Raw genomic sequence first — 50,967 nt, 5'->3', positions numbered from 1 at the left:
CTAACTTGTAAACCATGAACACTCTTACTCGAGATGACTGTGTCAATAGCCGTCATGGTACTGAGTTTCAGTTTTACTGGTTGGACATCCACATTCAGCTTATCAAGTATGTCCTCCAAGACAAATGTTGAGTCACTTTGTGTGTCTAGCAATGCATAGGTGAGTATTTCTCTCTGTGGTTCTTGTACAGAAGACACAAAGACTGGGACAATACTTGAGGTAGCCGAAACGCGTTGTGTTGATGTATGAGACATGACCTTGTGTTTTTCCTGGTTTACAGGTTCTTCCTTGGGAGTGGAGCTATTTGTTACTGCTTCTGCAGGGTTTCGCTTTCTGTTTTCGTGCAAGCAGGTTGGATGACGACGTTCACAAATGTTGCACGTGTGTCGCCTTTTGCAATCTTTGGTGATATGACCTTTTCTTAAACATCCAAAGCAGAGCCGGTTTTCATGGATGAATGCCCTTTTATCTTCAACACTCTTAGCTGTAAAGATGGGACACTTTGAGATTCCATGAGTTTCACTTTTACAAACAGAACAAGGTGATTTTGGTTTACTAATGTTTGTGTCTTGTTTCTCCTGAGCGGAACTCTTTGGTTGCATGTTTGTGTTGAAGACTTTGGCTCTCTTTGGGATTCGATCATCTACAGGTTTGAAATTCATCAACAGTGGAGAAGCTATCGGGTTGCAAGCTATCCGTGCTTCTCTACTCAGGAAGTCTGTGAAGCATGCAAGATTTGGATAGGTGCCACATTCGTCAAGTTCATCTACAACAATTCGACTCCACTTGCGCACGATCCATTCTGGCAGTTTTTTGAGCAATTTGTGATTTTCTTCACAATCGTTTAGGATAGCTAGTCCTTTGACGTGTGGGATTGCTTCAGAGCATCCTTTGAGGAAATCAGCAAACTCTCGTAGCGCTAGTGGGTCATTTGCACTGATTTTCGGCCATCTCATGAGTTTATCACGAAATGCTTTCTGTATAATGAATGGGTTCCCATATCTGTCCTCTAAGACCTTCCATGCTCCCTTGTATGCATTTTCTGAATCTTGGTAAAAGAAACCTTCTACCGCTTTGCGTGCTTCTCCTGCGAGATAATTTTTCAGATAAAACATCTTCTCGCTTGCTGGAAGGGGTTTTCGGTCAATCAGATTAATGAATGACATTTTCCAATCGGTGAACTGCAAAGGGTCCCCACTGAATGTGGCAGGCTCAGGAACTGGCAAGCGATTCATACTTAATGAGCTAGCGATTGCTTGTGCTAAGCTGACAGACTCCTGGGTCGTTGTCATTTCTGGAATTGCTTGGTGGGGTTGGAATGATGCGGCATTTGGATTCAGCTGAGGTTCAATTTGCCTTCTGTAGCAAGCAGAGCTAATTTTACTATCAATTTCCCCGTTGTGGTTCTCAAACCCTTCAAGGCTGTTGTACGCCTTCACGCGAGCTATTGCTATAGCAACTTCTTTGTCTGCTTGTAACTGCTGTAGTTTTGCTCTTTCTTGTTCCAACTGTTGTTGCATTTCCACCTCTTTTAGTTTAATTTCTGACAACATTTTTGCCTCTTTGAGTTTCCATTCACTTTCTAACTTGTGAAGATGTGCTTGCTGTGCTTGAATTTCTTCCATAGCCTTTGATTGCTCCAGCTTGGCAGCAAGCTCTGCTTCTGCATCTACTCTACTGTTGCGGGTACAGGATGAGCCAGAGTGACGGCTCAATTGCTCTGACAACTCTATAGAGCTTGCAGTTTCCGTTATGCTGTTGCCAAAAACAGACCTATATTCGTTCTAGCTTAACACTTCTCTTACTCTTTCTTTCTCAAGATGGTTATTATATTCCTCATGAACAGTCTTTAGACGGTCACTTATGAGGTTACATACCTCCTTTGTTAGCGTAACACAGGCGTCCATTTTGTTGACAATGTCAGGTGTGGTGTTACTGTTACGCAGGATAGGTTCATACTGTGAACTTACAGCGTCGTGCTTTGCTTCAATGTTTTGCTGCAGTTTATTGAGGTCTTCTGCTGAGCAGAGGGATTTTAGTTTTGTTCTAGTTTCCCTTGCTACGAGCTTCCAAGAGTTATAAGTCTTGTTGAATGATTTTTCACGCTTTCTGATATCGTGCTTTTGCATCTCTAGGCCTTTCTCTGTTAATTTTCTCTCACGTGAGCTAGATTTGCATGGTGCGTTTATAGGGTTGTCTGTTTCTTCTTCTGATGAGCTGGATTCACATGGTGCGTTTGTGGGGTTGTCTGTTTGCTCTTCCGGTAGTGACATTTTGTTTCTGTAGCTGCCTTAAGTCGATTGTAGCTTTGATTGCCTTACTGCTTGACTATACTTTAAAGCTGTAGTTAATCTTTACCACAGAGTAACGCTGTGTCAAACATTTACTGATTATGGACATTCAAAGGTATGTTTAGTGTAAGACAGCAACAACAAATGTTCATAAATTAGCTAATGAGCTTCACCTTTTAAACCTTTTCATAAACAGACATCCTGTGAATTATTATTCCACAAAAAACACATTTCGCTCACCAAGAAACATTAACCAGATTCAGGAATATTATGTGTTGGCAGTCCATGAATTAATTTGGCCTCGTAACATTATTTAAAGAGTTTCTAGTTATGCATTAAGCTTGTGCATGTGTGTAAGCAGTCCCGTGTTTCTTCTTGGTAGTCAATGTCTCTTTTAGTATCTGGAGTCTTGAGCTTCAGTATGCTGTTCTTTCTAACCTTGCGAGTGGAATCAGCTGGCTGGTAACAGGTTGGTAGCTGGATCTCTGATGAAATGGTGTCAGGATCTCTGCAGGGATGGCAGGTCTCTTGCAGTCAAGGAGTTTTCACTGTAGCTGCCCACTTGGAATTACCACTCGTGACGCAGAGAGCTTCGACTGATGCAACTTTATTCTCTCCTCTTTAAACCACCGACAATATGGCACCGTGAAAACTATAAAGATGCACAAACAAATACCATTAAACATTCAAGTAGAAAGTGCAGAAATGTTCGCATTTTACTATAGAAAATTATTTTGATTAACCCAAATAGTGATATTGACATAAATCAATAGTTTTTAAACTATTTATGTTACAGCATTTAATAAAATGAATTAACAACAACCTTTCTGTGTCTTAAATACATAAACAATCGTTTGCAATCATTAACCAACCTCTTTCTGCTTCCAAGGGTGCTAATCATGCTGAATCAGCTAGCCAACCTCCTCCATGCGCATCTCTTAGCCAGTCTTTCCACACCACAAACAAATGACATGCATACACAATAAAAAACGAATTCAACCACATTGAGTAAACTTTCAAAGTTATAGCATGTGACAGATAAATAAAACACATAGTTTTGCATGAGTACTGTAACAGCCACTATGGTGTGGTGTCCCTTTAAGACACCCAAGTCGAGGGTTGATGGTGTCATCAGTGTGTGCCACTGGTCTCTCTGCTCTCTCTCTCTGTGATGGTGTGGACATGTGCTTGCACGCTAGTACATGAGGAGGGACGGATTTTATGTTTTATCTCTCCAGACACCTTTGTTTGCAACGTTATGGGTTGTACGAACACTGTGCGCTATGTTTGTTAAGCTGCAGCCGTTCAACCGGGCTTATATGGTTGATGAAGAGAAGGTATATTAAAGAACACACTGTGGAATCCCCAACGCCAGCGTGAGTGTGTATTCTTTTGGCTACCCTGCTAGGTGTTTTGCCACCTCCTCTCAACCACTAAACGCAACCCGACGTTACAGTACCCTCAAAAACAAGCGATTGCCAGACACCGGTTCTAACACTGCGCCCACTGTCCACCACACTATTATTATATTTATACAAATGTATACATATATTTATGTTTATGAGTATATATTCACTGCATTAACATTATATCTAAGGGAACAAGGGTGACACATGTATTTGGTATCACACATACCCAAGTTCCCTTATGGTTATACTAACAAATATGAAATATTTATTGTAAGAGTTTGGTTTCCATTTACATCCGTAGTAAAGGGAAAAATAATTTAATCTAGTTTTTTCCAATTAATAAAATGAAATAACTACGTTAGAAAAGTGAATGATGAAACTGAGGCTATCACTGGGATGTTAGGTAGGTTTTAATCTTATCTGATGCCTGATGGCTATTGTATGTGGTGATAGAAATCACACACAGATAAAAGATAATTGGCATGACACTTGTTTCTTTGAACTTCATCTTTCTGCCCTATTTTATAATTCAGTGTTTAAGATATCATTAAACAATTTTATGCCCTGCCAAACTGGGGCAGTCACTACACATTCTTATGCAGCATGCTATTGATTTTACAGAGAAATTTAAATTACAAACTAATGCATTTTTTAAAAAGTCAAAGAATCTTCATGATGGATGAGCTTTCATAAGCTTAGCACTAATGTTTAATGAATACTATGATCAGTTTCACTAACTGTTAGGCTTCAAATTACCAAATGTAAGAGCTTAAAACAAATAAAGACGCAATAATACCCATATCATCTAGAATTGGGGAAAAAAAAACAAGGCTCTTCTGGGATGACAGTTTGCATTAAGACTCATCGTAGCCTACAGCAAACAGATGTTGCTGTATGCCTCTTTCTTACCATCAGTTCCAAGAGACAATCACAAGACCTCCCTCAGTGCCTGTGTAATCTGCTTCCTTTTGCCATAGTATCTTTTGACTGTCTTCAAGAAAAGGCAGGCATTTCTTCATATCAAAGCTTCTAACTAGAGATGTAGTTTGAGGAGCAGATGTGTTATGACATCGCTCTCAGGATGGTTGTCTGTTTGGCTAGCTTGTGATGTAGAGTGACAGTGACAAGTGAAAAGGTTCCAACGGGTGTTTTTGTGGATGAGCCACCCGTTGAAGCAGAACACAAAGGGGGACCGATCTAACCTTGCCTGAAGAATCTACAGGCTTTTGAATGGGTGCAGTTACATAAAGTGTAATATATTGTGACATATTATAACACAACTCCTTGAATTAACAGAAAGTTGAAACAAAGAAAGTTAAGAAAAATAACAACCATGATTTGAAGAAGTCCAAAAAGTCGAAATAACAGGAAGAACCAGAAGATAAACCTGGGAAGCCTGAGGGAGGAAACAACAGGAGACAACTTCACCAGGACAAAAGATGAAACTATACACACACACAGAGGGATAGGGGATTAGGCACACGAGAGGACTAAGACAGATGCATGTAAACAACACAGGTGATGACCATTAGACAGCCAACCAAGATGCAAAATCCAAAACAAAACATACTATCAAAATAAAACAGGAAATGAACAAACTACTCATAATAAGGCAAGAAGACCTTGAAAACTGCATCAGCTAACTCAGCTGATTGCACTATGAAGTGAGTTCACCATTCCTGGCGTATCCCTAGTATCAGCAAATAAGCTAAGCTGTTGCATGAAGGTGATTATCAACTGTATAAGGTGGCACAGGGTTTTCCAGTCAAGCTACAAGCACGTTAATGTGAAAGGGGTGGTGGTTGCAGCATCTGACCAATCACAAACATGGATAAATCTACTGCCAGCAGAGAAAGTGATCTTACACAAAAATATAAAACAATAATTAAAAACATACAGAGAGGTCAGACAACACAGCTGCTGCAACAGGAGATAGGAGATCACAAAAATAAAATTCATTGTTATTTATTAGAATAACAGAGGGATTAAAAAGAAATTCAACCAGCACAAAAATATGAAAAACAAGAAACATGGTAACATTGAAACTCAAACAGAGAAGTAGAAACTAATGCTTAAAATTAATAAAACGATAATGAAATCAAAGAAGAATTTAAAAAACAGCAGAAAAACTAAACATAAATTAATAGTGAAAGATAAACAAGAATCCAACAACTCTAGAGTCCAAGAGTCACTTAGAAGAATTTTAAAAAATGAATGGCCAGAATCAAAGCAAAGACTCAAAGTCAAAGACTGAGATATATTTATTCAGACTTTGTATTTAAAGGTCAAACTTTTTAAATGATTGCACTGATGGAACTCGTGGTCTCCTTTATTACGTATCCGCTGCCTTTTAAAAGCCCCAGTCCTTCAAACTACACTCAACAAAAATATAAACGCAACACCTTTGTTACTGCTCCCATTCCCCATGGGATGGACGTAGAGACCTAAAATTCATTCCAGATACACAATATAACCATCCCTCCCAAACAGTGGTCACAAATCAGTCCAAATGTGTGGTAGTGGGCACATCTGCTATATTGAGATAATCCATCCCACCTCACAGGTGTGCCACATCAGGATGCTGATCTGACATCATGAGTAGTGCACAGGTGTACCTCAGACTGCCCACAACAAAAGGCCACACTGGAATGTACAGTTTTTTGCGCTATTGGGGGTCTGGGGACCCAGAACCGGTCAGTATCTGGTGTGACCACCATTTGCCTCATGCAGTGCAACACATCGTCGCATGGAGTCTATCAGATTGTCAATTGTGGCCTGTGGAATGTTGGTCCACTCCACTTCAATGGCTGTGCGAGGTTGTTGGATATTCGTGGGAACTGGTACACGCTGTCGTATACGCCGGTCAAGCACATCCCGAACATGCTCAATGGGTGACATGTCCGGTGAGTATGCTGGCCATGCAAGAACTGGGACATTCTCAGCTGCCATCTGCCCTGAACAATGTGAACTATGATTCATCCGTGAAGCGCACACCTCTCCAACGTGCCAGACGCCATCGAATGTGAGCATTTGCCCACACAAGTCTGTTACGGCGACGAGCTGGAGTCAGGTCAAGACCCCGATGAGGACGACGGGCATGCAGTTGAGCGTCCCTGAGACGGTTTCTGACAGTTCGTGCAGAAATTGTTTGGTTGTGCAAACCAATTGTTCCAGCAGCTGTCTGGGTGGCTGGTCTCAGACGACCTTGGAGGTGAACCTGCTGGATGTGGAGGTCCTGGGCTGGTGTGGTTACACGAGGTCTGCGGTTGTGAGGCCGGTTGGATGTGCTGCCATATTCTCTGAAACGCCTGTGGAGACGGCTTATGGTTGAGAAATGAACATTCAATGCACGGGCGACAGATCTGGTTGACATTCCTGCTGTCAGCATGCCAATTGCACGCTCCCTCATTGCTTGTGGCATCTGTGGCATTTTGCTGTGAGACAAAACTGCACATTCCAGGGTGGCCTTTTGTTGTGGGCAGTCTGAGGTACACCTGTGCACTACTCATGATGTCAGATCAGCATCCTGATGTGGCACACCTGTGAGGTGGGATGGATTATCTCAATATAGCAGATGTGCCCACTACCACACATTTGGACTGATTTGTGACCACTGTTTGGGAGGGATGGTTATATTGTGTATCTGGAATGAATTTTAGGTCTCTACGTCCATCCCATGGGGAATGGGAGCAGTAACAAAGGTGTTGCGTTTATATTTTTGTTGAGTGTATATTAACCCGGCTTCTGACTCAAGGTCACCATCCAAAACAGCAGTCTTGAGCCTAAACATCACTGAGATGATAACTGTTTGACATTGTGCAGTAAAGACAATTACAAGCCTGTCCTTGGCTGGCTCATTTTCCACTCCATCTGCAACTTTTCTGCAAACAAATTAGTAGAACTATAAATGCATCTAGTCACATACATATGAGGTAAAACTCCAAATGCTGATGAAATGAATGAAGAGAATGCAGCTGCAGCACACAATTGAAGCTGGCCCACTGGGGCTGGCCAACTAATTCCCCCAGCTTTCATACCCAGTGCTGATTGCTGAGTGGAATCAGTTGCGATCTAGCTCCACAGGAGAAAAGCTGTGGCACCTGCAGGGGAGAGCAACAGCATAAGCTCATTCTACACAGATGAGAGGGCAGTTAATGCCTAGAGAAAATGCTGATGGGCTAATACCTGTTGCATGAAAATGAGATTGTATTGCACATGTTTGAACATAAATACAACACCTTTCTTACTGCCCAAGTGAGAAAATAGATATGATTGAGGATAACAGTCACCATCCGTCATTTTCTTCTTTAGTGGAGGTTTTTTGCTCAGCGGTGTGTTCTCAAAAGTATTTCTCCCCCCTACAATTTTTCTGATTTATCTAACAGTGAAAATGTGAATCTTTGGGGAAACCACTGACTGTATCCAAAGAGAGGTATCTTATACTCAGTTAGTGACCTTCAGGTTTTATAGACAGATAGATAACTTAAGATATTCAGAAGAAATTAAAATAAAGGGAGGGTATTTACAGACTAGAATTTAAAAGAAAAAAAGAAGACAGGTAAATGTAGTAGCTTAAAATGAATCAGAGATAAAAGAAGCAGTATAGAGAAATAGGTTTGCCGTAAAACTGAACAGTGTAGAAATAGAAAAAAGGACAACTTACAAAGCAGATTTTAAATTGATGCAGGAAGAACGATAAACAAAGGAAAACAGAGAACACAAGGAAGGGCTGGAAGGGGGCAAGCCATTTTAAAATCATCAACAGCTAGGCACTGCTGCTGGCCTAACTATTGTATGTCTACATCACTGAAAGTTTATCGTGAACAGTGCTGACAGTTCTGGCTGCCAGGCTCCGACTGACGCACTTTACTCATAGTGTAGGGTGGGGGCAGAGGGAATAAAGAATGAGACAGGGAAACGAGAAAGGGAGAAGAGACTAAACAAGGTAAAATAATGGAACAAAAAATAATAGAGGAGGTGGGAAAACATGAAGTCTCCCTTCATGTTTTCCCACCTCCTCTATTATTTTTAAGATGAAAGCAAAGGGTTAGCAAAGCTACAGTATTGTAAACGTAAAATAAATGAAAGAATGACAACATAGAGACCTTAAATGAATACAGATGTTTACATGAAGCTGAATCAGTGGTTTCTGGACTATCACAATGCTTGTAGTGATGATCAGAGGACGACAGTTGGTCCAGATGACGCTGTAGACAGGGATGGAAAAGTTTTTGTTGTCATACATTAAACCAGGTGTGGAATTTACCCATCACGGATGTCACCTGAGGATAAATACAGTCTGTTAGGACTATCTAATCAACTCTATATTAGCTTAATTATCTACAGCCTGATTTTCATTTCTCTGCAGTGCCCTAAAAGTATCTCATTGCATGCGACTGGAATGAGATGCTTCCCTTCGCAAGCACGATTGTCCCCAAATCTGCAACAGACTAATTAACTTTTGGAGGAGTGTGAGTAAATGTACATCGGCTATACAAGTTACAATGTGAAAGTTGTGCAGCAGAGTGTAAGTTTGCAAAGCTAAAAGTACAGTTCCAACAGACTTCAATATGCTATGTTATGTTCCCTGTTAAAAGAGCCTTTAACCAAGTTTACAATCCCAAACATGAACAGGTTAATGTTAATTTATTAGCCTTTTTTAAATGAGCTTTCACTTTTTAGGGACATCATTCGTTGCTGAATTGTCTGCCACTGCCACCTGCTGTATCATGCCAACAGGCTCTACAGTCCATCACAGAACATGCACATCACAACATCTATTTACTGTTTGTCAAGCAATGTTCACGTTACATTCTTTAGCATCAAATTCTGTTTTCTCATTGACCGTCCACTAAAAACACAAGAGGGTTTGTTTTTTTTAGCATGTAATTGTGTGAATGCTATGAAAAAAGCTGTGTGCAGATGAGAGCACCTGCAAGAAAGTGTCCCCATTTTCCTGACACTCAACCATATAAATAGCCAAGATGGCACAGATGCTGTGTGGGACAAAGCTTGCTTCAAGCCCACTACTCTTGCCATTCTTACCTCTGCCAAGAAGGGCATGTTTTTGTGGCTGTTTGTTTGGGTCTTTGTCTGTCAGCAGGGAAATCAAATGAAAGTGACAAAGGGAGAAAATTTTGGAATATAAATGGGCTTCTTTTAGAAAAGCTATACTTCTCTAAAAGAACAATAGGCAAACAGAAAAAAGTCAATATTTCAAACTTAAAAACCACAAAATTCAGAATCAGAATGCATTTTATTAGCCAAGGAATTAAATGGTGTTTATCTTTCCACTTTTTTAAAGCTTTTTTACTTACAGTACATTTGTTTTCCAAATTGCTTTGATAAATGAAATTAAACATTCATTAATACGCATCACTAAAAAGCAAACCTGGAGCAGGGTCACTGTTAGCCTCCATGAAGCTATTCCTTTGCTTGGCTGCATCTGGTTGAGCACCCATCGTGCTACAATCATTTCATACTGTCTTCAGTTTGAAGTTCAGGTTTTTCAATACTTTGTTTATGTTGACTGAAAGTAAATTGTTGCTCAAACTTGTTAATAATTTCTTGTCTCTTTAACCATAAATGGATTTTATTCTAATTAGAAAATGTAAATCAATGAAAATCAATTTTCATGCGTCAGTAAGTTGCATGATGTGCATTGTGACTGGAAATGAATATTGATGAAGAGACATAGTTTGCTAATGGATATTGAAAAAAAGCTTACTCTCCACCACGGGTGAGCAGTTGGGTTCAGAATTCTGCCCCCCCCACACAAACACCTTTTTTTAAGCACTGTTCATACTAGACATACAGGCCTGAAAGATCCCACATATCCTGCCTTTTGCTGTGATGTGGGATAATATTTTTCAGCTCAACGTCAAGCTTAGAGGTGCAAATTACAAATTTTAATATTTTGTATTTACTAAAATTGAGAAAAAACCTAATATGTTACCGTATGCCTATTGTTACAATAAAGTTGGTTTTCCTTGAACATACAGTAGCACAGCGATGTGGTCAGCAGTATCCATTTTTTTGTCAAATAAAAGTAAATTAAACTTAAAATAACCTCGAAGGGTAAGTCAGTCAGTCCAGAACTACGCTAATAATTGTACAGCATCCTTAAATTGTGACACAACAGTATATCTGTGTGCCATGCTGTTATATTTAATTGACGTTATATGAGTCTCTGTGAACATGTATCCTATAAAAACAACAGGAGCACAAGCGAGACAGGGACAAATGAATGAATGCGCAAGAAACATTCATCAACTCACAACAGCACAAAAGGATAAAAGAAGGCGACTTGCTGACAGTGCAAACAAAAATTAAACATAATGACTATTCTTTCAGCAAGCTAATGAAAATATACGCTCACACCACATCCACAAGGTCTTTAGCTTCTCACCATATTGCACTCTCAGCAGAGGAGAGGCACTTCATACATACAGGAAAAACAGATAAAATCGTTTCAGGCACTGAGTTAGGACCAAATTAGCCTCCTCTCCAACTATGTTATTTCCGTGCAGCCACTCATGTAATAGTAAACCAAGTAATCCACTCGTTATCGCAAAGCACATCATTATATGTTAATAGCCTATCCCTGTTGACACACCATTAGGCATGGGAAATTTGGTTAATGTGCTATACTGCTGTTTGTAGATTCATAGAAGTCTTTACCGTCTCTGGGGATGCACGTAAAATCCAGTGAGAGCTACAGAAGTGAGGTATACATCTAACTCTTTTTTTTTCTTTGTTTTGTTTGTATCATTTATGCTAAAACTATATCGTGGATGCAATGTTAAAATAAGTGGTAACATTCATTATTCCGATTTGATGATGATGGATGAGTTCTGATATGACAATACTCCACTAATGGAGCACAACTGCACTATGTAATTCACCTTCTCTCTCGCACACACAAACACACACAAAGTGAATGAGAAGAAAGAAATAAAACACAGAATTCTGGAAAAAGGAAAGGAAAGTGGATGATGAAGTCAATGGAGAGAGAGAAGAAGAAGAAAATGAGAGAAGACAAGTGGGAGAGAGGCAGCAAAAGAAAGGGAAATTTATAAAGTATAAAATTAACCTCAACAGATCTAGAGGAGAAGGTGTTCCTTTAGCTTTGAAGCTCCCATCCATGTCTTCTTCATCCGACCTGGCAGACAGACATTTCAGACACACTTCAGCTCACTCTGCCAACACCGGAGGCACCTTTGGCTCGCTTCTTTCTGAGTTGCATAGCTGAAGTTAAACTGATTTTCACATAGGTGGAAAAATAATTCCAAATTGAAATTTGACTCCAGTAAAAAGTTTGATGAGAAAACTGAGATGGTTTTAAACGGCATTTCAATTTAGCGTGCCTTCCCTTGACGTGCGCCCTGTCTTTTTGATGCAGCCAGTCACCAAAATTAACTTTTTTGCTGGTAGATAAAAAAATCAGGTGAATTTCCCAACAGTTGACTGCTCTTTGGAGTGATAAATACAGCAGTGCTCTAGTGTAGTTTTCCTGTACTCTCTATAGTAATGGATGATGAATATAAATGTATGCTGCTCCATCTTCAGGCTATTGGATCTCTTTTTACTCTCTCACGCAAACTCTATTTTGCTCTCCTTCTGCTGATAATATTTGGAGTCTGTGCACTGGAAGGATTCTTTTTTAATGTTGCCTCATGTTAAACCCATATAGGGGAGGCTTAATACACGTTTTTCATATGTGAATATATATGTGGAGTCTCTGATTGATTTTTTTTTATATAATTGCCATGAAAGTTCATTCACTACGTCTGTTTTCATTCAAATTCAGAAATCGTTCTTCCAACAAGTATTTCAGCCAAACGTATCAGAGAAACTAAAAATGGTCTATACTGTATAAGAGCACATTAACATATTATAACATATCAGACAATATTTTTCCCCAAACCCTAAAATTAGACCAGTTTCTTATCAGATTACCAAATGCTTCAGGGACCTCTTCTCCTTGATATTAATTTTATTTCACACTTCATTCAGAGAGAGGGACAGAGGGATATAAATAGAGGGCGAGAAAAGAGAGCAAAATAGGATGACAGAGAGAAAGAGAGAGCGAAAGAAAGATATATTGAGGGGAGAAAAGGTAGAGGAAAATAGGAGAGATGGATAATAGAAGAGAGACTGCTGGGGTAGAAGTCAGAAGCACAGGGCAGAAAACAGTTTATTCACTAGTATACAGTAGGTCCTTATGAATCTGAGCAAAGCAGAGACACTTTTTATGTTTAAGTTTGCATCATCCATCCAGCCGATCAACACATACCCTTGGTGAACACCTTAAAGAGATTTATAAAAATTTGGCACAAAATGTAAGAATGACCTTCCTGTGTGATGGTGATCAAAAGTCACCCTGACCTCACGTTCATCTCATTTCCGTGATCGCACTTGCATCTCTTAAATGGCTGGAGGGAATTTCATTACATTTGGAGCAAATATTTAGTTCAGTTCATTTCAATTCAAATGTATTCATATAGTTTCAAATCACAACAGTCACCTCAAGGCAATTTATATTGCAGGGTAAAACCCCTGTGATATAAGATGGAAAACCCCAACAATTAGGTGATAGTGGGAAGAAAAGACTCCTTTTTAACAACCTTTTGCAGAAACAGGCTCATGAAGGTGCAGCCATGTGTCCAGACTGGTTGGGCAATGAGGGGAAAGAGCAATATAAAAATAGAGGAAAGCATAGGAAGACAGGGCAAAACACAACTATGGGAGGACAGGTGTTGTATAAGCCCATGGGGAGTGGGAGAAAAATGTTCAGTTCATCATTGGAAGAGCTTCAGCAGCCTGAACCAAGTGTGGTATGACTAAGAGATGCTTCAAGGTCACCTGATCGAGCCCTAACTGTAAACTTATCAAAATGGAAAGTTGTAAGTCTAATCTTAAAATTACAGAAGGTGCCTGCCACATGAATCCTAACTGCAACTTAAGATTAATGATTTACTCCTTTGCAATTTGCCCATTAACCATCAAGGTTACTAGAATCTAAGCACATTATTGGCAATAACTTGGGAAATCAAAATATGTCTCACACATGTATTATAGGAAAACATGACGACATTTATTATCCAAAAGGACAAAAGTCAAATGTGGGAATTATGGTTACCAACCCATCTTGACTGGGTTGAGTAAGGCCTATAGTCATTAGGTTAGTCATTATTAAGAATTCTGATTTTGGAGGTTTCCTGTGGGTATTAACACTAACATACAAATCAAAAATGGACATTCAAAATAAACATTAAGCACCATTTTATGTGAGAACATGGTCAAAACACTTAGTGGTACTATATCACATTTTATGGTTTATTATGTTTTTCCTGTAACATTTTGTCTATCCTCCCTGTGATGTTCACTCTCTCTCTGTGGTATGAACTTAATACTCAACGTCTCATTAAAATCTATCTGTAGCAACAGATAAGAGTAAGAATTAGAATTGGCCATAAGAGTTCCAAAAGAAGCCTTAACAATCTAATTTTATGGCTTCTGGTACAGCAGGGACAAGAGGTCACAACCATGATGGGGAGTCTCATTTTAGTATCGCCAGCAGTGTTTTTGGACAGACATCTTTATGACATATCTCTCGCTCCATCTTTCTCATCATCTGTCTAGCTCTCTAGTTCTCTTCTTCTTCTCCTCCTCCTCCTCCTCCTCCTCAACCATCATCATCACCTGGCCAAATACAGAGTCAATCCTTTTGATGATAGCTGTGTCCTCTACAAAGGCCCCAGAGCTTAAATGATTCTAAGAGACAAGAAATGACAAACCCAACACGTTTTCTTTGTGTGTGTGCGTGTATATGTGTGTGTGTGTTGCTACCAGCATCAGTGTGACTTAATTAAAGTTTATTAAACAGAACAACAAAAAGTGTTTAGGGCACTGGACATGTGTTGGTGAATATCCTCTTCAGTACTCAGCATATTCAAACAATTAAGATGCGATTGGAGTGCAGCCTTTTAGATGTAATTAGATGTGTTTTACAAAAGCTTTGTGCTAAATTCCTTTATTATTCGTGACATATGAAGCAGACATAATATCTGAAATAGATATAAAGTACAGAATTTATGAGTTACAGCTTTTTCATTAGGTTGATAAATCTAAATAAACAGCTCAGCAACAACTAAAGGCCTGAAAGTCCACAGAAGACAAGGTGCAAACCACTGGTTATACTCAAGCACACGAACAAGAAGGTCAAAAAGCATCTAAACGATATCTGGAAAAAAATATTTGGACAGATGAAACCAAGATTAACTTGTACCATAGTTATAGTAAGAGAAAAGTGTGAAAAAGGAGAGTAACAGCTCTTGGTCTCAAACATACCACGCACTGCCGCGGTCAAACAAATATAGTGCAGATGCAAATAATGAAACTGCGCATTTGCTGTCTGTCGGTGTTTGATGTAAAAGCTGTGGATGTGTTTTTCTATTATAGCTGTCAAGGTGCAGTTAGATAAAACACAAAATAAGCTTGAGAGGTGGCTATTAGTCAGTGGCTCATACAATTTCAAAAAGTTAAGAATTCACCTCGGGGCTGAGCTTTACGCTGCTCTAATCCCGCTGATGCTGGCCTCCATAGATCTAAGCTTCGGGTTATCTGACCACAAGGTTCAAAATAGGAACGTTCTGGTTCTCAGGTGAAGAAACTGGTCAAGTTGCACTACTTCTTTGCATATGCTGCGCCTGAAAAGAAAATCACAACTTCACTGTCATGAAGATGATGTACAAATTAATGTTATGCCGCTGTAATAATAATATTATTATGATAAATGACAGATATAGATAACTGATTGTGCTGGTAGTGTTTTTACATGTGATTTACTGCTTGCTTGGTATGTTTAAACATTTCACTTGGTGGTATAGACTAACATAACCAAGTAGAAAGCATTAACATTTGGGAGTGAAGACTTTATGCTTTAAGCTTCTTTGTGTTCCTCGTGGGGACTGGAGGGAGGAGCATCACAATAAAAAAGCAATTCAGGAGTAAGGAGTTGACTGAAGAGGTTTCACCATATTTAAAATGTCATTGGGAAATGTTACAGTTGTAAAGAAAGGTATGCATGTACGCATATATAAAGTTATTATTTTATCTCAATGCAATTCAGAATAGCAAATTCAAACAGTCTCTTAGTGTGCCCGATATTACTGATATTATTCAAATATTATTCAGGATTAAATCACAAGCTTGATGTTTTTCAACCATCTAAGAGGTTTCAGAGCTCCTAAGAAGATAAGAGACAGACGATAAGAGGCCATCGGCTGGGTCGTACTTCTATCAGGCTCGTGATATAAATGTTATATGCCTGCCTTAAATTCAGTCCACGTCCTTCATCTGCAAACTTGTCTTTTAAAATGTATATTATTGTGATATGTTGCAGCTGTAAATCTTTTTAGACTCATTAAAGAGCAATGTTTGTGCAGAATGCAGTTCAGCTTTATTAGACTGCATTTTCTTAAAATGGCTTTTGTAACATTCATTTGTTCAGATAGGTAGGAAACAATAAACATAAAAATAATAAAACAAATATGCAGCAGTCAACACAAACATCAGAAAAGACCCAACTATATCTTTATCTGTTTTTTATTAGTATAAATGCATGATCTGTGTAATAATTGTTGTTTAAATATTAACTAATGATGTAATAATAATTATGTGCTATGCTTGATTTCTAATTGTTACCATATGCACCTTGATGGAAAAATAACAAATGATCATAGAATACAAAACTTCTGATTTTAATCCTTTTCCTGTTAAGACATCATTGCATACAGAAAATCAGTGCAGGGAAAGCCTAGGACTCACTCACCTCAGCTTATAGTAGAAGTTAGTCAGAATAGTGAATGTGGTGCATGGATTGTGTAGATATGCATGTTGTGTGCACCAAGTAAAACATTGCATATACATTTGATACACATACAGGTGTGACACTGTGAATGTATAAGTGCAATTGTGTTTACGGTACATCAACACAGATGTACCTTTTTTACTTTTGGGAACGTAATAGCTTTCTTTTGTCACCATTGATCACATGTGACACCCACATAGATGTCATTTAAACACTGACAGGTGGTAAAACAAGCAAGACAGAATTGATTGTTTTGATCTGTGACAAAAAAGTGTCATGAGGGAAATGAAGGAGCAGCAAAACTAGACAGTTCTCTACAGTGGTGTAAGAATTATACACCACTGTAGTTACACACAGTTATTAGAATCAAAGTATGTCACACAGTGAATCATTACTAGAATGATTGTAACATATGAATGTATATATACAGTCCTGATCAAATGTTTAAGACCACTTGAAAAATGGCAAACAATCATATTTTGCATGGTTGGATCTTAACAAGGTTCCAAGTAAATCTTCAACATGTGTCTGAAATGTAACATTCCAACTTCCCCCTTAGTGTGTTTGTTGGGCAGCTTAGATAATGTCACTTCAGAAAAGAATATCGCCCATATGGTTTTCACTGCCCTATGCATAGCCAAGAAAACAGTCCTCATGAACTGGAAAAATAAAAATAATCTTAATTCTAACCAATATAGAAATTATCTATTAGATTACATTAGTCTTGATACAGCCTCTGCCACCACATCAGATCAATTGCTCTGGGCTCCTTTGATCAGCTCCATCACCTAGTGGGGGTGGGGGGGTCATAGTTTGGTCCCGCCTTCACTGTTGTGATTGGTGTGGGGGTAGGGACAGGCTTAGGGCGTCGGGGGGTTCCCCGGAGGCATTTTCCTTGGGGGGCTCAACCCGGGGTAGCGGTCATGTCCGGTTAGGGGCTCTGTTGGCTCTCAGGTGACTGTTTCCTCGCGGCTGCGTGCAGCGGGACTAGGGGAGGGTCTGTGCTGACGGACGTGGGTTACTGACCTGGTAGCCTGTCTGCCCCTGGGTGGGTCCGGGATGGGCGTGAGGTTCTGGGGGCGCTCCGTCTCTGGGCTGGGGCCCGGGCCGGGCCTCGGGGGCTTGGGTCCTGGTTGGTGTGTTGCCGGGGTTGTGGGCGGGTGGGTGCATGGGGGCCCAGCCCTGGAGCAGGGTGCCGCCGGTGCATCGAGCCACCTGGGGGGCTCTTCAACTGGTGGGGGAGATTGTCAATCTTGCAGGAGCTTTCCTCTCCTCAGGGGCTCTCTCTACAGGAGGGGGAGATACAGGAGAGGTGGAGGAAGATCTCAGCCTGGGTGTTTATTGTCTTATGTAGTCTGGAAGAAGAGTGGATGGTGGGGTGGGTGCAGTTTTCTCTGTGGTGGGGTTGGGTGGACTGTCCTGGGCTCTGTGGGGCCGGGAGGCGCTGCTGCGCTGGGCCCCGGTCTGGATGGGCCTGGGCCCCCTTTCCCTGGCGGGTCGCGGAGTATGGGGGTGCCTACTGGGGTCAGCGGGGGAGCTGGCCCCAGGGAGGGGTCACTTGCCCCTCCCTTCCTTCCCTCCCCATCTCCAGCTGCCTCCCTCTTCCCGCTCCATCACAACCACCCACACATGCAGGACCTTGGAGTAGGGGTATGTCACCAGGGTGCAGAGGAGCCCCCCCCCCCCCCCCCCCCCCCCCCCCGTCCCCTTCTGGCTGCCCCTGCCTCAATTTTATCCCACAACTTAGACATTCACATTACTCACACTCTCATTACACATACATATAGGATCTTGGGGGTGGGCACGATACACGGAATCCAAAGTACCATCAGGGTGTACACCCCACCCCTGGCGTCGTTGCCCACCTCTCAATGTTAAATACACGTAGACATTGAGGGCCAGCAGGAGGGACCATGCGCTTACCTGCTGCTCTCTGGCAGGTAGCTCCATGCCCTCCTGGGTTTTAAATGCACCTTAGAACACACATGCATCAACATTACAATGAGCGGGTGGAGGGAGGTTTGGAGTCTTCTCTCACCCCCGTTCTCTGCGACCTGCTGGAGCAGGGGGGCTAGGAGGAGGAGTTGGCCGTCCGACTGCGGTCTGGAGTGTGGGGCCTCCCTGCTGCTGCGGAGTCGGGGCGGTCTGCCTCCCCCCACCGCAGGGAAAAGGGTAACACCACCTGGGTCTGGGTGCAGTTCCCCCCCCTCCAGGGGCAAGGGTACCTAGACCCGGGGCTTAGAGTACGCTTGGGGAGTGTGATCGTGTGTACAGCGTCTCTTTATGTCTGTCTCCACGCTGGTTGAGTGTGGAGTGAGTGCATATGAGAGCATGAGGGTGGGAATGGATGTTTGTATATGTGTGTGCCTGTATGTCTGTGTCTATATGTCAGGTTGGGTGTCAGGCGCCACCTCTCTGGGGACATCTCAGGCCCTCCAAGGTTTGGAGGCCTATCTCCCCCTACCACCACTTCCCCTGCCAGTGGCGGACTCCCTCAGGTGTCGGTGCGTTGGTGGTTCTTTGTGTCCGGGGATGGGCGTCCAGGTACACACCGGCTCACTCCTTGGCGGCCGCTTATCGGGGCCTGGAGCCTGGGGCTTGCTCGGGCCACTTCGGAGGTGGGGTGCCCCCGGCCTCTCGGCCTGGGGCTCGGTCACTCAGGCACGGCTGGCTGCCGGCGGAGCTCACGGGCGCGTCACTGCAACTCCCCCTGGCTTCTGCTCCGCGGCTGCTGAGTGAGCCCTCATCTGGGACTCTCCTCAGCTCTTTCTGGGACAGTGGCGCGGCTGCCCCTCTGTTGGTCTTCCTTGGTCTCTTGTGTTCTGGGGGCCTCTGGATGTCTGGAGTTTTGATCTCCTCCATACCTGCTTCATGCCCTGGAGGACGGGGCTGTGGCCCCCCCACACGCTCTAGCAGATCATTACATGAAGGAACCTTTTAAAAAACAAAAAACAAGTGCGTCCATGCTCACAGGTGTACACACGGGTGATCACACCCACAAACTACACCCTTTTTGGCTCCTACCTCAAAGCACACTGTGTTCTGTTGATCTTATGTGCTGCACAATAATGTTTAACATTTAGTATTTACTGTCATATTCCCATATATCATTGTGATGTTGTTTATTCTATTACTCTTGTTCTCTTCTGCTTGTTTTCTTTTTTCTTTCTCAGCAGGTGATCCAGGTGATTGATATATGCATTTTTTTTTCTCTGCCCGTTCTGTTGGTTTTTGGTTTTTGCCCTTCTCCCCCGTCCCTCTTCTCAGCTGTTTCTCTTTCCCTCTTTCTTTCTCCCCTTCTTTCCCCCAGTCAAGTCTGTCCCATGTTCAGTAAGTGAAAATAAAATAAACAAAAGGTGAATCAAATGGACCATTATGACAAGGCTGGGATGGTCAATTTGGTAAAGTAAATCCGTTGGGCATCTTTCTTTGCCTTTAGACAACAATTCTGATGGCAAAAGAGCCAAACGGGACAGGCAAAAAAGCAACAAACAAAAAAAAAGCTATAAAACAGCCTGTTTCAGTTTAAGCGCTGTTTTCAATAAATTGGATTTATAAAAAAATGTTTTGTCTCACTCCCATTTCTTCATCATATATATTACATTTATTTAATAATTTCCCTGTGAATGTGATGTTATGTTCTTGTTACATCATTTGCATATTGTTTCATGTGTTATATATATTGCTAGTTATAATATTTCATCCATTATGTGTATGCTACTTAAATGCTGCAGATACATCTACATTTTATTATTTGCATAATGCTTAATAATGGAATCTAAAAAGACAAAGTGATACATGGACATCATTAAATACATCTGCATGGATTATCAAAATGCTGAAATGTCAGCCTATATTTTGAAATTGACAACACCAGCATTAAAAGGCCAGCTTCTTTAAAAGTAATACAATAAAGGTCATTGAAAGGCAATTTCACTTAATTTTGGGCACATAATTTAACCACTGACTAAGTAACAAATGCCAATTAAAGTATTATTAATTTTGGTTCATGATTACTCAGAAACTACTCTCGGACATGTGACATCACATGTCACGATGACTCTATTTCACTCACTTTCATTAGGAAGTCATCATTATCTAATATTTCAATATAACACAGAGCTGGTGCCCCCACCTAACTAGTGAGACAACCAGACAACTACTTGAAGTGAAATTGGAAACAATGTCAAAGAATGGTCCCTGAATGATGAGTTATCATCACATTGTACATGTATGTGTAACCTGTGTACTGGGGAATATGCATGTGTGGATTATATGTTTGGTGTGTGAAATGGTGTAGCTGTGTACAAACAGCGCTTATTTCTCATTGTTTTCTCTGTGCGTATGTGTGGATTTTACCAATGACACCTGCACTGCAAAAAAGAATTTTCCAAGGTCAGAGACAAATAAACACAAATTACACAGCTGCCAAAAGCTATTACTGCATAAACCAGTGCTTACCCAATGGGCATACACCACTCATTGAGTCTACTAAGCAGACACAAATGATTTAGTTCACATTCACATGTGCATTTGCACTTTTGCCACATAATACTGCTTTTATATAGTATTTTTAGTGGCTTACAAAGTAAAACATGAAAAACAAAAACAAAATATAGCAAGGAGATCCCCCTCACATGAAACAAATTTGTAGATGGACTATGAAAAACTTTCAGTGGCAAATAAAATTTAATTTACTGTATGTAGATGTTAAGCAGGCGTGAAAAACAACACTTTTCCCCAAGCTTTAGACCAGTCTCTGATCCTTCCTTTTATTCACACATCACAGAGTTTGACCTTTTACAGCAGCCACTTGCTCATTTCACGGTTGTTCATCCTTGTTAGCTGCACACAGGTAGGATCACAGCTCAGCTTTTGTAAAAGTCATTCATATCAGACTGTAAAATAATGATTGTGACAAAACAGCTGATTAGAGATTATTGCTGGGTGTTTTCCACAGTTTAGCTAATAGCATGAAAATCTATCTAAAATAAATAATAGCTAAAAATGGGGTACTGCCAATCCTTGCTAATGGATCACCCCCTTGGATAATAAACACTATTGCATCAAAGATGATAATGCTGAGAATTTTAGGCTACACTCTGTTTGCTGCTTACTGAAGAGGAAAGGGATGGTGGGACCGAGAAAGAAAGATGCTTGGAGCATCTTCAGACATCTTCTCCTTTGACCCATGACAACTCAAAGAAGGTGCCAAGGCAGATCTCATTGAATTCCTTACCCATGCAATTTATTTCTCCATGTCTCTCTCTTTCTCAGTCCCCTCATCCTCTTAACTACACAGTACACACTTAACTCCTGACACAAATAATGGTATACGGAATAAATGTTGGCATATGGGTCAAACTCCCAATTCCGGTGCAATAGCCTTTCCCTGACTCTGAGTAGAAATTAATAGATCACCCAGAGAAGGAATAAATGCACTACAGTAGAAATCAACGCACAATTTAACTTAAATTCATTTCATTATTTCAGAGCATTTCAAAGTTCACAAGTAGGTTGAGTGTATTTCTGTGTATTTGAACATGTAGTAGTGTTTATGGTTTTCTGGCACAGAAATTGACATAGTTCTAATTCTTTAGTGACCTGGTCCAAATGTATAGTGATATATTGACTGACTGACTATTTGAATGATTTGATCATCACCCATGAAATCGATGACATCGACTGTCTAGCAAGTGAAGGAAACCTGACACACAATGAGATAAAACAAACAAATACATATAAAGAAATGCTTTCTTTGATTCATTAATAACTTATTATCGGGCGTTCGCGGCTCAAGAGTTTGCAGTTCGTCTTGTAATCGGAAGGTTGCCGGTTCGAGCCCGGCTCGGTCGTTGTGTCCTTGGGCAAGACACTTCACCTACCGCCTACTGGTGATGGCCAGAGGGGCCGATGGCGCGATATGGCAGCCTCGCTTCTGTCAGTCTGCCCCAGGGCAGCTGTGGTTACAACTGTAGCTTGACTCCACCAGTGTGTGAATATGAGAGGGAATGAATAGTGGAATTGTAAAGTGCTTTGAGGGTCTCGAAAAGCGCTTTATAAATGCAATCCATTATTATTTTCAGTATGTCGTTTGTGTGTTTGTTTTAATACAGAATAAATGACATAAGTCGATGTTTATTAGCTTATTTACAGAATACATTCTTCAGAAATGGTCAGCTCCTTTGCTTTGTGTGTGAAACCCACAACAATGGAAACAAATATTGTCATCAGTTGGTATATGGAGCAGTGTGTGGCTCTATAATACAGAGCAAGATGAACAATGTAACCTTTTCTGACCTCAGAGTTTTCTGTCCAGCCTCTCTACCCTCACACCTCACCAAGTACAGAAACCATATTTACCGTGTCATATTTTTTTATTACGCAGTAGATTACTCTCTTTCGTGATCCTCCCATCTCTATTTCCCTACGTGATCCATCTCTCCATCTCTCGCTTCTTGACTTTTTCAGCATGCTCATCCCTCTGCTGGTTACCCACTTTCCATCTAGCACACTCACGCTCGCTTGCTTTGTGTATGTGAAACCCCAAGAAGTCATGATTCAAACTCTCAGGTGCATGCAGAAAATGTCTCACATGCATGCACACATTTAAAATACAGATGTGCAGAGGCATGTCCTCAGTGTTGTTGAGCTGAAAAGTATTTTATCTGCTTTTCTGAGAGAGAGAAGGTGCAAGAATGAAATATGCCTGTTATTACATGATGCCATATAAGGCATGGTGAGGTTATAAAGTGCAACATTGGCTATAATGGCAAAGAGATGCACACATGCATGTATTTCTGAGAAGAGAGTATATTGCGCATGTTTAGAAGCATGCACACAAAGTCAATCATAACATGTAGTCGGCTGCAGAAGCATTAGCACAAAAACACACATTTTCACTTTCATTTTCATGGGGCACAACCTTCTTCAGTCATGGTATTTTGGAATTTGCTGCCCCCTGCTGAAAGTAAAGGAATGACTCCAGCCTCATGTCACAACAGGATGGACTCAAGAGCGAACAAAAACAGATTAAATTTAGTGTAAAATCTAAGGCGACCGCATGACCTGTGGGTGACCTAAGGTTGCAAAAAGTAAAGTGGGTGTTTTATAAACTGTCATATGTCTTAGGCTATTCTTTAATGATGTTTTTGTAGGAAAAAAAATCTCTTCCTTCCAGGTGGCTGAGCTATCAACCACTGCACGTGGGCTTTCATTACTGACTTATGGTATCTGGTTTTGGGCTCTTTTTGGCCTTTTGCCTGCCCTATTATTGCTTTTTATCCATTATTTGCCTGTCCGTATGCTTCTGCCTATCTCCATTTTTCCCTGCCTTTGTCATCATCCACATCACAGTCATTTGGATGCTTCTGCGTCTTGCCTCGAGGTGCTTATCAGCAGAGAAAGATATAATTTACATCAAAGCCACAAACAAAACGCAGATAAACACTGAAAACATTAATTCAGAATGTTGTCAGACTTGGTGGAAATGGCACCGTATGATAGACTTATGTGACATTCAGTAGTTTCAATACTGCAAATAAGCATGACATATTTTAGTAAATGTACATAAAAGGATCATTGTTTCCCAACAGACAATGATCAGGTCTTATAAATAATATGACTACTAGGAGAGCAATGAATGAAAGGATAATTGGTTACTTGTGTGTGTGTTTACACAAAATGCTCTTGCCCACTTATTTTCCCATCCTGCTCACTATCAAAAGATCTGGATAGAAATGTAGGTTGCTGTGATCTTTGTGCACGGCTGACTTTTGGCCTCCGTGTGTTGTGTTTCTATCTCGGCTTTGTCCCGAAGCACTGCCCCAGAAAACTGTGTGAGTCAACTAATCTGCTATTCCTTCACCACGAGAATGAAGAATGCTTTACTCTCCTTTCTCCTACTGACTCTCCCATGCACTGGCTTATGCTTCCTCATTTCTCATCATCCTATTTCTATAAATATTTCTATAAATATGTATCTCAGTTTTGTTTAATGGGATGCATTTGCTTGTCGCTCATGTCCTTTACCTTTGCATGTTTTTTTTTATAATGTACTCACAGCCACATTGCTCTTAACGATTACTGTTACAGACTAAGTAGCTATGGCCATCAGTGTATGGCTCTTTATACACAATTATATGTTAAATCTGTGGCTATTATTTTTATAATAACAGTGAATGAGCTTGTGGATGTTATTGTCCATTGTCAAAGGCAGACACATAGACACGCCTGGCAAACTTAGTAAAGTTACAGCTGTGACTTTTAAAGAAAACATATTGATTTACTAACAATTCTGAACTATTGCAAATGCAATAGTAACATATAACTTATAAAAAAAGACAAAATGTCCATCCTGTACATGGTATGGCTCATATTTATGTCTACTGTTATATAGATCTTTAAAAATTATCTTCCTATAAACACATATATACACTTTAAATACACTTAAATAGCTTAATGACTTCTAAATGAATACTGAATATTATTTTGAACGGTGTTAAAAATCCAACTTTACAGGGTAAACCAGCCATAATTCCACAGTTTCTAAAAGCAAATAAAGTAGAAAAGAAAAGGCACTTTTTTATTTAAATTAAATATTTGCCTAAATCACAGTAGATGTTATGAATCTAGATCCCCTAAATAGTTTATAGGCTTCATTTTCATCAAGATTGAACCAGCCATCTAGGAGAAATTCAGGAACAAACATTTAGACATACATGTGCTACAGTCATTATGACCTTGCAGTCATTGACCTGACCATGCACTGCTCTCAGTACTATGGTATTCGAGAGTCTATTGTGAGACCGTCTGTCTAACAGCTAAAGTTTAGCCCCAGTTGTGTCATGCAGACGGAGAATAATCCCAGCATCTGCAATTGCATTATACAATGAATAACAGAATTGCAAAGCCGTTACGCATTCAGATGCAAATGAAAAAGCAGCATACGCTCATTTACACATAAATATTAAAAAGTACTATATTAAACATGCTAAACATATAAGCTTTATACAAGGTATAGTGATGAGGTACTTTTTGTTAACAAAAGCAGTCATGCTGTGGAGTAGCATGATAGGGCAAGTATTGAATTCACAATTGTTTTCCACAAATGTGTGTGTTTTGATAACACACAGGAATTATGGCTGGTGTGATCTCATCAGTAGTCGGTCTCTCTGGGTTCATCCACAGTACTCATCTTTCCTCTCTTCAAACACTGGTCAGAAAACGATTCACTTTGAGCCACGTTCTGAGTTTTTTCTTGTTAAAAGGGAAGGAATTAACGATTATATGATTAGATCTCAGGAAGACGAAGCTATACTGGGGATTTTATGAAATGACACATAGAAGTAATCACAGTACCAAGTGGAACAAAGCTACTGGAGAGTGAGGGGCATGCAGTGATCCTGTCACTTTTTTGGATTTTGGAAAATGTCATCTTATCAGATCCTATCATTTCATTTATAAACTATTCATCACAGACAGAGGCAGTGAAATCCATTTGCATGACTTTAAGAAAATGTCAGAAGGAAGTTCTTTGTTTAGTGAGATGATAAAGACCAAACTCTGTGTTTCGCTTTCCGTCATAATATTTATTCTTAAAAATGAGTAAGCAGACAGTTTGTGTGTCCTGTGAATACCAAAATGTTTGTAGAACAGTACAGAACAGTAAAACACCTTTCATTATATTTCTATAACAAGACCTTTTGAACATTTCAAAAGTCAAAACAAAGGACACATTCTTTAATATTACATCAATTCTTTCATCTCAGGAAATAGACCACAATTTTTTTTAGAAATAGATGTAAAAAATATACAATTAAAGTGATCAGTGTTAAACAGCAGGCTATCTTTTCTGATGCACATAACTATTAATTTGCACAATATCAGTGAGGAGGTGGACATTTTAGAACGCAACCACACCGGAGGGACCAATCACATCTTTAAAAGGACTTCACAGCTTAGACAGGAGGAGCTTCAGTCACTACACACTTCCCCAATTTCCCTCGTAACGTACTCTGTCTCACACTTCCTCAGCTCATCAAATTCTTATTTCTTCCCCTGCTTTCTTTGCCTCCTCCTGAAAAAACTATAAGAGAATTTTTCATTCCCTCAGATGCTCTCCTCTCATTGCATTTTCATCAGGAAACAAGGACACAGGAAAGAAAAAAAGGGAAGTGAAAGAGTTGGACAAAGTAAGGAAGGGTAGAAAGATTACTTGTAGTCATTTGAGTGCTGACAGGATGATCTTGTACTGGACAGAAATTGGTCTGAATAATGAGACCAGCTCATTGACCCCGAACGCATTTGCATCGATGACAGGGGTCAGATTGTGCTTTCACACCTGCAGTGGCTCAGACAGCAAAATTAAAAAGCTGTATATTTCTTAATGAGGTTTGTGTCAGAAGAAGTGTTTCCAAAAAAATACAGCGATAGGAAGAGCATTGCCAAAGCATGAAAGTGAGATGACATAAAAAGCATCACAGTTTCAAGAACGTCATGCGATGAAGAGCTAAAGAAGTAAAAAAAAATGGGAAAGAAGTGGACAAGCAGAAAAAGAGTCAGAAGAGGTGAAAGCAACAAAACACAAGAAAACTGACAAGAGGGAAGAATAAAAAGAATCAGAATAGAAGACAGATGAGGTTTGAAATGCTCATCTGATGGGCCTCTACAGGCAGAGCGGGAAATAAAAATGCAGGGTTGGAAGCACATCTATCTGTCACTCTGTGTTATGCTCAGTATAATTACTGTGAAATGACAGATATCCGTGACTTATAGGAGGGCGGCTAGAGGAGAGAGAGAGAGGTGTGTTTTTAGACTCAGCCTGCGAGTCACATAAACACACATCTATTTGTGGCCTGGTGCAGATCTGTAGCTCACGCTAGAAAATGAAACTATAACCAATGGTGATTTTAATGTTTAAACCCAGGCATATTTTATATTGGTTTATTGTTTTTGAATCTAATCAGGGATATTTAGTTTTACCACAGAAATCTGCAAAACCCTAAATGACTTGATTTGTGCTAACATGATAATCAATAACCTAATAATTCCTTCACATTATTCCAATAAGCAGAGTTTTCGCTAGTCTTTTTTTGCAACAACAATAAATTCAAGTAAATAAGAACAGCTCGACGATCAGAAATGGTGTGCAGGCCTCAAAGTCACAGCTGTCACTGATAACATGTGAGATTTCTGTGGCAAAACTCTTGATGTGTAGTTTTACAAGGAAGGGTAACTGATGCCCCCCTACGGCCTCAGTACATAGACACCACTGAAATATTCTTTCTTAACAAGCAAAACTACTTAATATGGTCTCCAAACTGCTACATCTTAAAAAGTCACATTTGGGTACCTAGTACCTAATAGGGTGGCACAGCACTTTGCCAATAAATGTACAGTGAAAGCCTTGTACAACACAACACACGGGTATCGTTCTAAAGGCACAGACACTATCGTGATCATTATTGACAAGGTACCAGGACAGGTTGTATCCATATAATGTCATTAAACTGATTTTAAAATATTATTGGTTAAGAAAAAAGCTGCTTTCATCACAATGTTAATTAAGAACATCAAACGTGTTATTTAAAGTTTGTGCAAAACCGACTACATAATAACACGATAGCTTTTCCTTTTTTCTTACATTTTTTTTTACAAAACAAAAATAACACTCTGAGTCATTTGTTTCATTTCCTGTTTTGAGTAGTGGCTGATAATGCTGTTTTTGTTTCATGGACATTTTATATAGACAACAGGCAGCTTGGTTGGTCAGTCAAGCGGTCAGTTAAAAATGCGTTTCCTTCTCTGAGATGGTGGATATTTTCCCATCGGCCTTAAGTTTTGCATCGTTGGCAGCGTAAGGACTCGTGGCAGCAAGTTTCCCTCTCATTTTCAGGTCTGGGCTGGGGGTGGTTAGCTTCTTTATTCTCTGCACAGAGCCAAAGACACAAAGAGGAAAGATAAGAGAATATATTTCAATCTCTGGAAGGTGACACAGTAACACAGCATCAGCACCACTTGGCCCTAAATGCAATACTGTACGTTTAAAACTGTTAAAATCATTTTATATATTCAAATGAGTGTAATATTTGTAAGCTATTTGTAAGAGATTTGGGTAGATGATCCTTCAGTTTGGTGAAGTTTCACTATTCTAGTAGGAAACAACCTAACTGTCTTATGTTTGTCTCTCTTTATTTTGCCTCCATGAGACCTCAAGTAAAGAATCATGACTTGTTGAAGAAGCATAAACTTTTGAACAGGATCATCATACATGCTCTAACCTGTGTATAGCTTTCTTATCTTTGATACACATATTTGTATGATTTCTATAATAATTATATATAGAAATCAGTATTATTATTATTATTATTATCAGTAAGTATTATATATACGGTATCTTATGACTTTCATATCTCTCTGCTGCAAGATTAGCTCTATATGAGGCTGGTAAATTTGATTTCAGTATTTCCATTTGCATGTGTACCATATGCATGTTTTACCTCAGAGAAGGTGCCAGGAGTCTTCCAAATCATCCAGATAATACCCAGAGGGATGCAGACCATTGAGGACATGGCCATGAACCAGCCAATACCATAGCCCCAGTCAGGGTAGACGTAAACATTGTTGTACTTCAGTGGTTTGTATTTAATCAAGAAAAACAAGAAAATTCCCTGTGGCAAAAACAAAATTCAGTTTGCAAATGTTTCAATTTAGAATATGACATAAAGAAACGGCTTTAATAAATAAATTAAAGTTGCAGTACTGTATCTTTGTGGATTGCTGTGCAAATGTATTATTCAAAGTTAGGAGTTTAAGAATATGAAAATCAACATTTCCGGGTGACACAGCACGGCAGCTACACAATACGAACTCATTATTTGCACATGTGATAAAAATATATGATGATCCATGTTGATTCAGTATAAAACTCCAGAGCCATCCATATGTATCTTCAGAATTTTGTTTTTCGTTTTTTTTTAATTTATAATTTTTTTTAACATGATACGCTGTTTGTGCTACTACAGCTCTTGAAATTATGCCACTCACAGCACAGATGCCCGGGGTCAGGATCATCCAGCACCATTTGATGAAGAAGACTGGTTTGTACCCAATCATGTCTTCAATATTAAGGTAGAATCTGTCACTACCTGAAAAAAAAGTATGATTCAGTGACAGTTTCTGTGTGTTTCATAAAAATAATGATGTGGTTAATCTTTAAAGACAGTTTGTGACTCTCTTAACAAGGTGGACGAAATCTAGTCTGAAACTTTCTATCAAGAAAGCCGAGATCAATTTGTTTTGCTTCATATCTGATTTATTGTGCTTATAATAGATCTGTCTTTGTAAGTTGTTGTCAGTTTGTCAGTTTAAATTAGACTTACAGTAACATAATTGTATTGACATCTAAACGCAGGGGGAAAAACATGTATATTGCTTATGTATATTTTATCAAATATACATGTATGCATAATATTTGAGTCAAGTAGACAGAAAACAACCTTATGTTTTATTTAAAAAAGCACAGAAAGCCACTGCTTTAGGATTACTTTTATTATTATGCATCAGTAAAACGATTGGTGCAAAATTAAGAGAATGCTGCATGTGTTTGAGACCAATCTCCAGCAGAGGGCAGAGAAGAAATATTATTGCAGAGTGTTAAAAACATGATGGCTTTTGCAGTGCTGCAATCTGTGGCAATTGCCCAGCTGACAAAAGACAAATGACTGTAATCTCAAGCGACAAGAGGGGGAAGTGAAGTGAAAAACTGAAAACACTGCTTTGATATTTCAAGGTGTATAGGTCAAAACTCTTATCTTACCATACACCCAGCCGATGCATATGGACTCAAATATGGCTACGAACAGCAGACACATCCCGCTGGCAGCATACGCATCAAACAGCTGGAAGACGTACATCCCTCCCTGACAAGACAAGACAAGTGTCAGTTTCCTGTCAAAGCCCCTACATGTCAGACTCAGTTGAACAAAATCAAGTATAAAGTTAACGATGAGTGCATGATTATGGTTAATGGCAAGACCTCAGTAGCAAACAAAATAAACTTGCAAACATCCCACACTGGTATTTTCATAAGGATTTGTCCCAAAATTAAATAATTCTACACAACAATAAATATTTTATATTAGAGCCACTGACAGACACCAGCTATAATGCTTTTTTTCAAATCTGGTTTGAGTCTGACTGAAGGATGCATTTACAGTATATTTGGTGCATTGTAGTATAGTGTGTCAGGGATGACTGCATGGAGCCTCCCGTTCATGCTCTGATGGCCAAACTTGCACTGAGTCAATTGTTTGTGAATTTGTGCTAAAAAGCTTTAAAGATGACCACTGGGCTTCATTGGTCACCATAGTTGTGTTCAGGTTCATTTTAGTTGCCAAAATGTGTTTGTTGGTTTCAATTTAGCCGTAACTGCTTAAACATGTTTAATTGCTGTTAAGATCATATTAGTTTCATTGTTTTGTTCTTTTTGTTTTAGGTTGGGTTTATTTTTACATTACAATGCATTGGAGTATTTGTCAGGGGTAAGATATAAGGTAATACACCACCGACCATTATGTAACACTAAAAATAAAACATTAAAACTAATGAATTATTATTTCCTGCCTGGTTTTATGTTATTTCTTTTACTAAACAAAATCTTTTATATATTTTTTGCCACTGATACATTAAGTTTTTGGTCAATAAAAATAAGGACATAAATTTGATATTTATGTTTTTGAACAGTGACACGTTTTTTGTAATTATGCCTCTGTAGACTAGCACAGTGGATTTAAATTAAATGATTTAGATGTGATTGAGGTCTAGACTTTCACCTTGAACATTTTATATATATCAACAATTCTTCACTACATCCATTAATCTTTTTCTTTTCATCCTGCCTTACAGCTCTTCTTAGTTTGTATTTCTCTCACATCTTCACATTTCATCTCAAAAGGTAGTCTTGCATTTTACCTTCCCCTGCACTCAAGACAAGTTATCAGCTCTTCCACTAAAAGCGTCATAAATAAAATCTCACATGAATCTTACAGAAGGTTACATCACAGCTTTACTGTGCTAGTAAAGCTAAGCTAAGAATCGTCTCAAAATATCTTAGTATTGCACCACACTCCCAGAAGAGCATTTAAACTGTGTTTAATCCTACTCTGAGACATTTTATTCAACATACTTTTTTGTCAGCTTTTGAATAAAGCTTCTTGAGTCCCATTATAGGTGGAAGTTGATTAAAAAGTGATAAAACTTATACATAGTGGTAATAGGAAGGAATAGGCAGTAAAAACAGAGGTCAATCAACTGAAAGCTCTAAGACAAAAGACTGAGAGAGAAAGTGCTATACTTCCATATTTTATCAAGTTTCATCCCCTGTGCCATCTCCATTATGGAACACTAAAGAATGGTACTGTACATTCATAGTGGAGATGGATGGAGTTCAGTGCAGACAGAAATGTGAAATGCTTTTAGTGGCTGAAAGAGGTTTTTGAAACAGATCTTCAGGTCTAAATTACTGCTGTCAAATGTCCATATGTATAGGTTTGTAATGGTTATCTAATGGTGTGTAAGGGTTATCAATAAAAGAGATCAGGGCACAATTAAAAACAATTAAAATAACAGGAAAAGGTTTCTATTATCTACAGTGTATCTGATTGGATTTCATGTAAGGGATGGATGGATGGATGGATGGATGGATGGATGGATGGATGGATGGATGGATGGATGGATGGGCAGGTGGGGGTAAATATTATACAGGCATTTAACTTATGGGACATTTAACTGACAAGCTATAGCTATCTTACCTCCATACACATGATGAGTCCTATGAAAAACGAAACTATAGACATGCCTAGGATCAGTAGTTCTCTGCGATAGCCTCTCCGGAAGGTGTCTGGGTACATGTCCACCACAGCTGTCACCAAGCTCTCCACACATACAAACTTAGATACAAAAAATAAAACTGAAATTTACAGGATAGACACTTTGATGAGAAAAAAGACCATAAGGTCATTATATCATCATTATATTATACATCAACATAAACTGAAAACTCTTTGAGCAGGATGTTCCTCTCAGTATATGCATCTGTGGTGAAACCAGAAATGTTTATACCTGGAAGTAACACTGGAACCAAAAAGTTGCACAGAGGGGGAAAAAATCGCCAGATCTCGTTTTTGCTCACAATTAAGATTTGCCAACGTTTCATTGACATATTGTGCAAGTGCTAACATTTTACCTTCGTTTATTCAACTTTGGAAATACATGTTTCCTGCCAGAAACCTTCTGCGACCCAAATGTAACCAAAAACTTTAAAACAAAAAATTTAAACAACAATATAAAACTGAAATCAATAGAGCATGTAATCCATGTCATGCATATATGATTTCTTCACAAATATCAAAAATTTGTAGAGGCACATAGAACTCTAATTGTATGTGGCAAGGATACAAATTGTGACTGTTGAACTGAACGCGTTCCCTCATTTTCTCGATTTTCACTATGTCAGCTTGTACTCATTAGATACAGTGTTTCATGACCACATATTGGCATTCTCACAGGATTAGCAGGGTTGTTCACCCTCTTACTATGTCTAGATTATCATGCTATCACACTAGAGGAAATAAGCTTCATGTGTTGTCTGCCAAGCCGTAGGTCTCAGCAAACCTTCAACTTTGTCACAAGCTTAAGAGTCAGCATTCCCAGGATATATTCACAACAGCAGTACTCACCTGACTGTCCAGGCCAAGGAAGATTAGCATCATAAAGAACAGACAAGCCCAGAGTGGAGACAGAGGCATCATAGTAACAGCTTTGGGATATGCAATGAATGCAAGACCAGGACCTGAATGAAAATATAAGAATACAGATTCTCAATTACAGGACTGCTGGCAGTGTATCTGATAGAACAAGTACAAAATTCTAACAGCAAAACAAAGACTGCTTGGTCTACAAAGAATAAATTAAACTTGACTTTTTAGGATTCTGCAAAATTATATAGTTCTCAAAAATCCTCAAAAATGAGACCTAATGGTAGCATGCATTATGTGAACTGGGCTGATTCTTGTTGTTATTGTTGTTACAAATCAGACACTGCTTTGATTTTAGTCTTGCATCTAGCTGACGCAGAGCAGCCATTGTAGAAAGGTGATCCTGCTTGTAGCGGTTATTTAAAGCTTTGGTCTTTTTCTTATCCTCAGCCAGTATTTTTTGTCATTGGGAAAATATTATAGAGGTCACAGAGATCACTCAGCAAACCACATGTAAGTTTGGAACTGGCCAAGTCTTGTTTGGGTTCAAGGAAGTGACTTAAACTCAGCCATCAGAAGCCTTCTGCAGAGAACATTTCAGGATGCCAGACAGTCTAGTCAAAATTAAAGTGAATTTAGGACGAGCATCCGACTTTCCTTAAGTGGCCTCAAGAGGTCTCCTGCAGATGCCACTGCACAAGTTCATAAGATAAGATAAGATAAGATAAGATAACCTTTATTAGTCCCACACGTGGGAAATTTGTTAGAGACTTCCTTTCCAATCAGATGAGGAGAACCCAACAGTGCCAAATGTTGCCAAAGTTGACATGACATTTTTGAATATGCATAAATAAATGAAATTTAAAATGTGTTTCATATTTTCTCCCAATGGATTATTTGAAGCGCTTTGTGTAAAATGTCACATTATCTTTTTTAAATTCAATCTACAACACAAAGTTTGCAGGTGACTAATCTTGGGATTATCTGATCCACTGTGAGGCTAACTGCTTGAACAGAAGAGCTGGCATGCTATTGCTTTATTTAGCACCCACATTTGGTGACTGTCCCAGAGAAATACATTATCTGAAGCATTATGCCCTGTCCTTACTGTGCTCTAACAAACATTTTAAATTTCTCGCTCTGTCTCTTTCACTAAATCTTTCATACTGACTTGAATAAATCATAATGCGGTGATCTAAGAGCCTAGGTAAAGAGTGTGCGGTTATATAACTGCGAGTGTTTACTCATTTTAGCACAATATGATGGATGAGAGCACAAATGCTCAGGTTTTGTTTCTGTTTTTTTAATCTGCAGTAGCTGCTGTAGATCGAGCACATGATTTCATTACGGTTTTGAAAGTTGGTACTTTTCAGAAACATGTCATTATATTGTGTGTTGTTCTCTCACCAGATTCTGCAACAGCTTCGATGGGAACATTTTGTTCGTAGGCCATAAATCCCAGCACAGAGAAGATGGCAAAACCTGCCACAAAGCTGGTGCCGCTGTTCAGACAACACAGCATGATGCAATCCCTGAGTACCAAGACAGAAAGAGAGTTAGAGATCACACTTATTGGAAGAGTTGTTATTGCAGCTGACACTAGAAGCAGCACAGACAGAACAGAAACATGTTGCGTAATAAAGACATACTAAAATGATACATAATTTACTAATGCATAAATTCTTACCATTCGCCGCTTACCCAGGGGGCTTTCTTCTTATATATTAACCATTTTGGAAAATCAAGATGGAGGTACATTTCAGTGCTGTTTGTGTGTGTTTTTTCTGTCAGCATCTCCAATATGAAATCAAGAGACTTGCTAGAAAAGTGTAGAATAGCTAAAGACTGCATGAAACTCCCAATATTTGGGATGACCACCTTTACTCTTCAACACAGATACCTCTGTTAGTCAAGCCTTCTTGTAATTTCTTTAAGTAGGCTTCAGGAAACAGTTCCTCAGGCTTCTTGAAGGACATTTGGTGTCAGCTGCCTTCAGTAATGTTGAGGTCTGGGCTCAGGGGAGGCCAATCCATGACTGGTGATGTAATTCTATCTATGTATGCTTTTCCTGTGTTGTATTTTCCAGATGGTATTGCATAATTGATTAACATCTGAGCTAGTTTGCTCCATTCATGCCATCAGTTCTGTGTCAGGTCTCTGCTGGATTATCTCCTATTTCTGACGGGCACGACTGAAAAAGCAGCCAATGTCAAAAGAAAACAACTACCAGACCCTCAGACAGACTGCAAAATGATGGCTCAAAACCATTTAAAAAATGACAAGAAAGTCTGGCTCCATGGAAGCAAACTATAAAGAAATGAGAGGTGGGATTTATCTACCACACTGACCTGTTGGCTTCAGCTGTACTAGGAAATATCTCAAAGAAAATTAAGCACTCTAGCATTTCTGAGTGTCTTTGAACAGAGTTTGGTCATGTAATAGAGCTGCCACTGATTTTCAGACCAGTTTGCACGGAGCACAGTTGAGACAAAGTGATGTAACTTAACACGTGTGCAGTAGCAAAGGCCAAAGGGATATTGTCCACTTTATCCCTGTGTCTCACATCCTTCTTAATTTGTAATGTGTTTATAATCCTACTGCATGATAGTGGCTAATTGTTTTCTACTGTTAGTTTTATTTATAGACAGACATCCATCAACTGGAATTTACATTCTTACCTGTAGCAGTTATTGTTGTAGGCATTATAACTTCCCAGCGCAGTAAGACAGCCCAAACAGATGGCATAGGAGAAGAAGATTTGTGTTCCTGCATCCACCCATACCTAAGTACCAAAATATACAGTATGTGTAGAAACAGACAAGATCAAAGAACAAAACAACATAAAGTGTTTCTAAGGTGTTGACAAAAATTATCCAAGTCAATAAACTCGGCTTTTCTAAGGACGCTCATTTGCCACTAAATATCCACAAACCAAACATCATCATCATCCTTTGTGATCCTTTCCAATCTTTGTGATTTGTAAAAATTAATTTAAAAAAACAAATTAAATTGAATTGTGTATGCTTTCCCATTTAAATGAGATCACCATGATATACCTAGGGGTCATTTATCTTCTCTAATGAAACTTTACATCTCTTTTGTTGCCCTTCATTCACCTTTTTTTAATCCTTTGTAATGAAATTATGGCTCAGCTCAAATGGAGTCTTTCCCTTCAGACAGACAGGGAAGCAGCATGAATTATGAATTAAAATCCTAAAAGTAGCTCTAAACTTTTTTCAGAGGCTCATTATTTAAATTAAGTTCACTACTTTATACAGTTTGGAGGGATTTGAGGTAGGGAGGGTAATAGAAGCTTAAATTAAGCAATGAATATTATTTAATCTCTCTAATTGAAACAGATCTTGACAGAATTTAAAACCTAAAAAAGACAAAGTGGCTAAAAAAAACCCCACCAGACCACTCATTTGGCATTAGAGCCAGATAACTACTGGTAAGTACCAGTTGTATGGTGGTGAGGTGGTTAGTCAGTCACTTTGGTTCAAGTAGGCAACATGTCAGCAACTATCTAACACAAAACAATCGGGACAATTTTGCAGACGTCCCAAAAGAGTGAACTCAATTAACCTTTGTGATCTGCTTAGATTTCCTCCAGCACCTGAAGCAATAACCAGCCTAAAAAAATCTCATAGAGGACAATGGATTCAGTAGCTTGTGCATGTTGAGGATTTTAATGAAATGCCTAGATGATTAATTTCCAAATAATGTGCTGTGGCGCAATGCTGTGCAATGGGGCAATCATGTGTCTTTTTGTCTGTATCTGTACATGTTGTGCAAGAAATTGGCTAATGACACATGGACAAAAGGGTCCTTGGAAGAAACATAACTTAATACCTCAAACAATTATTGGATCTGAACCAGAGGATGCAAGGCCATTTGTTCAGCTGAGGTATGTCCTAGTGAAGAGGTCAGACTCTTAAAAAAACAAGCTGTCATGCTACATCTGGATGCAACAAAAGGCTGTCAACAATGGTTGCCAATATGTTTAAAAGAGTACTTTGGGACTTGTCTGAAGACACAGAGCCTATTCTGTATATATATATATATATATATATATATATATATATATATATATATATATATATATATACACATATATACATACATATATACATATATATATATATATATATATATATATATATATATATATATATATATATATATATATATATATATATATATATACATATATATGAATCCAAATGAACTTTGAACTTTTGGCTTGCCCTTTAATGTGCCTCGGGCAAAAGTTCTTATTTATCAAATATCAGCATGATAGGATGAAAATAGGGTGAAAACATCATTGACAATTTTGTTTTTTTGTGCACAGGCTGAAATGATCCCTTAGTTCAAAGTTGACAGCCACTCTTACTTGATTCTGGATGAACCCACTCTTAATTAAACCTCCATGTTGTCCAACTCTGTTGTTTTTATAAGCACCAATACAAAGGCTCATTTATGTTACCTGGCAAGCTTAGTAGAAACTGAGAGCTTGATCATTGACCATCATCACCTCAGAAAGTCTAGGAAATTTGCATACAGTACCCAAAGTATGTTTCTTGCAAAGTAGCCAGTATTTCTCTTAACTACAGTTTTAGTTTCCCAAACTTACTGTAATGATAAACGTAAAACAATAATCTCACGTTTTCTGTCACCAAAGTTTTTTGTCATTTAGGTAGGAGGGAGTTTTGGTCTTTAATCAAGTAAAAATCTGAGTAAATTCCAATGTGGAGAGCTTACTCTATTATTGACTTTGTATTCTGTGAAGAAAGAAAGTTTCCCTACTCTCAGTTATTTTAATAAGTTTAAGTCTTTCCATCTTTGGGCTGAAAGGCAACTTTCTTGTGGCAATTTTAATGCAAAACAATAAAGTTTGACAATGTTAATATATATCTGATGGGAAATACATCCAAAATAGTATTTGGTCATTGACTAAAGGGGATATTTACATATGTACAATTCATCAGTGAGAAAGCTTTAGTATGTGCATTATGAAACTAGTTTGTAGTGGAACACAGGACCCCAGAAACCCAAGGATAGCATGGGGTGCTAGCAAATTCAAACTTAATGCAGCATGGCTCTTTGAAAACTCTCTCACATCACCATTCAGCCACTAATCTCATTTCCCCACTGAGAAACAATTAACAAACGCAAGGTCTTCGCTCCCTCCTGGGAGTAACCACGGTAACTTCTGTGACCTCACAAACACAGGACTGTTCCTGTGGAAGAACAGGCCTTTCTCTCCTAATGTTCATTAATGTTCCCTTTAGTTCAACCTCGGCTGATGGCCGCACAGTGCAGGGAAACCTTGAAAGCCCAGGCTCAGAGAGAATCACTTGTTGATGTTGTGCCTAATTTGGCCGGCTCGTGTTTGGTTATGTTGAGACTGTGGCTCCAGGAAACTTGTCTACTGTGTGAAAGCTGGATGACATAGGCTGTTAGATAGTGCTCTTGTAATGTAAATGTACCACTCTTGGTGTGCTTTACATCTCCCTCTGCTTATGAATGATCTATAGATTTGAACTGAGGCATTAAGACATGAAATTAGCTTTTATGTGCCCCTCTACATCTGAGCCAGGCATTATTAAATGGAATTTCGTTCCAGAGTATTATCACAATCTATCACAACTGCATAAAGAATACAGACCTATAACAATTAGTTATTATTAGTTATTAGTTATCACTTATTTCAGTCCTTTATTTTACCAACATGCATATTGCTGCTGTTGTGCAATAACCTTTTTACCTTTTAATATGAACTAATTTGAACTATTAAATGATTAAAAAATGTTTCTCCAAAGCTGATATATAGTAAAAAAAACAAAAAAAACCAAAAACAAAACAAAAGCCTGTGGACTTTGGAGTGCAAACAAAGTACACCCTGATAACTTCCACAGGAATTAAGAGTATGTGTAGCAGCCAGATGCTCCTAGTCAATTCCACTTGATTAACTGATCATCAGGAAGTGTAACCACCATTATAAAAGCAAAAATGTGGTCAGTCCTATTAACACAAAGCCACAATTTTCCCAGGAGTGGACACCCTGAGATCAAACCGTGCAGTGCTCAGAGAAACTGTAAAATCTAAATCTGAGACTCTGGAGGAACTAGTGTGCTAATTGTGTAAGGTCATGACAGTGCAATTACAAAAAAAATTTAAATAGGTATGACTTATTTGGAAGGTTCGCCAGGAGAAAGCATTTTCTCTTTAAAAAAATCATGGCAACACAGCTGAGGTCATCAGTCATTAGGTTGACTATGAATTCATGTATTCCTCTCTATACCAAAGTATTCTACAGTCAAATATGTGTTCAACTGTTCAACAGCAACAGGAAAATGATCCTAAGAATTCCAGCAAAATCTACCTTAGAGCAGCTTTGAAAGTAAAGAATCAAGGTAGCTCAGCCAAAGCCCAGACTTCAGCTTGACTGCAATGCTGCGGTTGGACCTTAAGCGAGAACCTGTACAAATGGCCACAAACTGAATTGAAGCAACACTTTCGCAAGCTACTGAATCATCGGGTGTAGTTCGTTTTTCACAAGACTGCTTAGTTTTGTGAAAACTTTCATTTTCACAACTATATGCCTGACTAGTGAATAGCAGTCTTAGTGTATTCTTTACCTGTTTCTAACAACCATTCATCTCTTGGATAGCTCAGGATCCAAGAATGTGCAATGTGAAAATTATCTGTCATATTTTGGCTAAAGGTTTTTTACTTTTACGTCATCATTTTGTTTTTGCTACTGAAGGTCATCATTGAGTCAACAAGTTGGGTGACTGTTCACTAGCTACACCTAGTAGATCCTGTCATAAATCTCTACTTGCAACCTCACCCTAAATCCTGTGAGAGGAGCTAGGAAAAAACAGGGCAACAGCTGTACTGCCCCAAAAGTGCAAAAAGGAGGGGTGATACATAGTGCAGAGTGGAGGGTGATTGGGGGAGACAACCACTAAAAGAAAGAAAAGAAGAGAAATGTGGAAGGCAACACCCAGCCACACACACTTCACAAAGCTGGTTGAACAGAACAGAGCCCTCATTGTTCCCGAGGAAGCCAGTTTAACATTGGTGTCAGAAGTAATGTCCTCTGGCAAAAAACCAAAAGCTTTCTTTATTACTCTTCTTGCTCTCCCTGTGCTGTTGTATGTGTCTTTATTTATCTGTCCTCATCCCCTTAATCTGTCACAATTTATCTGTTTCACTTTTTCCTTTCTCTTATTTTAATCAGTTTACAAATGTAACTATCTTACTGTACCTTACTGTACAGCAGTTGGAGAGTATATCAAATAAATAAAAGAATCAAATCAGATAGTTTGCTTTTAGTACTATATAGTGAGCTTAATTCATCATGGGATACATCGGTACCCTCAAGATAATAATTATATGGAAAAACAACTTGTTAATTAATAAAAATAGGGTTTATACACTACATTACATCATCCAGTCCATCATTATGGCATTATATTGTATGTTCTTAACACCTTTTCTCGCCAACATGTTGTGTGAAACAGGTTGGTTTGTTGGTGTATAGTTACAGATTGAGGGAAACTTTAGTTTAATTACCAAGAAACAAACTTTCTTTGTTATCACATTCAAGACATCACACCCGGTGTCGCTATAAAGAGTGTAAAAAAGGTGTTTTGTCAGGATGGGAGTCTGACAAGAAGGAAAACATCATATTGACACATTTTGTTTCCTGAAATGCTGTAATGTGTTTCCAAATTGGGAAGTTGGAATAGCTCTGTTTACCTATAAGCATGAAGACATTATGTTTACATATCACAATCACACTGAAGCCGTGTACTAACTAACTATCTATCTATCTATCTATCTATCTATCTATCTATCTATCTATCTATCTATCTATCTATCTATCTATCTATCTATCTATCTATCTATCTATCTAGCTATCTATCTATCTAAGAAACTCTATCTTGTGTTGTCATGACCACCATCCAGTGACATTTTCTAGCCCTCTGTTGCCAAGCGACTTGAACCGTCTGCCTTTTCCAGACAAGGTCAAGGAGTCTCCATTTATGTGTGCTTGTTTGTGTCTGTATCTCTGTGAATTCATTGTATGTTAAAGCAACTCCCTCTATTAGCACCAAATACTGATCTTTTGACCATAGCCAAGTCTTTCGATCAGGTTTTCTGACCTGACCTTCAGTTAATCCGTCACCAGAGGAAGTGTCAGTTCAAATTATGCCACTGTCACTAAACCACTAGATTTAAATGCATATTTTTGCAATATTTAATCTAAACAGTTTTTGCTGCAGTTGTTTTGTGCAGAGTAAACAGAGTTTTTGAGGTAATATTGAGAACAACTAGTAATAGGTGTAAAACAAACTGCAAACACTCCTTATGTTTGCAGTAAAAACACTTCATATGCTTAGTCTGCATAGCCCTTTTTGCCGTCATTAATTTAGTGTCCTCAGGCTGTTATAACTAACCTGCCTAAAACAACTCAGTGCAATCAGACTGATTCCATTGATCTGAATGTCATACTGCCTTGCCAAGGACACAATTATAGAATAAACTTGGGACAGTGATAAAATGATGTCACTCTGTCACTGGATTGGATCCAGAAAAGCAAGCAAAGATTACAAAAAAACCAGTATAAAACTTAAGCAGTAACACCTCTAGATGGCACAGTTATTAAAAACAACAACAGCTTCTGCTTTCCAAATTTAGATTTTTGCAGAGTCGCTAGTGAAAGACAGCCTACCTGAGGGTCAGAGAGTCGTGAAATGTCTGGGTAGAGGTAGAACTTGATACCATCGAATGCTCCGGGCAGCGTCACTCCCCTGATCAGCAGGATCAACAGCATGAAATAAGGAAAGGTAGCTGTCACATACACAACCTGTGGGTATAAACATAGGCATATGCAAGCATATGAGTACAGTGTTACTGTCCAAACATAATGAATTTGATTATTACATAACATGAAATGAGGACAGTTAAAACAAAAAGTCTGCAAATGACATTCTGAATAATGCTGGCCTGTGACAAACATGGCTACTACTCAATGACTCATTGTTTTAGAAGTGCATCAGAAACTGAGATTGGGAGACAGTATTCTATGCAACAATAACACATCACTGCTCAGACCTAAAGGTGAGAGGACATGACAGCAATCTAAACAACAATACCTAGACAGGAAAAATTGTGGCAAAGTAAGTGAGGAAAATAATCTTTGGGATAAAAGAGCAATTTGTTTTTTCTTGGTGCACGCAAACATAAAGCAACAATGTGCTGCAATGTGAGTGCTACAACCAATTTTTAACGCTCACAAATTTGACTTTAAAAAGCCATAAAATCTCATAAGGCTCAATGAACATATATGGAGTGAAGCCACAGAGCTGGTTCAGACACTGCGTCATACACACTAACACGTCCCACTTTCCTCAAGTCATATGCCAAACACCCTCTCTAGATTTGGCACTGTATTTAACCTGCAAATTTCCCATCTCTCCCTCTAAAGGATTCATGGTTGTATATCAAGGTGAAGACAACAGAATATAGGACAATGTGTCCTAAGCACAAAGGACTTGTGTGGAAAATATTAGACCGCTGTTTAATAATAGCGCACTCAGTGTGAGGTCAATGAGAATCTGTGGCCACAAGTACACGTTTAACCGAACAACCAGTGAGCCGTCATGCTGCTATGCTTCTATAATATAGTATTTTGTATAAAATGCACGTTTTGTTTTCTTTCTTTCCAACACCACTTCATATTTAAAGAAGAAAGGGATGGGCGAAATCAGATCGTGCAATGCAAACTCTGTTTGCCAGCAACCAAGCTGCTCTCAGTGTCAAAAGACTCCAAAAGTAATTTCTTTTTAAAAAACTAACGTTAGCCTACTGCAACCACCTTGTTTCAGTTGTGGTAGCTACCTGGGTTATGTGCCACTTCAGTATCTTCGATGTACTATTGCTGTGTGATTTATTACCATTACTAAAGGCTACTCACCACCGAGCTAACATTGTTAGCTGGCGTCAGCTGAGGTTAGTTCATAGACTGCAGGCTGTTAGACTTGATGGATAGCATTAACAACTTGCTAGCGGCAAATAATCACGTGCAGTTCTGAAAGCAGTCTATGAACTAACCTCAGCTAACAATATTAGCTCAGTGGCGAGTAGTCTTCAGTAATAGTAATAAATCACACAGCAATAGTACATTCATGTAGTTGGGAAAAGCATGGCAATATATTAAGTAATTCAAAGTATTCAGAATACGTTACTCACATTGAGTAACTTAACAGAATGCATTACAAATTACATTTTGGGGGATGTATTCTGTAATCTGTAGTGGAATACATTTTAAAAGTAACATTCCCAACACTGTAAGTAGTATGCACGTCAGCACCTGAAGAGTGCTAACTTTCAGGTCAGTTCTTTTTATTATATAAAATAATTATGTAATGCAGTAAATCAATATTATTGAATTATGTGGGGGCAACACAAGTTCATCGTAACTGTGACAAAGTGTCTACACATTTGAAACAACCTGTCATACAAATTTGCCATTTAGATAGTGATTAATTGGGCAAACTTTACAAAACAAAACAAAAAAATCATTGTGACACATAAATTGAAGGTTTTTGGGAACGTTAAAGCTTCACAGCTTATCTAAGGTGTTTTTTTTGGGGGGGGGAGGGGTTCTACAAGAAACTGCAGTTTTATTTAGTGCAAGAATACATTCATGTGGTAGCATCTTGCAAACAGTAGCTAGCTAGCTTCTGCTAATGTTCAAACCTACACTCTTATATTATTGAACTATTCGGGTTTTGCAGAACTGTGCTAGACATCTCAAGACTCTTAGAAACTCACTGAACAAAGACTTTGGTCTCTTGGAAGGCAGAGGCGGGCAACATACATCCCCTGGCTTTTTGGCACTCAGTCAAAGTCCAATTGAGGAGAGAACAGGACAGAAGAGAGGCAGGCCAGGAGAGTGAAAAGAAAAGAAGGCTCCTCTGGCCCCATCTCTTAAACAGGAGAAGCCCACGGGAGTGATGCTGGCAGTGTGGGAAAATGTGCTTCTCTTGGACGCACGCGCAGAAGTGCATGAGTACGTGCACCAGCGGACACACACTCGCAACTTTATTCATAGCCCATAAGTGGGTGCGCACATACTACAGAGGCAAAATGTAGAATTCACAGATACCGGCCTAAAAACCAACTTGTGTGTGTGTGTGGTTCTGGTACAGCAAAGTTCTGAATCAAACTTCAAAGAAGTTCATTTCATTTCTGTGTGGCCGAATGCAACTGTGACTCAGTCACTGTGAAACTGAAACCAGAATCAAAGCTTAAATACATGAAATCCTAACCAAGTGTCTGTTCGAACAGCAGCAGCATCCATGAAGCTTAATGAGGCTGACCACTTTAAGCTCTGCTAATCCTAGCGTGGCCCACAAGGAAAGTGTGGGAAAATGTGCCTCCTTCCCAGCGGATCACTCCTTTAATTTGTAAAATAAAACGATTACACATCCTGAACCTTCTCTCCCTCTTTCTCTCCATCTCTCTGGAGATGAAAAGGACAATATTCAATCTCTCCATGAACTTTTGATGCTCCGCATGCTCCTTCCCGCTCACCAAACATTTAAGCCACCACAAATTTACTGGTCAAACTTGCCCCTGCCTTGCCGTAAATCTAACAGGAGGGCTTAAATGTGAGAATGGCCGGCAAACAGGGCCAACAAAAGCAAACAGCTTAGCAGAGTCCGAACTCAATGGTCTGTGGAAAAAAAAGCGACCCTCTCTTGCGACGAGTGAGCTGTGGTTAATTTTGCATAGCAGAAGAGAGAGAGAGGCAGCGGAGGCGGAGGCTGAGGATATACTCTGCATGCTCCTCATGAATGCTCTCCTTTCCTCCAGTGAATGCAGGAATCAATCTTGGACGGGCTGCTAAAGCCCAGCCATGAAGAAGCATTCTCCCCTCTTACTTCACAGCCAAACAAAAGACACTTCATGGAGATATAGGCATCGTCCCCCTAGTTGTTTTTTCCCCAGTCATGTAGAATGTGAACCCATTAATTTTTCCTCACACACCTCTCCTCTTTTCTCTTGACTCTCTTTTTCCCTCTCTATTTCTCACTTTATCTCTCTACTCATTCTGGCTCACTGAATCTATGAGAAGGTTTTCAAGGGCTGCTGAGCACCCATAGCCAAGTCCTTACTGTCCTCCCCATGGCTGCCAGAGAAAACTCAAGGCAAGTGTGATTGGAGGAAAGGTAGAAGTAGGTGGTGTAGACACCTCTTTGTCTCGCATTTAATGGAGGGAATTCATTTGGCTTCCTGTGGGAGAGCTTTCTCTTAGGACCAGAAGGGAAAGTGTTTTATCTTGTGGCTGCTTCAGTGGGGCTGTTTAAAATTAAAACTGCCCCAACTTACAAACACTAGAGGTAGTATAAAAGCAGAGTAGCATCCAAACACATTACTACACACAGTATTACTATAAATCCTTCATATTTACAGTTTCAAATAGTGAGACGCACTATCAAATACAGACATTCACACACCAACACATTAAGGCACACATAGAACACTAAACATTTATCCCTTGTTCTCACCTTGCCAGTTGACTTGGGTCCCTTCCAGATGCAGAAGTAGCAGATGAACCAGGCCAGAGCCAGACACATGGCCAGCTCCCAGCGCATCCCTCCCATGTGCTCGATACCATCTGATATCTTGAGTACTCTGCGTCTGATTTGACCAAGAAAACACACAGTTACAGACTTGGAATTTGACTGAGTTCAAATTCTTGGGTGATACGAGCAGGAGTCTAAAAACTTCGCAGGGAAGACGGAGCAGCATCGGAGAAAAAAACAACGCCTCTGCAACCTCCCCGAGACCGATTCTGCCTTTAAAACTAAGCGAGCAAAAACAGCAGTGATTGCTGCTGTGGCTATGCCAAATTTCAGCTAATGCATCTCCAAACTCAACTACATGTAGCAAGTTTACCTTCACTGTCATGCTCAGTTTCAGATTGTTTGGGTAAATTTTGAATAGTTGCAACAATGCAGTGGATTTTTCTCTACTTAATCTACATTTCTGCTAAGAAAAAAAAATTAAATAAATATTTACAGTGGACTCTTGAAAATGTTAGGACAACACGGGAAATACTGCTTTACAAACTGCTGTCCTCTCTTTTTGAATATCACAGGCCTTGTATGTACAGATGCCCCTCTGATGGATCTGCTGGAAAACTAACATAGCAAACCAGTATAAAAGCTGTGAGCATTGGGGGAAATACATCATACATCAGCAAAGTGGGTGGCACTGTGTTGGCCTAACACTGTATGTACCACCAACTCTGAAGTAGAAGTTTTCATGAAGAAATTTTAAAGCAAGGCTAGAATTATATTGACTTAACTGTCAGTATAATTCTAGCCTTGCTGCTAGTCTGCCCTCAACTGCCTAACCATTGTGGGTACTCAGTTTGACACCACAGGTACACTACAGCTACTCTAACTGGTAAATTCTATACAAGCATCACCATTTTCTCGTAGATCAGTGTTAGCAGTACATATTGCATGGCCCTTATAATGTTTATGTTAAAACTTATTGCAATATGCTAAACGGTGTGGGTGCAAGATGCAGAGCATGTTATCAGCAGTAATGACATCAGTGGTGGGGAATCAACAGTGTGTTTCCTGTTTGTTAAAACACAGCCAGGCAACAGCATTGATAAAGGATGAGAAGCAGGAGCCGAAGCCACAGAACTACATGGTGCTGCCAAATCTTTGCCACCGAGTTCAACCCTGGGGCTCTGACCAGCCATTGATCATGGTGACATGTTCTTGGTGGCCGGCCACAGGCTAGGTCCAACACAGCCCCACTGTCCCTCCTTGGTCACCCAAAAGGGCAAGATGTGGACACTAATGTGTGTAAATAAAGTTGTGTGGGGTCTCAGATTTGTTGAAATTGTTTAAATCGGTCAAGGGTGATTCATGCTGACGTGCTCTTGTTAGTGTGACACTCAGTATTTTTGGAGGCTAGTAGTTTTGAAAGGTTCGGTATAGTTCAAACCAAAGCTAAGCACTCCAGGTATCCTTGAATAATACTGTACCGCTATGCATTTTTTTCTATTCAAAATTATTAGGAAGCACTAAAAACGTGTCAGTTTAGGAGTCCTTTCAAACTCTTCTTCTGTAATCTCAGCTTTGCATTTTAAACGATAGGGACCAATAACAGCATTTTTTTATCAGAACATTTTTTAAAGAAAATAAAATACAGTTTTTAGAGGCCTGAGGTTTGTTTATTCTGTACATACAGTACAAAGCAGTCCCTCTTGGCATACGCTGAACAAAGCCTGGTCAGATTCTATTTTTGCCAACAACATGGTGGTTGGCTATTTGGCCATGTCTTACTCCTGGGTTCGGTTTATGTTCCTGGCTCAGATCTGACATTTTCTATGACAGTTAAGTTGGTCGTCTCTCTCAATTTGAACCTAACCACAATCTAAATCTAACAGTTTTGATCAAAATATGCTGTTTTAAAAATATTCTTAAGTAGGTTGCCCGTTTGATTTGACCCAGCAGTGTAAACACAGCTACTGGCAGTGAGACAGGAAGTGTGGTCAGCATTACACACTGACAAGGCCTGATCTGTTGCCACACACATGGCTCTAGCTGGGAGACAGCTGGCCAACCAGGGCCTGCTGACACACAAATATGAAAAGGGCTGACTAATTTTCGGGCGTAAGGTTAGTGGGGGCAGCAAAAGAGTCTGGAGCTTGAAGCATATGGCAACATTAAGAATGGAGGGGAAGAGTGTTGCGTTGAAGATTGCCTGAACTGACAAAGGATGGTGTTAGAAGGCAAATGGTGATTCAGTTAAAATAATGAGGTTTTGCACTTGCAAGCAGATGTGAAAATATAGAAATAGAAGTGTACTCACTCCCAGAACTCAATGACTGGAGAAGATGCATTAGGGTTTGTGATGTTGGTGGCATTTTCTCCATAATAGTCAACACAGTATTCTGTAAATACACAATAGGTTATCATGTTGAAACCACCATGCAGGTGTATGTGTAGAGTTGGCTTTGCACATCAAACCTAGAAGGTAATTTCTGTTTTCTTTCCTCCGCACAGGTTCGCAGGCGTATTTGTTTTTCTAAGAATTTGCTCCACTGTTATTTCCTCCTACCTGTATTCCAGTAGTGCCCACAGCCAGCCCACGGCAGCTCAGTGGTGAAGCAGTTGAAGAGGTAGAAAATGGCCCAGGCGAGGATCACTACGTAGTATATGTTTAGATGAGCTTCAATCACCTGTGTTGCATAGCCAATGCCTGAAAAAGAAACGTGAGGCTGATAAAAGAAGGAAATTGGAAAGAAAATGCAGGTAATAGCAAGATTTATAAATGACTGCAACCTTCACTGCTCCAGTGGTTATAAGGCACTCATAAAACAGGCAACATTTATCAGCCAAACTAATGTGTCTTCCATCGGCTTTCTCATCAGTTGTTAAAGTCAAGCGCATACTAGAAGAAACATATCAAGTGTGTGTTTTCTCACCCTCAAACAGTGGGCAGACTTTCCTCCAGCAGGTGATGCCTCCCTCACTGGTAAACTGACCCAAAGCGGTCTCCAAGAAAAACACGGGGATACCACAGCAGATGAAGAAGATGACATATGGAACAAAGAATGCACCTTGTAGACAAATAAAAACACACACAGTACATCAATATATGCGATCTATACAAGAGAGTAACACGTCTGGAAGAAAAGCAGATCAAAATTCCTGCATCAAATGCATCTATGAAAAAAAAGAGTAAAGGGCAAAACAACCAAATTCACATGAAAGCACTCATTACCGTGTCACACTCACACTGCAGGATGACATTTTTAGATCATGAGGCAAAGCCATACTGTGCAGTCTAATGGTGCCTAATGAGGTAACCTGCCTGTTATTGACAATATTCTGCATAATAGATGATATAATAAATTACTCAAACCACTTGCCTGTTTAATTTTCATAAAGTGAAAGTTCTAACTTTTCCTATGATGCAACAGAATAAATAGAATTCAAAAAATAACTTGTAGGTCTTTTATGCAGGAATTGGTTATGTAACTTGAAAAAATTAAAACATAGTCTCAATCTTTTTTTCTTTTAGTCTGCCTTCGTGTAAGGCAGTTGCTTTTATCTCTATTTTTCAATATATAAATTTTATATTATATTTTTAAAGAGCAACTCTATTTCCATCCCACTACCCCTAAATAAAGGAAACTTTCTTGCCTCCTCCATTCTTGTAGCAGAGGTAAGGAAACCTCCAGACGTTGCCCAACCCAATGATTTCTCCAGCCACAGACAGGACGAATTCAATCTTGTTGTTCCACTGGCCCCTCTCATTGTATCCCCCACTGTCTAGGCTGGAGCTTGACCCTTCCGGGTCTCTGCCATCCTCTGGTTTTCCGTTTATAACAGGCCCGCTCTTCTCAGCTGTCATGACGCTCCAGCAGCCTGCTGAGACAGAAAAAAACACAAGCAGAAAGAAATGAAAAAAACAAAACAAAACAAAAACGACAAGAAAAGAAAGGTGACAACATAACGACAACTTTAAACGAATTCAGCTCTTTTTTCCTCCATCTTTAATGGAACATCTGAATGAGTGTCCAGTTTGTGCAAAACCACGCCCATCTCCCAGCGCAGACTTGAATAATACGCGAAGGTTCCAACCAAGTGAAAGCTGTCCAGTTAATTATTGCGGTCAAAGGCACTTTGACCACCTGCAAATCTAGGAAAAAAAACCCAATAAATAAACATAAAAAAATGCTGAGTGTTAAAGCTATCGTCCTCTTCAGCAAAGAAAAAATAACGCATATAAACGTCACAATGACTCAAAATGAAGTTACTGGATAGCAGCACAGTAAGTTAAAAAAAAATGTCGAACAAGAAGACAACAAACGTGGTAGTTAAAACATTCTGGCTCAAGTATGAAACTTTCTGAAAATAAAGTCGGAGTGGCTCTACTTACCAGTCTCCTATGGAACAATGTCTAACCTCCTTTTTGGCTCCCGCGATGATGCGCACTAACAATTGCCTTTACAGAGCGCGGGATGGTTAAGCCTGATCAGGGGGGTGAAAAGAGGCGAGAGGGGGCAAAAGAGGAAAAAGAAAAACAAATCTGGGTCCGCGTTGAGTGATGTGATTTTGTTAAGTCTCGCGTCTATATAAAGGAAGATCGCAGACGTGGCAGAGCAACGGCTGATCTTGCACCAGGCGATGGGTAACCTGCGACTGCGCTCCCACTCTCCGAGCGGTCTACTCTCAAGCGCCTCTACTTGGATAAAAGCCATTTGGTAACCAGTCTAGCTCTCACATCAGCGTTACCACGGCACAGGGAGCAGGGTGGCCATAAGGGGAGACTGGACAAGCACGAGAAAAAAGTTGGGGAGATGTAAGTTTAGGGATGCGGTTTATAGTTGAAAAATAACCGCACTTCCAATACTGTTTGTCGTGTGACTACTTTAACACACTGATAACACACGCATGTAAATCCATAAATGGGATCAGGGACGATCTGGGGCACGAACTGTGTGGATAATTGGTGGTCTACCTTCATGAATAAGTGAAAAAAAGCTTCCCTCAAAGATTAACAAGTGTTCGCGTTCTGCCAAA

General features: G+C 39.5%; 1 protein-coding gene across 2 annotated transcripts; it reads right to left on the bottom strand.

Moving 5' to 3' along the window:
- Positions 1-26,143: 26,143 nt before the first annotated feature.
- slc6a11b (solute carrier family 6 member 11b) lies at positions 26,144-50,619 on the bottom strand. 2 transcript variants are annotated; one of them, XM_086292622.1, is made up of 15 exons: positions 50,324-50,619; positions 49,585-49,812; positions 48,864-48,998; positions 48,497-48,637; positions 48,248-48,329; positions 45,919-46,051; positions 42,075-42,209; positions 36,010-36,113; positions 34,739-34,863; positions 33,314-33,426; positions 32,387-32,524; positions 30,394-30,496; positions 29,622-29,722; positions 29,075-29,245; positions 26,144-28,503 (listed from the first exon to the last, which is right to left on the bottom strand). In XM_086292622.1, the coding sequence occupies exons 2-15, from the start codon at positions 49,793-49,795 to the stop codon at positions 28,360-28,362; spliced, it is 1,836 nt and encodes a 611-aa protein (XP_086148748.1). In that variant the 5' UTR covers positions 49,796-49,812; positions 50,324-50,619; the 3' UTR covers positions 26,144-28,359. The 2 variants fall into 2 exon arrangements, with proteins under 2 accessions (XP_086148748.1, XP_086148749.1); XM_086292623.1 differs by having other exon boundaries at positions 49,585-49,809.
- Positions 50,620-50,967: the final 348 nt, after the last annotated feature.

Source organism: Aulonocara sp. 'chitande type north' Nkhata Bay, linkage group LG5 (genome assembly GCF_057382095.1).
Source record: "Aulonocara sp. 'chitande type north' Nkhata Bay isolate Kocher_YH1m ecotype deep benthic linkage group LG5, A_spYH_male_GT1.1, whole genome shotgun sequence".
Classification (NCBI taxonomy): domain Eukaryota; kingdom Metazoa; phylum Chordata; class Actinopteri; order Cichliformes; family Cichlidae; genus Aulonocara; species Aulonocara sp. 'chitande type north' Nkhata Bay.
The sequence above is the reverse complement of the archived record's forward strand: the minus strand, read 5'-3'. Positions and strand labels throughout refer to the sequence as shown.

Excerpts from the sequence above, each read along its gene's own strand:
- slc6a11b (XM_086292622.1), bottom strand. The coding sequence starts at position 49,795 with ATGACAGCTGAGAAGAGCGGGCCTGTTATAAACGGAAAACCAGAGGAT. Across the intron at positions 46,052-48,247 it reads CCAGTCATTGAGTTCTGGGA|ACGCAGAGTACTCAAGATAT; the intron begins GTGAGTACACTT and ends TGGTCAAATCAG. Across the intron at positions 28,504-29,074 it reads CTCCTGGCACCTTCTCTGAG|AGAATAAAGAAGCTAACCAC; the intron begins GTAAAACATGCA and ends GGCTCTGTGCAG.